The sequence below is a fragment of the Dryas octopetala genome, chromosome 8 (assembly GCF_963921425.1).
Source record: "Dryas octopetala chromosome 8, drDryOcto1.1, whole genome shotgun sequence".
NCBI lineage: Eukaryota > Viridiplantae > Streptophyta > Magnoliopsida > Rosales > Rosaceae > Dryas > Dryas octopetala.
The window spans coordinates 19,622,446-19,677,330 of NC_141373.1; the positions used below are offsets into that span (position 1 = coordinate 19,622,446).

Here is a 54,885-nt window from a genome sequence, read left to right on the forward strand (position 1 = left end):
TTTGTAGTCTCTTTTTTCTTTCATTAAGCTTATTCTAATCAACTTACTTATCCACAACAGTTTGACATTTATTACCCATCAGACGTCTTCTCATTGGATCCATAAAATAGACAATCCCCTTGTCCGGATTAATAACTATCAACATCCAATGATTGCTACGCATTTAAAATTCTCATTAAATACAGTACATGACTAGAAATGGGTATTTACATTTACAATCAAGTATCTTTTCACATTAATTAACTTACCCGAAATTGTAAGGGACCAAAAAAATCTTGTCATCACAAGATCCGGTGAACCTATCTGCCAAGTACTGTGATCTTTCAATTATTTTTTCACACCCGTTCGAGCAGGGTCAATAAAACAAACCATGCTTAGCATTTTTTTTATCTCTTCATCACATTGTACAAGAAGTAACAAATGTAGTCTAATTTTTATAACCTCATATAAGCCACAATGCAACTAGCTGATATTTCAAGCATGCCACCAAATTGGAGAATATCTTCACGCAATAGGTGGGTCTACGAGGTACCCCAAAAACTTCTGCCTCTATTACAAAGTGGATTGCCAATCCCTCATTCATCAGAAGTTGTGCATACATGCACAACAACTTCAGTGGCGTAGGCATTTTTTTTAGGTTCAACACAATCTCCTTGCTCTTTCGTTGCTTCTCACCTTTCCCTTTTGCAAGTTTCTAGGTTAAATTAATAATAAATGTTAGAGCTACCTTTTATAAACATGTAGAGCAGTTAAAATTACAATAAATAAACTAGTTGAGACATAAAAACATACCTGGCCACCCTTTTCTTGCATATCCAAAAATGCTACAAGATGTTTTGGCCATGCTACAATTGTCCCAACGGCTTGACTAACTGTTACTATTTCGTCTTTAATTGGGATGGGAAGCAAAGCTGAGTCATCTAAAGAAGCATAAATTCCAACCTTCACATGTCCCTCTTCCAAAGGAACACTATGGATGATCGGTGGGTTGGCATCATCAACTTCAATTAATGTTGTTTGTGCAACAATTTTGTCAAGTGAGAAACAACCAAAGTGCAGTGTTTCCCCTTTGCACATTTAAATGAATTAATTGTCAGGGATTTCACATAACCTAATAACAAGATCAAATAATCTGTTTCATTTGTTTATTTATTGGCATCCCCAAATGAAGAATCCCTAAATGAAGAATCCCCAATCAAAGATAACATTGAAAGAAAAAATCTAATGCTAATAAACCAAGGCACTTAATAATATAAGTCATTTTCATATCAGCTGAGGCTATTAATATTTTACCATCAATCATCAGTGAAAACTAAAAACTTAAAAATGAAGCCTTATATCAGAAATATATACCTTCAAATTAAGGGAAAAATCTAAGATTAAGTTGGGATGCAATATATATCTTCAAATTTGTATTCTTATCAATCACATACTCCATATCAATAAAGTCAACATTCTCATCCACCATGTTTCAGTCTTGCTTATCCAGCTGCTACTCAACATTGTTCTCCATTTCCTTCCCAACATTAATCTCCAGCTACTGCTTCATATTCTTCTCCACTTTTTTCTCCACATTTAAAATAAGAGTCTTCTTGACCGCATTGATGCTTGCTTTATAAGAGCCATATTCAGAAGTATGGAGAGTTGAAGGAGTGCGAGGACTGGGGACTAACATCCCTGGGGTTGGTCCCTCATCTTTGGAATTCTTTCCTTCCTCTATTGTGTGAATTTTCTCCAACCAAAATTCGTGCTCCGCTGCTACTATCTTCTCTCGCTCAACTTTCATTATCTGCTTCACACTTTCTGTTATCTTGCGTGGAGGGAGGTTAAAGTAAGAACTTGATTTCACATAACCTCCCACACCTCTAACTTTCCATGAGTTCTAAAGGGTCCCCAAGGCCATTGTCAGCACATCAGTAGTACCAGAAGTAGACAATTTCCCCTTAGCTACTTGTTTCTTCAACTCATCCTGAAACAGGGGCCAATAAAGTTGATTTAAAATATAAAAGAAGTCAACATTGGGCTACATGTGCAGATTCAACATTGTAAAATCATTAGCATACTTACAATTTTGGCAGCCTTCTCCGCTACCCTTTCATCTGAGAATTTATCATTTTTATCTTTGTGTGCTTTAATCCAAAGGGTGGCCCGATCAAACTCCCCATCAGGAATTGTTTTCATCTTTAAAAAAGAAAAGTAAGTTGAGATGATTAAAAACTCATTGTAAAATTACACATGCACATCTTAATAATCATTCATCCAACCCCATAAAGTCACATTAACCAGTTCGTCCTCCAAACCAGCATACCATTTACACGATAGTACCTATGATCAATGATACTCATGCTTAATTAGATTTCCTCTCACACTGTTCCTTGTGAAGTTGCTTCAAAATAGAATATTTCCACACATTGAAGACTTTATATATAAATTGAGAAACAACAATTGTAGGAACTATATGGAGAAATTAAGTTCTTACCTCAAACTTATCCGAAAGCCTAGATAGCACAAATTCCTTCCAATATGCCTTCTCAATGAAACTATACTATTTAGGAGGCGCTCTTAATAATTCAGGTTGGTCTTTGTAAGGGATTACAAATTTGGTAGTCAACCTAGACTTAGATTCTCTCCACTTAGATGATGCAGATGCTAACACCATCTTCCTAAATTGAGGACCCAACACAAAAGTCATCTACATGCATAGAGAAACACATGTTAGAGAATTAATGCATTAATAAAACAGTAACTTTATAATATTGTAGTTAAATGATGTACTATTCATATAAATAACCAAGAAATGTTGCTTACCTCTACATTTTCCCAAATTTTATTGGGAGACTTATTCTATGTTACATAATATTGGTCCATTACTTTCTATTTTTTTTTCAAACATATCAGGCGCCAAGCGCTCGGCTGCCATTTTTTGAGTGTTCAGTATTGTATTTTTACTTCCTCATGAAGCTCTGATTTGTTGGCTTTATATTAGGTTTTAATTCTGAGATTTTGATTTTGGTGAGCCCAAAATCTCAGAGTTAAAATTGAACATACAGCCTCCACAAACCTCGTACTATACCCTAAGAAGGTATAAGGTGAACCCGTACCATATACCCTCAAAAAATAAAAAAAAATAATTGACATATTTATTTGACAAGGCAATAGTTAAAGGGCTTTATTTTGAAAAAAAAAAAAAAAAAAAAAAGCCATAAGGTTTTTTTTTCCAAATAAGAAATGTTAGAATGACTAAACTCTAATTTTTTTTCAATTTTATTTTTAGCATCCTTGGAAACATTCTTCCACTTCTCTATGGTAATTGGGACCTTTGTACGTGCAAAAGTCTCGATGTAAGACTGCATCTCGGTTGTTGCCTTCCCATGTGGCTGCCCTTTTGAATTAAACTCCACCACCTTTTTTACTTTCATTATTATGTCGCTTTACAATGCAATGCATTGTAACCATCCCCTTTTCTTCGTTCCATTAACTGAGCTTTATGTGGTAGCAGTGTCCTTTGTCACCTTTGATTAAGATGAAGTCGGCTGAGCTGCCTTTGATTTTGTGGTCTACGATTTGGAGGAACCCACTGTCTTTGGCGCCATTGTTTAGGATGACAATTATATGTAAGACTGCACAAAAAAAGTCATGATTATGCAGAAAAACCATTTTGATACTATTGATCAATCCATATACCCTCAACCTTAGGTCTAATGCAGTTTGTAGGATTTTCACTAACAATGTCATCAAATGTCTCAATGGATGGCAGATCTCTGATAAAAGGTTGATAGTCAACTATAGTATCCCCTAACTTATCATTATAATCGCAATCATTATAATTTCTATCTATGGTTGATAGAACAACAGACCATGTAGCATCTACAGGGTGTTTCATGTAAAAGACTTGTTTGACTTGTGTAGCCAAAACAAATTGATCATGCTTAAAAACTATCCTACTAAGATTGATCAAAGTGAAGCCTAGATCACCTATTTTAATTCCAGATGTATTCTCAACCCAATCGCACTTATAGATAGGTATCCTAAACTTGAAATAGTCAAGTTCTTATATTTCTTGGATCACCCCATAGAAACACATATATGTGATGATGGGGTTTTTATCCTTCGCACTAGCAACTTGGATGGTATCTCCTTCCAGCACACGCCACTCTTTTAAACAGCATCCGTACATCATCACGAGCTTTAGTATTAAAATTAACCCCTTAGAAGATCCCTAGTTGTGTCTTAATAGGATTCCAATTGTACTGCCAGTAAAAAGATGCTCATAGCAAAATTCTACAGCTTCTTCAGCAATATAATACTCGACAATGCAACCTTCAGGCTAATTATGATTTCAAACATACCCCTTTAACACTTTCATATACCGTTCAAACGGATACATCCATCTAAAGTAAACAGGTCCACATAACCGAACTTCTCTAATAAGATGCACCGTTAAATGAACCATAATATCAAAGAATAATGGTAGAAAATACTTCTCAAGCAAACAAAGTGTAATCACTAGATCTTCCTGCGTCTTATCTGGTTTAGAAGCATCCACCATTTTACTACACATAATATTAAATAAGAAACATAATCTGGTTATAGCATATCTCACAAGTTTCTCAAACACTAAACGTATGGTCACAGGGAGCAATTGTTGCATGAAGGTATGATAATCATAGGACGTACTTAAGGCCAACAAGTTTTAAATCCTCTATTGATACCAGAATTCTAACATTTGAAGAATACCGTTTAGGGACTTTCATACTAAAAAATGATTTGCACACAGTCAGCTTCTCTTCTCTAGACATATTTCAACTTGCTGCAGGCAAATGAGTTATTTTTTCTCCTTATTAGGTGTTAATTCAGTACGTACCCCATGTCCAGGAGATCTAAACGAGCTACCAGCCTATCTTTTGTTTTTCCAGGAATGTTCAACAATGTACCTATAATACTATCACATACATTTTTTTCAATGTGCATAACATCGAAAATATGGTGAAAATAAAGAGATTTCCAATACTCGAGTTAAAAAAAAATTGACTTCTTTTTCCAACACGCTCTTGTGTCACCCTTCACACGGTTACGAGACTACTTTTTCTTTCCGAAAGGTAACAAATTAAGGTTTTTCACCTTTGCCAATACTTCCTCCCTACTTAATGGCACAGGAGATGGAGAAAATTCTTGACAGTTATTAAATGCAGCCTTTTGCTTTCGATAAGGATGATGGCCTTAATTTGAGCGGAAGAATAGGGTGCTACTTGACATGGCCCGTGTTATGTTGAATGGCAAAAATCTTGCCAAGTATTTTTGGGTTGAGGCAATTAACAATTAACACCGTGTGTTATATTGTAAATAGAGTCTACCTTAAGTATGTCACTAGAATGACACCATATGAGATTTGGAAGGGTAGGAAGCCGAACATCAAATACTTTAGAGTGTTTGGCAGCACTTGCTATATTCTTTGGGAAATAGAGCATTTAAACACGTTTGATGCTCGAAGTGATGCTGGTATCTTTCTACGTTATTCCTTGACTAGCATAGCTTATAGGGTGTTCAACAATTGAACTAGAGAGCTCATGGACTCAAACAATGTTGTCATTGATGACTCACGTGAGTTGAGTAAAGATGCAGGTGTGGAGAGTGGTAGTGATGATCCTAAAGGAGAGAAGGTCGAGGAGAAAGAAGAGGCTAGTACAGAAGGAGTTGAAGTAGGGTCGAGTGAACCAAAGGCACCATCCACTTGGGTGCAAAAAAATCATCCTTCTAGTGTAGTTTTAGGTAGCATAGATGCTGGAGTTAAGACTAGGAAACAGTTTATAGATGAGATTAGTCACATCTGCTATATATCTAAGATAGAGCCAAAAAATGTGAATGAGGCTTTAGGAGAAGATGAGTGGATTATAGGCTTTATAGCTATGCAAGAAGAGCTTAATCAGTTCAATAGGAATGATGTGTCATACTTAGTTCCCAGGCCTGAGCATACTAATGTAATAGGAACTAAGTGGATTTTCAAATATAAAACTGATGAATTTGGTGTGATTGTGAGAAACAAAGCTAGGCTAGTGGCTCAAGGATATACACAGATGGAGGGAATTGACTTTGATGAAATCTTTGCCCCTGTTGCAAGGTTAGAATTTGTTAGACTCCTTCTAGCCATACCTTGTCATCTTAAGTTTAAGTTGCACCAAATAGATATTAAGAGTGCTTTTCTATATGACATTCTTCAAGAAGAAGTTTATGTTGAACAACCTAAAGGATTTGAGGACCCAAAGCATCCACATCGATCATGTTTTCCGACTTAAGAAAGCTTTGTATAATTTGAAACAAGCTCCTAGGGCTTGGTATGAAAGACTGACTGCTTACTTGCTTGATAAAGGTTGTTCTAAAGGGTCAATTGATAAAATCTTATTCTTAAAGAAGATAAAAAAAATGAACTGATCATTGTCCAAGTTTATGTGGATGATATTGTGTTTGGGTCAACTTGTGAAAAGTTTGTGAAAGAATTTACTGAAGTAATGAGCAATGAATTTGAGATAAGTATGGTGAGAGAGTTGAGTTATTTTCTTGGTTTGCAAATTAGACAATTGAGTGATGGCATATTTATCTCTACATCTAAATACTCCAAGAATCTAGTCAAGAGGTTTGGACTTGAGTCTTCAAAGGTTGTTAGAACTCCCATGAGTTATACAACCAAAATTAGTAAGGATCCGGATGGTGTGAATGCTGTTCAAACTGAATATAGGAGTATGATTGGAAGCTTTCTTTACTTGTATACGGTTAAAACCTGATATTTCTTTTGTAGTAGGTGTGTGTGCAAGATTTGAATATGATGCTAAGCAGTCTCACAAGAATACTGTTAAACTTATAATCCGTTATGTGAATGAGACTCTTGTTATGGTATTTGGTTTGCTTTTGACACTAATGTATAATTGGTTGGATATTCTGATGCTGATTAGAAGGTAATGTCGATGATTGTAAGAGCACATCGGGCAGTTGCTTTTACTTAGGCAATAACCTTGTTTCCTGGCATACCAAGAAACAAAATTGTGTTTCCTTGTCTACTACTGAGGTAGAGTATATTGTAGCTGGAAGCTGCTGTACTCAATTTCTTTGGATGAAGCAAATGATTTGTGATTACAGTTTTGTATTGTGATAATATGAGTGCTATTAATATTGCTAAGAATCAAGTTCAACACTCTCGCACTAAACACATTGATACTAGGCATCACTTCATTCGAAACTTTAGTTGAGGATGAAATTCTGACTATTGAGTTTGTGTGTTCTGAGAATCGGCTAGCTTGCTGAACTTTTCACTAAGCCTCTAGACAACACTAAGTTTAAGTCTCTTATGAACTCAATTGGTGTGTGTGTTGTTGTCTGAATTCACCTTCCATAAGACTGAATTACTTGGGATGCATGTGCCCACAAGAAATCGCAGAGCCACCCATTAATAGTAATGGAACTCTGCGCAAAGTTTCCTCCCGTGATATGAGTTACCACTCTTTAATCACTTATACTACTCCAAACATCTGTTTGCCTCAAAATTCATCTTGTGATTCATGTAGTTAGTCGCATAATAACATGATCATGCATTGTTTTTCTTTCTAAATATATAAAAATAAAAAAAAAATTTGCATCTCATGTATATCATACATGTAACATGATTTGTGCAGAGTTATCAATCAAGTTTTTTTATTATTATTTTTTTTTAATGATCTTAAACGATTTTGATAGGAGGTTGAGTTTTTTATAAACTCAAGCTAGTTTGCTTCTCTATTTTTCTTAATTGTTCTAACAGTACTTAGTTGCCTATGACTCAATTCGTTAACTTTTCCAGAAATATACCTGCTTTTATTTTATTATACAAATGTGAATTGATAAATACTTGATGATGCTTTGTTTATTTCATTCTTGAGTTTCATTGTTTTATTTGTAAAAAAAAAAAAATGAAAAATATTGGAGAAGGCTACCTAGTGGTTAGAGTGAAGCCGTTAACGGGGCAAGACATGTTTACTTGACTCGATTGGAAAAGGCTACCTAGTTTCTAGTGTGTTAGCTACCATTGATGTTGTGTATCCCCTTCCAAAATTAGAGAATAAAATAAAATATCATGGGGATTTGTTTTACATTATGTTCTTCTTCCCCAAATCAAGTTCTTCTTCTTCCCAAAATTAAGTTCTTTTTCCTAATTTGATGGGTTTCTGGGTTTTCTTCATCTTAGATCATGTTGATCGAAGTAGTGGGTTTGATGAATTGAAATAACTGAACAAAATCCCCCATTCCTAATTCCATCAACAACCGAACTAGGGAACAAAAAAATTAAAATTGAAATTTAAACAACCAAATTTTCTGCGCAACATTCACAAATCACAACTTGCATGAGAACAAAACCCCAAATCACTAAAACACCCAAAAACCGCAACCAAATTTTATCCACCGTTTTAAGGGTGTACACTGCTCGTGTGGTAAGTTTTGGTGATTTAGTTACAATATTACCATTCGGGTTTGGGTTCTTGAACTTCAAAGGCTATCTAGAGAAGAGCTTTGTTTGGGGAAGAAATCAAGCAAAAGAACGTGCCCATATTGGATACTTCATATTCCGTTTAAGTTTAATAAAAAAAAATATTATGTGTAAATTCCTTAGCCTTTTGATGGGTTTTCAAATTAGCTCATCTAGCGGTTAAAAAGGTACAGTAGGTGCTAGGAATAAAAGTCTAGCAATGGCTCTTTTGGGATGGGGTGGGTTTTTGTGAGTGATGGTCTAGATCAAAGGTCCGACAATGTAGTTGCAGAGAGAGATGAAAAAAAAAAAAAAAGGGAAAGAGGATTAGGCTTGGAATGACAAAAAAACTACTTAAAAAAAGGGCACATGCATCGTGGTTTTTTTTATGGAAAAACTGACGGAATTGGATGGATGCGTGATGTTGCAAATTTTTATAAATTCAGTTGGCAGATTAATTCAATTTTTAATTTAAATGATGAAATGTAAATAAGTTCATAATTTAAGTGGATAACTTATAAACAAGCCCTTGTCTAATAATCTACTCATCTTTTTATTCTAATCTTTCAATATTAATCATTGACCTTGTTGATCTTAGAGGGGTGTAATGTATATAGATTTATATAGACGTTTGTACACTTTTTTTAAGTGATAGACTTTTGCAGAATTTACAGATTTTCACAGAGTTCTACAGAGTTTATAGAAATCCTTAGAAATCCGCATGGAAAAGTCGGATTTATAATGACTTTGAAATATACATAAAAGTCTTTCAAAGTCTATTAAAATCCATTATTAAATGAAGAGATAATTAGACTTAGGTCCTTTAGAAAATTAGTTTTTAGATGGAGACCGGGAGTGTTCTAAAATTTATAAAAAAAATCATTTTACTTCATAATAATTTAAAAAAAAAAATTTAATTCATAATAAAATCCTTTTAATTTATAAGAAAATTCTTTTAATTCTTAATAAAGTCCTTCTCTTATTTGAAGGGTATTTCCTCTCCTAGGGTATAAAGTGTGTTTTGTAGAGGCTGCATGTTAGGTTTTAACTCCGAGATTTTGGGCGCCCAAAATCTCGGAGTTAAAACCTAACATAAAGCCGTCAAAGAAGAAAAATAAAAGGACTTAATTAAAAACTCTAAATCACTACCGGTCTTAGTCTAAAAAAGACTCATAAAATGAACTAAACTCTAAGTCTCCCTTAAATAAATTTCATAAAAGTCAATGACTTTTTAAATACACCTAGACTTTTACAAACTTTTTAAAAATCTTTAAAAGTCTTAATTGAATATCACATGACTTTTATAGACTCCTTAAAATTCTTAATTGAATACATATAAACTTTTACGGACTTTTTAAAAGTCTTTAAAAGTCTTAATTGAATAACACATGACTTTTAAACTCCACAAAAGTCTTTAAAAGTCTTTTAATGCACCAATTCATGTTCAAATTTATGTTTCATGCACTCATTCGTATGTTCTCATGGTTCAATTCTTCAAAATTTTGTTTCTCATGAGGATGAGGCTTGCATTTAGGGGGAATTAGACAAATTTTTTCCGAGTTTTAGAGATTCTGAATTTTTTTTCCCTTTTCCTACCCAGCCTGTGTTTTCCCTTAAAGAAAGGATTTCTTTATTTTTTCTTCTATTTCTCTCATCTCTCTCACGTTCTCTCCATCCATAACCAAGGGTTTAAATTTTGAAATTTTTAGCGAAATTTCGCCGAAAATTTCAATTTTTAGGGGTTTCGAAATTTTAACACACATTCGACCAAAATTCGGAATATTTCGGCGAAATAGTCGAAATTTCGTTCCAACACCCTAACAAGCAAATTTTTTTGAATTTGAGAGAAATTTCGCTCACTTACCCAGCTAACCAGCTTTCAATCTCACCTAAACAGTCTCACGCCTCTCTCGATCTGTAACGCCGCTCTCTCTCCTCTCTCCTCCGTTTTCTTCTTGGCTTGTTGGACGCCTGGACTAGACTGGACTCTTCTCTCTCTCTCTCTTCTCACCAGCCTGAACTATTTCTGTTCTCTGACTTCTCTCTGTTTTCTCACCAACTCCGGCCACCTCGAAGCCTCCGGCCACCTCAAAGCCACTCTGACCTCTCTCTCTCTCTTAACCCCGAAATCAGTTTGTAATTGTAAGCCATTACTAATTTACTATCTCTATTTACAGTTAAAATTTTTTAGCATCAAGATAAATTATTATCACCTATTATCTAAGATCAATATCATATTTTGGGTTTACATGTAAATTATATTGATCTTGGGTTGATTCTATAGATTTGGAATTAATTGTATAATTTTGGGTTTACATGTAAATTATATTGATCTTGAGTTGATTTATATAAGATAAATTATATTGATCTTGGGTTGATTTATATAGATTTGGAATTAATTGTATAATTTTGGGTTGATTTTGATTTGTATAATTTGTATGATTTTGGGTTAATTTTGAATCTTTAATCGTATAATTTTGGAATTGATTGTATAATTTTAGGTTGATTTTGATTTGTATGATTTGTGTTATTTGTATGATATATAAATATTGATATAGAAGTTGAAATTGGTGATATGATATGGAATTGGAATTGGTATGATTTGTTAATAATTAATATGAAATTTGTATGATTTGTTAATAGTATCTAATATGTATCATGTATGGAATTGTCGAATTGGTAATTTAGAATTAGTGAAATTAATATGGAGTTGGTAATAAATTAATAATTAATATGAAATTAGTAATATGGAAATGGAATTGGAATTGGTGATATGATATGAAATTACAAATTAGTAATATGGAATTGCCAATTGGTAATATCAATATGATATGAAATTACTAATTAGTAATAAGTTAATAACTAATATGATATTAATTTCTTGGTGATATGATATGATATTAATATGGAATTTAACTCTCTTGTTAATTGTTATTGTGTTACTGTGTATGTTGTTTTGTTATTAGGAATTTATGATTCAATGGCCAGTAGAGGGAGATCACGTGATCCAGCTTGGGATCATGCCGATCCACTACCGGGTAGCAAACAAGGTTCAATATGCAAATATTGTGGCCTTGTAATAAAGGGTGCTGGAGTGACACGACTGAAATACCACCTTAGTAGTTTGGATCCTGAAAACAATGTGCAATGATGCAATGATGCAATAGTGTCCCACCAGAAGTGAAACAATTCATCATTGCAGGGATGCAACACAAACAACACCAAAAGAGCAAAAAAATACAACGGATGGAAGAGCTCAGGGAAGAGCTTCGAGGACAAGGTCAGATTGAGCTGAGTGATGATGATGAAGATGATGATGATGATGAGGATAATAATGATGATATGGGGCCTCAAGAGCGAAGAGAATTTCTAGCCTCTAGAGCGAAGAGAATTTCGAGCCTCTAGAGCAGCAAAATGGCAGAGGGAACACTTACATAAAGTCCCAAATAGGGGACAAGGTTCTGGGTCTAGTAGTGGTGCACAGATGCAAAGAGGATCAAGTATAAGGGAATCACGACCAACACCTCCAGTAGCACCAAGCTTGTACAAGGCAGCTCAAGCACGACCAAAAGAGTGTTAAAAATCTCTTTTCTGGAGGGTCAATCAAAGATGGGATGCAACGCTTGATCAACAAGTTCTTCATATATGAAAATGTTCCTCCTTCAAAAGCAGTATCTCATCATTTCAAAACTTTGGTGATAGGATGTCAACAGGAAGGAGTAGGAGTGGAACTCCAACACCCTATCAGATACGCACCGGATTTTTGGACCAGAAGTTTCAAGAAATGCAAGAGCATGTTAACAAATTGAAGACCGATTGGGCAACTTATGGTTGCACAATCATATGCGATGGTTGGACAGGCCCAACCAAACTGTCTATCATAAACTTCATGGCCTACTCAAAAGGGAAGTCGGTATTCCTTAAGTCTGTTGATTCTTCAAATTGCATAAAGGATCATAAATATATTTATGGGCTACTGAAGGATGTAATCACGGAGGTTGGAAAGGAGAATGTTGTTCAAGTTGTGACCGATAATAGTTCTGCATTCGTCAAAGCACGTAAGAAGTTAATGAACAAATATAATGTGTACTGAACGTCGTGTGCAGCACATTGCATTGATCTAATGTTTGAAGAGATGGGGAAGAAAGAGCAGGTTGCTAATGTGATTAAAAAAGCCAGAATGATCACGAATTATATTTACAACCATAACTGGTTGTTGGCAAAGATGCGAGAGATCACGAAATGAGATATTGTTCATCCTGGTGCCACCCAATTTGCTACAAACTATATTACATTGGATAGTTTGTATGGTAAGATGATGAGGTTGAAGCAATTGTTCACCAGTGATGATTGGGGTCGTAGCAATTTTCGACGTTCAGATGCAGGCATCATGGTTGAAAATATAGTTCTTGATCACTCTTTTTGGCAACAGGTGCATAAGGTGTGCGGTCTATTTGAACCTGTCTACGTAGTTTTACGTATTATCGACACAAAAATGTATCCTACAATGAGATCAATTTATGAGTTGATGCGTGTCGTGAATGAAGAGCTAGAAAAAAACAGGGTGCATGGTGGGTGATAAAAATCATCAACGATCGATGGTTTAAAACGTTACAACACGATTTGCATATAGCAGGTAACCCAATAATTTATTTGTTATTTTGGTTTCGCATTTTTTTTAATTGATTTAACTTTCAATTAATGTATTACATTACTAATTATGTATTTCTATATTTACTTGATGCATGATTGCAGCCTATTATTTGAATCCTCGCTATCAATATAGATCTGGCGTTAGAGATGATGGTGAACTTATTCGGGCTGTGCACAACGTATTCTCCAAATTGGATCCATATTTAACATAAGTTGGCCAATTTGGAAATGAGGTAAAAATAATTTTTCATAAGGCTCATAAGAATCCTTACGAGAAATATTAATACTTTATAGAATTTGATTGTCTTAAATTATATATTTGATTGATATTGTATAATTTGTATTGTATTTGTATCTAGTTAACATATTTTAAAGATGCGCGAAAAATGTTCGAAGAACGAGTTGCAAAGGCCGCTAGATCACGAATGTCTCCTAGTGAGTATACATCGTACTTGTATAAGTTAGATTAACTTAATTATTTATTTTTATAATTACACTTACACAAACAAATTTTTCATTTCAGGTGAATGGTGGGTCATGTATGGGAGTGATGTGCTTACTGTGAGAAAGTTAGCCATCAAAGTTTTATCACAAACGGCGTCATCATCAGCATGTGAAAGAAATTATAGCACTTTCGCACTCATACACACCAAACAACGAAACATGCTCTCATATAGTAGGTTAGAAAAGATGGTGTATTGCTACTATAACATGAGGCTTGCACTTCTAGACAATAAAGCAGAGGAGGATCACGTCGATGAATATGATCTGCTGAATATATATGATGCTGCTATAGGGGATGATGATGTGAAGGGAAACCAGCTTTATCAGTGGATTAGGCCCCTCCATTTAGATGATAATGCAGACAATCCAGATCCTGATATTGCAGCGCAAGCACGTCAGGAAGGTATCAATGTGGACAGAGTTCTAAATAAGGAGGTGAACCCTACTAAAAGTTTTGATGAACTCATGCAACTAAGGTCGACACATCATAATGAGCCAGTTCCCACTAATCCTTCTCGATCAGGCAACTCCGACACAAGATCGGGCACTTCTACCAACAGTGGAGGTAAAGGTAGTGGTAGTGGTAGTGGTAGAGGTAGTGGTGGTGGTGGTGGTGGAAATAAAGATTGCACTGGACATTCTCAAGAGTATATAGCCCATTTTCTATTGAAGCAAACTACACTCATGCAATACAAGATGAGGATCATGGGAGTAGGTGTGCCGGATCAAGAATTGGTGCCATAGGAAAAGGCTATAGTCGCAGACAAAGAGGTCATAAGAGTTTGGCACAAGAAGAATATGATTCATTATCTACCACTTTTGGCTCTATGGGGGTAGGAAGTGACAATTACAATTATGGGCAAAACCCTCTAATATTCTACCCACCACATCTGCCTTACTCGATTGAGTCTGATAGTAACTCATTGGCACAACAAAAGACAAACTCTTCAAATGAGTATGCTTATGTACAAATTCAACCACAACAGGTTCATGATCCATATGGTTGGCATGTTGGCAATTACATACAAAATTATGCTGGAGAAGTATCTTGGGGTGATTATTCTTCGCATTACACCTACTTTAGACATGATGATACTGAAGACAGCGAAAATTTTGAACCTCCTAAAAACTCTATGTGGTATTGATTACTTTTGTAATTCATGTGGCAATATTATAGTAAAAATAAAATTGAGATATTATTGAAGTAATTATTAATTAGTGAAGCATTTTTTTAACAGTATTTGCCTCCAGCGCGCATTATATTAATCACATATCAAATGAAATTTATTATATAATTTTGGTTTCTTTAATGTTTTTTATCAATATAGTAGATAATATGTTAAATAAACATATGGTAAAGTTTCATTCAAAATTTTCGTATTTTCATAACAATTTTCGTCATTTTCGTCGAATTTTTGTTGAAATTTAAAAATCTTTAAAATTTCTGTCGAAATTTCCATCGAAATCCGAAATTTTATTCCTCTCGTCCATAACCCATCATACTAGGGGTGGGCATTAGGACCAAAAATACCGAAACCATCACATTCCGTATCATTTGATCCCATCCCATTTTTTTTTTCAATCCCGTACCGATCCCGTCCCATACCGATCTCAAACAGGATGAGATCGGTCCTGAAGGTTCAATACCAGGATGGTCCCGTCCCATACCGATTAATTAAAATTTAATTATTTAATAATTTAATGGGCTCAAATATCACTAAACCCATTTTATTTTTTAACTTTCAGTCTTTCACCCAAAAACCCAACCCACACCCGTGAGACCCAATGGCCCATGACTCTCAAATGGCCTACAATCCTAATTCCTAAATGCCTGAATCGCCTGATCCCTAAAATTTAGGGCTGCCCTTTGGTTTGGTTTTTACCGAACCGACCGACTACCGACCGAATTTTTTTGGTTTGGTATACCAATTTTCATAATTCGAAAATCGGAAATCCGAAACCAAAAATATCCGAAAAAAGTTGGTTTGGTTTTGATAAAAACCGGAAAAAGTTGGTAAACCGACCGATTACTGAAAAAAACCGAATCAATTATTACCGAAAAAACTGAAACAATTACCGAAATTTAGTTATATATGCTTATATAATACTATTATGTTAGTGGTACAATAAATATTAAACTACTAATATCTTAAACAACTATAAAAAAATATAATTGTATAATGTTATCATATTAATATTATCAAAAGTGTGAGTTAAGATATAGAGTCATTCTCTAATAAAGTAAATGTTATTATTTTTAGGAAAATAAAAATATCATCTTTAGGTAAGTAATGCATATATATATTTATATATATACACTCATATTTATCGGTATATATACATACTAAATTAATAGGATATGTATTAATACATATTATTAAACTAATTATACTAGTATATATTATTACTAGGGTAAAATACTAGTACTATACTAAACTACCAATACTACTCGTACAAATATATATTCATCAAACATTATATTTTATGCATCATATTTGATTAAATTTTAATTTATATTGGTATATAATAATTAGTATTATTATAATTAAACTAAAAATGAACTGAAAATATACCGAAGTAAATAAAAAATGAACCGAAGATATACCGAAGTAAATCGAAAATGAACAAAAAATATCCAATACCAAAATTACCGAAATCGAACCAAAAACTGAAATTTACCAAAAATTACCGAACTAAAAAATATCGAAATTGAAAAATACGGAAATCAAAAAATACCAAATTTGATTTTGGTTTGGTAAGCCCCACTACCAATCCGAACCGACCGACCGATGACAGCCCTACTAAAATTCTAAATCAGTAATCTCCAATTCTGAATTTCAATCGAATCACTCTCACTCTGTCAGACTTCAGAGTATCACTGTATCAGACTTCCCAATTCTGAATTTCCCAACTTCAGACTTCACTTCAGAGTTCAGAGACTCCTCCCAGCGGCCACTCGACCTCGCAGCCCAACCCTCTCCCAGCAGCCACTCTCCCTCGCATCCCACTTCAGACGAAGCCGTCGCCGTCTCTCGTCGTCGCCGTCTCTCGCCGTCGCCGTCGCACCAGCTTATCTGGCCATCGCACCAGCTTCTGTCGCCGTCGCCACAGCCTCTCTCCCCTCGCCGTCGCACCACTGCACCAGCCCCTCTCCCCGCTGCATCGCACCACTGCCCCTTCCTTCATCTCTCTTTCTAGCGACCAGCACCAGGCCAGCCACCCCAGCCACTCTCTTCCTTCTCACTTCCTCCATCTCTCTCTCTCGCGACCAGCACCATGCCAGCCACCCCAGCCACCTAGCCACCTCAAATTCGAGCCACCCAACCACCTCCAGCCCGCGCACGACCCAGCCCAGTCACCCACCTCGCCGTCCGGCCACTTGCCCAGCCACCCAGCCATCTATTTTTCTTCTTTTCTTCTTTTCGTCTGGGACTGGGTTGGTACCGAACTGGTTTGGTCCGGGACGATTTGGTACGAGAGCTCCAAAACGCCCACCCCGTCCCGTACCGATCCCGAACCCAAAGCGTGAGATGGGAACGGGATGAGGTTAGTCCCGTCCCCCCCCCCCCCCCCCCGTCCCGTGCCCACCCCTACATCATACCTCTCCGTCATCAAATCTTCCATTCCTCACTCATTTTCGGTACATTTAGGGATTACCCATTATTGTGAGTTTTGAGGATTTTGTTGGTGTGTTTTGCCCTTGATGTACCATCATGCATAGCCGAGCCCCCAAGTGAGTTGTCGACTAGGAGCTGAGTGCTGGGTTTTGGTGAGTTTTTGAATTCCGATGGAGAATAGTTCAGCAATATTATGCCCTTCAACTCCTCGTTGGAACTCCGAGAGGCCATTCCTCACCGGCCGCTTTCACCAGGTTCCCATTTTTCCTTTACTCTTCACTTCAGTATTCTCTCTCTCTCTCTCTCTCTCTCTCTCTCTCTCTGAGGTTTGCAAATGCCACTCAAATCAAACTTTTCTCATTTTTTGCTTCAGGAAACCAAAACGACGTCGCGTTTCGCCGATTCCAAGGGCTATTCCATTGATTCCCTCACGTAATTATTATTATTATATACAACATCTTCATGCATTGCATTTACATTTCTGTTCATACGCTTATTTTCTTTCTTTAATTGAGAAAATAATTTTGGAATTTGCAGCCTGGGATTCGAAAACCCCATTGGTTGTTACAATGCTGCTGTTCAGGTGAGTTTGAATTTGAATTTGGAATTTTGAAATTTTGAAATTTGAAATTTTGAAATTTTGAAATTTTTTGGATGAAATGAATGGTAGTCGTACTTATGATGATTGTTGCATAAGTAGGAACTTGTGGTCATCGATGACCTCTTGTCTGCAATGGTTGGGATCCAAGGACGCTACATTTCGATCAAAAGGGTCCGCGGAAAGGAGGACAGTTTCTCTTTTCAAGTTGATGCATCCATGGATTTAGCTCTTCAGGTATGAATTGTTGGAATCTCTTTGTTGTTTTTAGTCTTTATTATTTTTATTAATTTTTTTATTTGAAAAGAAACAAACTTGGTCTTTAATATTATCACAATTTTATTATTCTTTTTTTAACTGAAATGCTTCAGGAATTGGCGAAACGTGTATTTCCTCTGTGTGAGAGCTTTATGCTCATTAACCAGTTTGTTGAATCAAGATCTCAGTTCAAGAATGGCTTAGTGAATCATGCCTTTGCTGCTGCATTGAGGGCGCTTCTTCTAGTAGGATTCCCCTTCTTCCTATTTTAAGTCCTTTATACAAGTTCTGCTTGTTTCATTAACATGTGATGTGATTGCAATATTTGCTATTTGTTCACTCTTCAAAATGTGGATTTTTTACTTTTCCTACAAGCAGCCGTTTTTGTTCTGGTTGTGTTATTTTAAACTATGCTCCATTTCTTTCCAATCTGACCTAAAGCTCATGGGCAAAGGAAAGGATAAAATATGGGATAAAGAAAATGATGCATAATTGATCTCGTCAATTGAATACCACCTTCCAACTTTTTGGTATTAGGATTACCAGGCCATGGTGGCACAGCTTGAACACCAGTTTCGACTTGGAAGACTGTCCCTACAAGGCTTGTGGTTTTACTGTCAGGTTTGAGCTTCTCTGAGACAAATTTAACTAGTTTTACGTTTTATTTTTTCCTTTTGTTTTTTAAACTAAATGGGTTCTCTAATCTCTGTTGTAGCCAATGTTGGGGTCCATGCAAGCACTATCCATTGTAATACATAAGGCTTCAGCTAATAATTTGGCAGGTTCTGCAGTTCTTAACCTCCTGCAGAGCCAGGTTAATCTTTATGTCTGCGTTTCTCTAAATTTTGGCTGCTTCCTTTGGAACTAATAAGGGTTCTCATCACTTTTATCACTTTCTCATCTATTGTTTTATTGCTACTGCATACTAATCTGTTCTTTGAAATATCCAGGCTAAGGCCATGGCCGGTGATAATGATGTAAGGTCATTGCTAGAAAAGATGGCGGAATGTGCTAGTAATGCATACCTAGGCATATTAGAGAGGTACTCTTTGGCTAGTCTACTGTCAACTATTCTTTGGTTGTGAAAATTGCAACTTCCCCCACCAACTTGTTATACATCTCTAGTCGAACGTGGCTGGCTAATTGCATGAGCATAATTACTACAATGAAGCAGACACTTTTATTCCCATCAACTAAGTTTCTTCTATGTTCTTTTAGTACTATATGGGAACAAGAAGTATTATTTCCCCCTATCAAGACAAATGCAATTCCTTTTGCTGCTTGACTATCTTTTATATATTTCTATAAATTAATATATATATATCTTTTTTTTTTTTTGGGATTGGGGGGTGGGGGAGCGGGGGGAGGTTATTTGGGGAGCCTCTATCTATTTGTAAAGGAATGAGATAGATAGAGTCTGTGGGCAATTGTACTAGACAAAAACATGTTTCTGACCCCAAAGTTATCTTTGTGCAACACAATTGACACTATAGGTATCTTTGACAAAGGGATTAGGAAATAGAAGACCTTAGTTCCACTTAGGCCTGTAAAAATGGTTGAGCCCTATGGGCTTGCTTAGAGTTAGGGATTTGTTGGTACGGCATGGGCCAAGCTTTTCTGGTGCAGCCCAACCCGGACATCAAATATAGGCCCAGCCCTGTATTACGGCCCAAGCCTTTACCCAATGTTTTCTTAGAGTCTGTTTATTGGAAGTTGTTTTATTGCTTAACCTTGGATTTGAATTTGGATTCTACAACTTTCTCACCACATTCCAATGTTGCTTGAGCTGTGGGCTTTGTTTAGTGAAAAGTTACAGTTAACAATTTATAATAATTGGCCTGCTAGCATGGCCAAATAGACTCTCCCATGAGTTCAAAACTGTCTCCGCCCATGGGAAGGGCCTAGGACAAGGCCATTTTACAGGCCTAGTTTCACTATTTTCTATTCATCTCTGATGAGGAAACTAGCATATTTGGTTAAAAAACTAATTATATTTAGAAAAAGTTTCTAAACTTTCTATTCTACGTGTCAACATTCCATCATACTTCTTTACAATTAGAGGTGTAAAATGGGCCATGCGATGCAGGTATGATCCATTTAGGTATGGCCTATTTGTGGTTATTTCTCGTGTTGTGACTTGCCTTAGCGGTGCCCCTTTTATTTTGCTTCTCGAGCTTGGTTGGTTGGATTGTTTTCATGTCTCACACAGTTCATGATGTGTTTGTTCATGGAATGGGCCCATGAAGTGTCGTGCCTGGCACAACATTGACCATGTTCTGTTGTGTCATGTTAGTCTGTTTTAAAGATGTTATGCCTGTATCGTCTTCATGCCTTCCTGGCCTCTTCATGCCTTCCTGGCCTGCTTACACTTCTATCTATTGTATTGCTCTCTATGAAATAATTTGTGTACAAAAATATGGTGTTTATTTGTTCATGCGCATTTTGTTGTAGTATTTATGTACCTTGTTTCTAGATATGCAATCCTCAAATTATTTATTACTTGGATTCATTATCTTAAATCTATTTTAATGTGGAAGGAGATATTAGTTTTTTTTTTTTTCTTTTCTTTTCTTGTAGGCACTAATGGCTTTGAGTATCATTTGCACAATACTTTATTCCTCATTCTGATTGATTTCAATGTTTGGAAATGAAAATTACTTTTAGGTGGGTTTATGAAGGAGTCATTGATGATCCTTATGGTGAATTTTTCATTACCGAGAACAAATCTCTTCAAAAGGTATATCATCTGTTTTCACAATTGTGAGTGCATCAAATTTATGCTTATTACGTTACAATTTATAGAATTTTACAGGAAAGCCTCACTCAAGATTATGATGCCAAGTACTGGAGGCAACGTTACAGCCTCAAGGATGGAATTCCTAGCTTCCTTGCAAATATTGCTGGGACAATTTTGACCACCGGAAAATATCTAAATGTCATGAGAGAATGTGGCCACCATGTTCAGGTTCTGGTTATCTTTTTTTTTTTTTTTTTTTGTAGAGAAAAAGAAATGAAAAAATCCCTTTGCCTCCCATGTGGTTTTATTATTACACGTCATTGACTGGATTATATGAATAGGTCCCTGTATCAGAAAATTCGAAATTGATGAGCTTTGGCTCAAACCACCGTTATCTTGAGTGTATAAAATCTGCTTATGACTTTGCCAGCAGTGAGCTCTTAAATCTCATCAAAGAAAAGGTGAGGTTCAGTTTGTCAGTATATGGTTTTCCTGTGCATCTTCTTTGGTGCTTTCTTGTATTTCTTGTATGATTACATTCATGCTGCATTATCTTCATTGCAATTTATTTATGTTGTTGATCATCTTCCCTCTTTCCTTGTGTAGTATGATCTGATGGGAAAGCTACGATCTATAAAGCACTATCTTCTTCTTGATCAGGTATATTGTTTTATGACCAATGAACTTGGAAATAGATAAATTATATAATCTAATTTAGTACTAACTTGATATATGTCCTAAAACTAAAACTATTTTTGGGTTTTGTCCCGAATTTTCTATTTAGGTCTGTTGAATTTTTTTCCATGTCATTATTTTTTGGTATGTTTTCATTTTTTTGTGAGGAAAACATAGTTTTTCGGAAAAAGAAGAAAATATTGTGTTTATGAAAATATTAGTTAGAATTCATGAAAAATTGGTCATGGTTAAATAATTGTACCATGTTGTGATTAAGAATCGATCAATCACGTTATACTTTGCAGAAGCTTATCTTTCTTTTGAGTTTTTATTACAAAAATCATGTTATCCATGATCAATGGAAGGGGGCAAACGATGGTGTCTATTGCAGGGTGATTTTTTAGTTCATTTTATGGATATTGCTCGAGATGAGCTTACAAAAAAGCTTGATGAGATTTCTGTGGAGAAACTGCAGGTTTGGTCTTCTCTCTTCATCAAGTCCCTTAGCAGGCAAATAATTCTCTTTGTTTGCATGTTGGAGATAACCGAGATGTTTAACTGTTTTTTGGCTAAATAGTCTCTACTAGACCTTGCTTTGCGTACCACAGCAGCTGCAACAGATCCTTGTCATGAGGACTTAACATGTTGCGTGGTAAACAGCTCTATCCTTTTGCTTGCATATGAAAACTTTATGTATATGATCTAGCATTAATTAAAAATTTTCACCCTTTTGCTTCAGGAAACATCTTCTTTGCTTAAAAGACTGGGGACACTTAAAGACCGTGAAAAGAGCAGGAGCATTCTTGATGATAATGATCTAGAGGGGCCAGCGAGCATAACTGGCCTTGATACATTTTCTTTGAATTATAAGGTTTGTTAATACTAGATTTTCTTTTCAACTTTCCTTTTATATATGTAGAAAAACTGTGATTTCCCCACTTCTGTTTTCTTTTTGTTTGTTCAGTCTAAGTTATTGGCCCAGCAGTATGTGTAATACTGATAATGTATCCTGAAGAGTTTATCATCCAAATCCTTCTTCCCCCTCCCTTTTCTGGATCAGTAGGGATTGCATGAGACCTTTTCTCCAAAGAATGCAGTAGATAGATTGTATGAATTACTTGACATGATGTATATTTGGAAGGGTGCTCTTCTTGGTTTGACTTTTCTCAATTGGGTCTTGCTCTTGAAAATATGCATATGATGCCTTTTTTATCTCATCCTGCACCATAATCAAGCCATTTGTCTTTGATTTGTTTTGACTGTTTGGTTCTTTTTCAGATTCAGTGGCCATTGTCTATAGTTATCTCTAAAAATTCCCTAACAAAGTACCAGTTGATTTTCCGCTTTCTTTTCCACTTTAAGCACGTGGATCGCCAACTTTGTGCGGCATGGCAAGTGCATCAAGTATGTGGGCTAGAATCTTTTTCATGAAATGTAGCCAGGCCATATAACCTCATTTCTGTGTTTAATTCAATGTAAATATGTACTTGCAGGGAGTTCGTGCCCTTAACATACGTGGAACTGCTATCTCCAGATCATCTCTGCTGTGTCGTAGCATGCTTAAATTTGTTAATAGCCTTCTACACTATCTAACATTTGAGGCAGGTTTTACCTTTCTAATTGCTTTTTTCCCCGGGATGCCTTTGCCATGCTATAGCTGTAGTGTAGTGCTTAATTTTCTTTTGTTTTTCCCTTTTTTTTTAATGGGTTTACTTCTTTGTTTGGCCATTGTTGACACAAACAGCATGGTACATTCTTTTACAATTCCAAATAGTGAATTTTCATGGGAAAAATTGAATCTGATGCTCGGGTATGCTTGTAATTGATCTGCACCTCTATGGATTGTAGATTTAAATATGCATGTTATATATATTTTCTTTCCTTTTAATGTATGATCTTTGTTGCATTACCTTGCGCTTTAAAATATGTAGCATGCTATATGATTTTTATTTGTAGTTGAGTGATAAAGTATATCTGCAAGTTATATCTGTCCATTCAAGGCTCTGTAGAGATATATGGCTGGGTCTGGAGGGGTCCAGGGTTTGTTCTGTCCCGTTGACCATAAAGAAACAGAAGAAGCTACTGTCCAACCTTAAGAAACTCATCTTAGTTTCTACATTTTCTGAAATATATTTTCCTAGCAATGTTGAGAAAATTACTGGACTTGTGTTTTTTCACAACAGAATTTCTTGTTTACAGGTTCTTGAGCCCAATTGGCATGTGATGCATAATAGACTTCAGACTGCAAAGAGCATAGATGAGGTCTGGTCTTCCTCTTATAGAAATTGTATTGTCTTCACTTGAAACAAAGAAAAATGGAATCTTTTGGCTGAGAAGGAGAATGCCATTTATTCTAGGACATTCTGATAGATTCCACAGTGTTCCCCTAGAGAAGCTCATGTTTGTCTTACAAAGTTCTTCCTGATACAGGTTATCCAACACCACGACTTTTTCCTTGACAAGTGTTTGAGGGGATGTTTGCTTCTTTTGCCTGAATTTCTCAAGGTTTGTTCTTAATATATGCAATCATACATACATAACTAGAAATAAAGGGATACAATATAAAAGAGGTGACTAAAAATAGAGGGGATTCTATATAGAAGAGTTTTGAGAGCTCTCGTCAATAGGAAAGAGAGGACAATTTTAATAAGGAAATCTGGATAGGGAAGGAAATGCAAAAGACCAGATATGTTTGATGTAGGAAAATAGTAAGAGCATAGAAAAGTTCTAGCATCGCACCGGCCTTCGGCACCACAAATCTTGGACTGACTCCAAGTCAACTCATGCTTCGCACAGGGAACACATACTTTAAAAGCTTACACAGTAATCCCTTTAATAGGCTCTTCGGTACATGAATTAGTGAATCATGACATCTAATACATTGATCATGTGATGGAGACTCGAAAACAAAGAACCTAAAATATATGTGTAAATTGCACTTATTACTTAAAAAAGGTGCAGATACTCTTAATCATATGGTGCTTGGTACTTGGATGGGCTTATTTACTATTTCAATTGTCCCTGAAGGTACTGGATGAGCTTATTTATTATACTTTGAACTTGGCTCCTTCATCAATGCTGTCCCCCAAAAAGTTCTGTAATAACTACTTTAGTCATATCCCTTTGATTATCCATAGGTCTTGAAAGAGTGATTGAATGGTTCACTCTTGATGCACCTTATAGCATCAAAAAAGTCATATGAGTCTGTCCCACTCCCATATAACATTTAGGCTCCACTTGAATGGAGAGATTCAAAAGAATGAATTTGGATTTTGACATTGATTAGAATAATCATGGAAATACTAAATAAAATGGGTATGAAATGGCTAGATGCATAATACTAAATAATATTATGAATTTAAAATGACTAGGTTCACTGAATCTTTTGAAATTCGTGCATTTCTTTTCATTTCTTTCCACAACTAACTTTTATACATTGTTAACATTATATTCAAACAATTTATCCATAAACATTCGATAAAATCCCTAGATTTGAAATCTCACATTCCAAATGGAGCTTTAGAGAATTTGACCTTTGAAGCTTTGTCAAATTTTCTGGTTTCTCATTACCAAGACTTCGACCACAGATTTTTCTCTTATCTCCGCCAAGGGATGGATAATTTGAAATCAAAATCTAAATATTCATTTATAATCTGTAAGAAATCCAAAATGTTTTAAATCATGGCAGAGTGGGGTAAGACATGCTGAAATGGTGATTATATCTGTTTTTGAGTTCTAGAATCTGGACTTCGGTCTTTGCTTTTCCTCAATAGTGAGTTCTCTGAAATGCAGAAGGTAGAGAGGCTGAAATCACTTTGCCTACAATATGCTGCAGCAACTCAGTGGTTGATTTCATCTTCTATTGATGTTCCCAGCCGTCTTGAGTCTGATGGTTCAGTTGTGTCAGAAAAACCCAAGCAATCGAAATCTCGGAGCCCATATCAGGCACTAAAACTAAGCTCCAGCAACAAAACTGTTACTGATTCTATTCTGTAAGATACACCTCTCTCTCTCTCTCTCTCTCTCTGGATCACATGCATGATCCCGCACACACACCTACTCTTTCTAATACCCATTTATATTGCAGCAAATTCGAGAGGGAGTTTAATGAAGAGCTTCAGAGGCTGGGACCAATATTGAACAGTAGTTCTATAGCAGAACCGTATTTGGCTCATCTTTCACAGTGCATTTTAGGCATTGGAAATGAAAAATGAATTCTGGACTCTGTTTCTGTTACTGTGATTTATGGAAAAGTTTTCTTGCTGTTGTGTTAGGCTTGTGGTTTTTTGCACGTTCAGAGTGTTTCAAGACTGCAAGTTAGGTACTCGTTAAAGAATTTCAGTTGGTACCTCTGTGTACTAGGGAAATTATGTTTTTTTTTTTTTTTAAATGTTTGTTTTGGCGGGAGGGGGAGGGAGGCTGTGCTTAGATTTACTGCTAATTTTCTTCTTCTTTTTTTTATTCTGTAATTTTTCTTTAAATGTTTGTATCTGGCTACTCATGAGGTGGGATTTGCTATTCTGGTCCACTGCTTGAAATCATTTTCTTAATCTACTGAGATTTGTCATCTCTCTTTGATGATATGGTGGTTTTGTGGCGGTTTTCTCATCATATTAAGGAGTCCCTCCAAAATTACTGCACCCTTTTATTGCGGTTTTCTCATCATCATATTATTATTATTTTTTTTTATAAGAAATGGAGATGTTGTATCATTCAATAATACATTAGATAGCCAAGTCGGGCCGTCCTCCACCCAGACTTGAAAATCTGGACACCCCATTTAGAACCTGCAAACATGCCTCACATCTGATCCCACAATGTGCCAGCTCTGTAAAATTTAAATTACTGAGATAGATTGTGTGTTGTAATTTGGAAATTAAGCTTGAATTCAGTGTTTTATATGATAATAGTATGCAATTTCAACTTTTATTTTATTTTCCTCTATCACATTCTGATTATAGAAAGTAATTCTATAATTAGAGTGATTTACACTTTAATCCGTGATTAGTTCTTAATTTTAGATCGAGGTGTGAAAGTATATAAATGAAGTTTAGGGTTTCGAATTAGGATTTTTAGTTAAATGATTTGATTATAACATTCAAATATATACAATATTTCTTTTATAACAATCCTCACTTAGTGAGGAAAATATTACTGCATACATAGTATGCCATTTATTAAGTAATACAACTGGTATAATAATGAACTCAGCACAATAAATTATTATTAATTAATATATTTGTTGTAAATATTGGTATTTAGTGGATGTCCACAATTATGTATTTGGGGTTTATTTGTAAGTATCCATATCTTTTCCTAAGCTCCCTAATCTTCTAACTTAGCTAATCTTTCAATTATATTAAATCCTATTATACACACTCAGAAACTTGTATAATCAAATAATCCCTAAATTATGTATTTAATATAATCAATTATATTAAATCCTATTATACACACTCCTAGTAATTCGAGTTTGTGTCGCTCCGTTAGTAATCATCATTGTACTAACGATGTGTGTAATTTTCATTACAATGATAGTTGATTAAATTTTATGAGCTTTGCATGTAGTTGGGTGTCTTTGTAAATTATGAATTGTTGATAAATCGGGAAAAGGCTTACTAAATTATCAATTCTCTCAGTAAATTATCAATTGTCGTTGCTCATCAATTTCTTGGTGTCTTTGTATGTGTCCTAAATTTCATTTGCATGTAGTTAATTATAGGATAAAATTTTATAAGCTATGCATGTAGTTAGGTGTCTTTGTATGTTTATGCGAAAGTATTACCTTTCTTTCTTTCTTTCTTCTGTCTATGTATTTCTCAGGTAAGTTGACTGTGTTTGTATTGGCTTATATCTAGACCTATTTTAGATCTGCACATCCACTTTCTTAGAAACCGACACACTCGCTTAGTAACTAATAAAACAAACCAACTATTACAGGAAGATGTAAGTAATTCTAGGATGTGTCTGTCTGTAAATTGGGTAAGTTGAGAAGGGGAGGAACCTGAGTAAACAGTCACAAATGGGAAGCATAAACAACAAAGCCCGACCATTCAGTGCGCAGCACAACCACCAGCCACTATGCACCCGCACGCACCAGATCGGAGCCCTCTTCTTGGTAGCCACCACCTTCTTTCTCACCCGGCTCATCAGCCACTCCTTACCCCCTTGCACCTCTCCCTTCTCCACCGCCGATCTCATCCGCACTTCACGGGGCTCTGTCCACGTCACTGACGGCGGAGATCTCTTGTGGCCCCACCGAGGGTACGGCCCCCAAATCAACCTCAAAATCTACGTCTACGATGAGCACGAGATCGATGGCTTGAAGGCCTTGATGTACGGAAGGGATGGCACCATCGGCTCCATGGCTTGTTTGAAAGGCCAGTGGGGCACTCAGGTAATTTCCTCTCAATCTTGGGAGGCATTTGTTGTTTGCCAATTTTAGTTATTTTTTTAATCTTCACTTCTATCCATATTTGATCGTCCAATGCCAAATACACTGTCAATTTGTTTGGTTACATTACTATTATTAACTTTTTGTGGGTGGAAGTAATACTCTGTTTGGTTTTTGAGAAAGTGTAGGAAAATATAAGAGCAGCGGTATATTCTGGATTGGCTTATTTTGCAGAATATGCAGAATTTGAAACCAAGCTTTCTTTTATGGCTTTAACTTCTCATGTTAGTGTGTTTTGGGGACATTTAAGTGCATTTGGGATTTCGGGGTTGATTCATGAAATTGAAACTTTTTTTTTTTTTTTTTTTTTTTTTAAATTTTTGCAGAGATTTGAGTTCATGCTATGTTTTTGTCACTGAAAAAGTGTAGGAACATAAACCTTATTTGAGCAGAAATTAAAGCCAAGCCTAGGCATATGCAAAATGTAATACATGGAGGCTATTACTTAGTGCTTTGCTTGAAATCCTGACTGCTGCTGTTCTTAAATTTCTACACCAGTTAGATTTGTGTAGAATAATTGGTAATGGGTTTTGCTTTGCTGCTGAAAACTTGTTAAATGGAGGCAAAGAAAAAAGAAATCTTGAAATACTTATTAGATTATACATGTAGTCAAATATATGGGCCTTGAACTTGCTTAATTATCAAATGTAGGTAAAAATACACAGGCTACTGCTACAATCAAGATTCCGGACAACAAAGAAAGAGGAAGCAGACCTATTTTTTGTGCCGACATATGTTAAATGCGTTCGAATGATGGGTGGTCTTAACGATAAGGAGATTAACCAGACATATGTGAAGGTAAATTCTTTTTCATTTAATTTTGAAGCCTAAAGTCTTGGTGTTTCTGTATCTTTGTTTGCCTTCAGTGATGTATGTGCCTTATAGTTGATGGGGCTAAGTCTAAACTCTTGTTATGTTGTGTTCATTTGCAATTTTTGCTTACAGGTGTTAAGTCAAATGTCATATTTCAGGCGATCTGGCGGCCGTGACCATATATTTGTTTTCCCGAGGTATGTTTGTTTGGTTTTGGTCATCAATTTTTTTGTTTCTGTTTTATTCTTGGTTTTTGCCTGAAGATAGAAATCCTAAATGGTTGGGACACAATGTTGAATACACAACTTATGAAGAGGGTAACAAGATATAACTGATATGGATTCATAGCTCAGGAACAGTCAGTAAAATGAAATAATTGAGTGGTTTGTTGTCTTTCCTATTCGTTTGGCTTGTCTCTGTCATCCTGACAAAAATGACTGGCCAAGATCCTAATTGCCATGCAATTATGTCTGGCCTAGGATAGAAGGAAGCAATCATAATATCAGATTGTAAATTAAATATTATTTTTTGGTCGGATTCTTTATTGCAAGGGAAATGAGGAACTTTCAATTGCATGGATTAGTATGGTAAATGTGAAAATATTTAAAGTTAAATCAATTGTTTAAAGTCCATCATAGCACTGTGATAGACTTGTCAAAATTAGTCACTTATCGAAAAAAAGAGATTATATATGTATAATCTTTTGTTAACTTTTTATTAACTTTTGTTAAGTTGTTAACAAAAATTAGTCACTTATGCTTTTTATTAACTTTTGTTAAGTTGTTCTTGTCATTGATGCTCACTTACTTGCTTTACTCAACTGCAGTGGTGCTGGAGCTCATTTATTTAGATCTTGGGCAACATATATAAATCGTTCTATTATTCTTACCCCTGAGGTATGTACTTATTCCAATGTACCTTTTTATGCTTCAGTTATATTACAAATTTAATAGTTCTATTGATTGACTAAATATTCCCTTATAAGGAATCAACCATTATTATCAAGTCAAATTGGGACTTAAAATAAATGCCCATGTGCATGTCAGAGGTTCAGAGTGGATTGTTCTACTTGTGATATTGTGCATGACAAATCTATGTGAACTTGTGGGGGTTAGATTTAAAGTTTGTATTGAAATTAGTCTCAAACCTTCTTATATATAAATAAATAAATAAATTTATATATATATACAGGATTGTCAAATACATGCCTTTCATGTTCATCATACTAGTCTATTTAAATATTGTCTTGTAAGAATGAAGTTTCTCTTCCAAAATAATAAAATTATATTTTTAGGAAGATAGTTAGTTTCTATAATGATATAAGGTATTGTTATGATTTTTAAAAATTCAAAAAACTTATTCTAAATCACTTCAAGTCAAGGGACGATAATATAATATCCATCTCAAAAAATTGTTTGGATGGAGAAAAATTTGTACTTCTTTCTTCGGGAGAGGAGTTTATTGCTAGATTACTAACACATGTCAAAAACTATTTAGCCAGCCCAATAAGATTAAGTAGAAGGAAAATATAGAAAGCAATAGCATATTTATAACAATTGAGGAACATGACTTATGTTCCCAATTGAAATAAATTGAAAAATATGGTATAATTAAAACAACAACTTAGAAGTGTCTTGAGAGATAATTTTTTAATAGGAATCTTGAGAGATAATTAATGGGGGTGCTAACACTATACTCACTTAATTTTACTGTTGAATTTGTATGTATAGGGTAATAGTTTCTTGCCAGATATTTGGAATGTGATGTTGCCAAATTGAGAATTTGAACCATATTTTGAACAAGAATCCATTTGATCGATGGTTCAGATTGACAGTCTAGACTCTCTAAACTCATATACAAGTTTAGAAGAATGTGCCTAAATGAAGATATCAAAAAGAAAAAAAAAATCTTGGACTTGTGCCACCACATTCTTTTTCTCCCCTAATTTTATATTCTGAATCATATATGCTCCTTGTATATGACCTAAAAGTTTTTGGTTAGTCTGTGTTGGATCCACATTTCAAGCAGTTTGGTATGGCACTAGTATGCTGATTCTAATTTGTTTGACATAAAGATTTTAGTTTGGCATAAAAGATTGTTTATCAGGGGAAAAAGACATAAAAGATAGATAATTTATGTTAGTGCAGGGTGATCGGACTGATAAGAAAGATACAAGTGCCTTTAATACGTGGAAAGATATCATCATTCCTGGGAATGTCGATGATGGGATGACTACAAATGGGGCCACCCTTGTCCGCCCTTTGCCACTATCAAAGCGAAAGTATCTAGCAAACTATTTAGGCCGTGCACAAGGAAAGGTTGGCCGTCTTAAGTTGATAGAGCTTTCAAAGCAATTTCCAGATAAGGTACATTGTCTTCTGTTGCTTCTTGATTGACTGAATGAGAATATTTCATTTGTGGCATTTTATATATGTTCATCTAGTTTCCAGCTTTATTGTGGAGTTCAGTTCAAACATGAAGTTTGAGATATTTATAGTCTGTCTGCACTGTGGATATTTTCTGTGGAAAAAATACTTTGTACCCACTTATTTTAAACTTTGTGGACCAGTGGACCAAAGCAGAGGAGAGTCTATTTGGTGCATTTCCTTGATAAGCATGATTAGTGCAGATAAATGGTTGGAACTTTTAAGCACACACATTTTCTATATCCTTAGCAAAAAAAAAAAAAAAAACCAACATGTTTTTTTTATAATTTTTGAAAATGTTATGCTGGAATTGATGATACTGCACAGGCACACAGTCCTGTTGGTGCTTGGATTTTAAATTTCAGATTATAACATTTAGCTATGGGTACTGCTTTAAGCTGTATTTGAATTTGCTAGACTTGCATTGTGTTTGACCCATTGGACATAATTACTTTCAATTGATGAATTAGGAATACCTTTAATTCTTGTGCTCTTATTATTAAGGAGAGAGATTCAAAATAAGCCTTATCGATATTATAAACAGTTGGAATGTCCAGAGTTGAAGTTCAGTGGCCCTGACAAATTGGGAAAGATAGATTATTTTGAACACCTGCGCAATGCCAAGTTCTGCCTTGCTCCCCGTGGGGAATCATCTTGGACTCTTCGATTTTATGAGGCTTTCTTTGTGGTCTCTCTCTCTCTCTCTCTCTCTCTCTCTCTCTCTCTCTCTCTCTCTCCCTCCCCCATATAAAGATATTAGTCTTGTAGAAATAATGCTTTGTTTCTGCTATAGGAGTGTGTCCCAGTGATATTATCAGACCAAGCAGAACTGCCTTTTCAGAATGTTGTTGACTACAGCCAGATATCAATTAAATGGCCATCCAGTCAAATAGGTACTGAGCTTTTGCAGTACCTAGAGTCAATACCAGGTGAAATGCAGCATTCCTTTCTCATCTTGCGTTGGTTAATGCATACTTCAGCATATCTAGTGAAACTTTATGTCCATTTTTTTTTTTTTTTGGTCTGTTTTTCCTCTCCCGCAGATGAAGATATAGAGGGGATGATAAGCCGTGGTAGACAAGTAAGATGTTTATGGGCCTATGCTTCAGAATCAGCTTCGTGTTCTGCAATGCATGCTATTCTTTGGGAACTTCAGAGGAAAGTCAGGCTGTTTCAACAGTCAACTGAAACATTCTGGCTGCACAATGGATCTATTGTAAATAGAAACTTAGTCGAATTTTCTGATTGGAGACCTCCAATGCCGTTGCCTTGATTTAATTATGCTTAGATTGATCTATACAGCTTCCTTGTATAATTTCTTTGTGCATCTCTAAAGTTCATATGTTCATGTTTTTTTTCATTGCTTATTTTTTGTTGTATATTGTTGATTGATATATTTTAGGGTTAGTGACAAGTGTCAGGGTCTCACATATTGCAGAACATCTCTCTCCACCTTAATCTCGACCGAATTTATCTTTGAGTTCTCTTTTCCCTGCTTTTTCTAGTATAAATAAAATAAATGAACACAAACTTATTCAATCCAAAATGCAACTATTTCCTTGTAACACAAGAAAATACAAGGTGCTTTCTGTCACACTCACTCAACAGGAAGAGCAAATTTTCCACGCCACAAGTTGTGTTCTTGAATCAACTAAAATATTACAGGAAGTCTAAATTCATATCTCTTTTCTCTTCTACTTCTAAAGTGGTAGAGGAAATGAGAACAGCCATGTTAACTAGTTGCACCTTTTCTTGGACCTACCAGCTGCAAGCAATCCCTTCCCACAATTTGCTTGTTCAGTCTTCATTGGAACATGGAACTTGTAGAACAAAAGCTGACTCAAGTTCAAGAGAAAGTGGTTTGGTTAATGGAGAAGCTGAGAAGTTCTCTGGGATTTTGAACAGAAGATCAGTGTTACTGTCTGCAGGAGTTTCTTTGGTTTCTTCTGCAGTGTTGGGTTTTCCAAATGAGGGCTTGGTTCATGTAGTTCGGGCAATTTTTCACTTTTGTCCTTGTAATTTTCGTACCTGTAATTTTAATTTTGTCAAATGCATTCATGTAGTTATCAACAGTGTTTAGGCTAAATCAAGATTTCTATCAAATTAATTGACAAAATGCCCACGTGCAAGGGTATTTCAATCTTTTTGGGTTGGAGAGAAGTACTATTATAATGTCATAAACCCACACAAAAAGACAGAAAAAGCCCAGCACACGTGCACCACTCGAGCATCAATTAATTTGAATTAGATCTTAATTAATGTAGTCATTAACTTGTGAATAATTAATTAAACAGTTAATTAGAAATAGGTTTAATTTTAGAGGGTCATTCGGACTAAAATCATATAGGAATTTAGATTTATACTTAAATCCAATTTTTTAGGCTATGGTCCAAAAACTAGACTTGTTAAAATTTTTACTCATATTATCTCTTAAAATTAAGATAATTAATATGAATTAATTTTAAATATTATGAAAGATAATATCCGTTAGGACTTTTTTATTTTTTTATTTTTTAATTAAAACATTCAAGATTATCTAGTTTTTATGTTTTATAATTTAAAATAATAAAAGATAATATCCGTTTAAATTATACAAATATCAAAAAAATGCATTAACCTAAAAAATCGAAAATAATCAAATAAGTAAAAAAAAAAAGTATATATAGGTACATTTCAATTGTACCAATACCTGGGTTGGTATATATATATGAGGAGTGCTCTAGAGCTAACCAGTTAGTAAGATAATATAACACTAACTATCATTTTGAGCCCACTACACAATGTAATTTCATGATTTGAACCGTTTATTTTTTAGGCTCTCATTCAAAGATCATCCTTAGAAAAAAAGTAACAAAATCGAAAATCGTTTAGCCAACTATTAGTAAGCTAATTGTGCTCATGTAAATGGATGAACACAAGTTTTTCAATAAAACATGAAATAATTGTAATGATAATCGAATGACTAAATGATTTCTGATTTGGTTGATTTTTTGTAAGGTTAATCTTTGAATGGAAACCTAAAATATGAACGGTTTGGATTATGAGATTACATTGTATAGTGTGCCCAAAATGGTGGTTAATATTATATTATCTTATTAACTAGTTAGCACTAGAGCATTTTTGTATATATATATATATATATACACACATATTCGATTAGGTGCGCATCTGATCCAAATGCTCGGTTTCAGTCACCGTTTGTTCAGTCATGCTGCTTCATTCCCAGAGTTTTAAGGGTAAATCTTTATCTTTTCACCTCATCCCCTCCTAGGGTATGGAATAAATTTGGTGGAGGTGTTATGTTAGCATTTAGCTCTGGAATTTTGGGCGAAGCCTAAAATCCTAGAGCTAAACCATAACATAAACGCCAACAAATCATCGATCGATTGGTATAATCGAAATGTACCCATAAAGAATTTTTTCTTTATTTGATTATTTTCTATTTTTTAGGCTGATACATTTTTATTAGATTAATATAATTTAAATCCCACAATTAATTTTAGGATAATATGATAATATGCTAAAATTATAATATTAAGATAATATGCTAATATTATAATATTAAGATAATATAAACTAGGATAATATTATGATAATACTAGAATAATATTAAGATTTAAATATTATTAATTTTAGGATAATATTAGACATTTTTTTAATTAAAAACATCTTGACAATATTTTTGAATCTCAGTCAAAAATTAAAAAATATTAAAGTATTAATCTAAGAGAGGAGGAAAAATTGGACCAACCTCTAAATGGCTCTTAATTAAAAGTTCAAATTTGATTTGTACTATAGTTATAATCAATATTTGCTCAGGCCCAAAGTCCAAGTGAGTTGAATTTAGGTAAAACCCAAAATCATAAATATTAAATATGTATATTTTGGAAATATTAATTATAAATACATATATATATATATAATAAGATATTTGACTTGGTAAATTAGTTTTGAATAAAACTAACAATCAGAGTATGATCAACTAAGTTTGACTTGACATTTTATTTAGGATAAATAAATAATAAAATGAAAATATCTCAACAACTCATCCCACCCTACATGGCCGACCCACTTTAGGATTATTAGGAAATTAGTTTTCTACTTACACTATAAATAAAAATGTTATTTATCCTTAATAAAAGTAAGAGCAAGTCCACAAAAGGTTTTGACTTTCAAAGTACGTTCTTTCATTTTCTGAGAGTTTGAGAAAGAGTAGAAAAGATAGCAAAGCCACCCATAAGGCCAACGGCCACACCAAAGTGAAAAGAGACTTGATTAATAGCTAGCACTCTTGATCATCTCTCTCATATACCTTGCTTGTATCACATTCTTGTGGACTTTTCTTAGAGGCACGACTTTTGTGGTGCTAAAGGTGCATGAATCAGAAAGTAGAAAGAAGCCACCATGGATAAGCATAGCTCCATTGATGAACAAAAAAAGGTATGCCTTTATTAGTTCTGAATTTCATATATGCATGTGATCGTATCCTAATTTATGGGTTTGATAAAAAAAATTTCAATTGTTACTTTCCGTTTCGTTTTCTATAATATATGATATTATGATCATCCCATGCTAATATTTCCAACAAGCGACACATCAACAATTTCCTATTTTTCAAATTTTCTAATTTATCCCAACTTAAAAAATTCACCAAAAATTCATCTGGACTCCGTAAAATCTCTTGGAAAATCCTACGACCTCGTAAGACTAAGTACTATTTATCTAAGGCCTCAAGCAATATTTTTATTTCTAGTGGATATTCTGTTAGTATAAGGGTGGATGTAATATAGTATATGAAAAAGGGTTGTCGTACCCACGAGAATTTTTAATTTAACTCAATAAATTCCTTATTTAGATCAATTAAAATAAAATAAACAATAAATACAACTTGAAAATTAAAAACGACCTTGAGATGATTTTTGATGAGAGCAATTTAAAAATGAAAAACGCAAAGACAATGATTAACAATAGGTAAACAATGAAGATAGAAGATTATGGTTTAACAATCAATTAGAGAGAACTATGGATTTGGAATCAACCACAAGCAATCTAGCTTAGGGTTTAATACATTCAATATATTCTTTTGATATATTCTTTAGATGATAATTCTCGTATCTAAGTTCCTCTTAGACACTTAGACCATAGTTTTTCTTAAGTGCATGATTCTTTTATTCTCAAGCAAAGGTCGTATACTCTATCATACAGTTTATCCTTCTCAGACACAAATTTAACATATAAGATTCATTATGCTCTAGAAAACAAGAGAACCAAGCAAATCATTATTCTTTCTCAAGCAACAATGCAATTACCACACTCAATCACAAGAAGCTAATTCAAATTATATTGCCTCTCAGCCTCAAATTTGACTTCAAATTTACTAGATCCAAAGCCCTAATGTGCACAGTAAAAAAACTTAACAAATAGCAACAATTAAAACAGTGATTAAGCATTTATCTAAAATAAACTAGAAATCCGTCAAATAATATTAAATCATAAACCATCATGCTAGGGCATCATCCTAGCCCTAGAAAAAGAGTTTAGCTCCTCATGTTTTCAAAGAAAACATAATGAAAAATATAGAAAACATGGAAAAACTTATGAACTACGATGATGGATGAAAGAACCCGATGATGGTAGCAACTTCTTGTCTCTTTCACACGTCCAAAAAATCTCCTTTTTAAAGAACACACCCCTCCTTAAATAGGAACAAATCCTACTCTTAGTAGGTGAAACACACTTCCTTGTTTGACTGGGTTTATCCTTATAATGAGTTGTCATTGATAATTTGGCATCCAAAAGCCCAACAAAAGTAGGCTAAGACCTTAGAAAATAAACCTGCATCCTTCTAGATACTTCCCAAATGCACGTGACATCGATCAATTGGGCTCCAAGAATGAAATCTAAAAGGAATAATTCTGCATATTCACACAAAACCTTATGCTTGAACTGTCTGTACTAAAACGACAATAATTTTCTCTAGAAAAATGTAAATGACGAACCGTAAAATTCTACAAAAATCTAACATTTGTATCTTTCCAATGGTATAAGTCTCATCATCCAATGTGCTCCGAGGAAGTGCAGTTTAATCCGAGAAGTTGGCTAATCTGCACATGAATTTCTGCTCCGAAAGTGTCAAATTGCTCTTTTTGCTTTGTTTTCTCTTCTTTGCTCTTCAACCCTATAAAAAACACAAAACTAAGTTAAACTAAACTAAATTCACCTAAAAACATAATAAGAATCCAAAAACAGAAGTATAGAAATGTATGAAATAATGGTCAGATCAATTTCCAAAATTTTAATGAAAATTCAAACTTCCCAAAATTAAATCTCAAAAAATCAAATAATAGTCTAAAAATAATTGTCCAAATTCAGAAATTCATAATTCCTTATCTCGAACTTCGATTTTCACCAACCAAACATCGTTATTCTCAGAAAATTGAGCTCTAAGCTACCAAGGCCTCTCCTTAGTGACTTGGTTTTCAAAAAAATACGTCAACATTGAGGAAAAACCTAATTCCTATTTAAATAAGTTGAAAAATAAATTAACAGGGTTGTAATAAATAAGGACAAATTAGGGTTACAACAGTAGGTCAAGAGATAATTTTGATAGGAGTTTTACCTTTCCAAAATTCATTCCAACAATAAGGAATTAACATTAAAACATGTTTTGGCATGCCTTTGATTACCAGGAAATGGGTGCATGAAGACTTCACTAGTGACGACCTCTTGAAGTTGTTTCTACCCAATTTGCCGCTTGTTTTGCATAGCATTTTGTTGTTACATATATTAAGAAAGTTTGCATTTTATATAGTTGATTACTATAGTAAATTTTTTGAGGAATTATTTTCATGTAGTTGTTATGAGAATTTCAAAATAGTGAAATTCATGTTATTAATAATAATGCTACTCCCTTGGAGCCAGACAGTAAGGGAGGTAAAATCCCTTATAAATCCCCTAGGTTCGGCGTGGATTGCATACCTTTGACTGACACAAAAGATTAGTCTGGTGCACGAAAACAGGTCTAGAACACCCTCGGTTACCAAAAAATAATAATGCTACTCAATAGTGTGAGTCTAGAACCCATTTCACTCATTAATGCCATCTTTAATAGACTGGGAAAAAAAAAATTTCATTATCTCCCTTGCTTTTGTTTTTCCAAAAGAGAGAATTAACACTTGACCCATTTACCAGAAAAGGAATAATATTTCACCCCAATAAACAAGAAAATATGGAGTATAATATTATTTATTTACTTTATTTTATCTATTTGGGGCTAATTCAAGGTAAAAACTAAAAACCAAAAAGCACTGATTTTCTTTTCATTTATTTGAGTAAATATAAGATGCACGCTGAGATTTGAGTCTATAGAAGTATAGAGCAGTTGAGCACTTGAGCTCCTTATTGACCAAAAAAAAGCAGTTGAGCTCTTCTTACATTGACCAGTCTTACACTGAAAAAGACCCAAACGCATAGCAAAAGCAAGAATTAATTAACTGCCTCTGTCGGTCTCAGACTCGGAGAGTCTTCACACCCAAACAACTCGCTCCGCGACACAGTTCACAAGTCTTGTAAGTTGTAACGACTCCGAATCCCTTTTCTGGAATCGTTTTCTCTGTTTTCAAATTACCAAAAACAAAAAACAAAAGGAAATCCGAGACCTCTGGAATCGTTTTCTCTTTTCTTTTTTCTGTTTGCTCATTTTGAGAACTCTGAGACCTTTTTCTGCTTTCATTGTTTTCATAAGCAATCTCAGATGCTGCAATTTCAGAATCAACAAATATGAGAGTGCTCTCCCCAAGTCCCATAGAGCCCAGACACCGCCTCTCTGCTTCAGCAAAGTCAGTCTCTCTCTCTCCCTCTCTCTCATTCACTCACTCTGTATTCTCAAATTTTCAGATTTTTTTTAGTATAACTTGAGTTCATTTTGCTGAGAGTGTTTGATTTAGTTCCATACTTCGTATTACTTCGTATGTAAGACAAGCCTCATGAACGCTCTTAAGCTACAGGATTTAAATCCATCCTATGCATCTCTGATTCTGTTGTTTTATAATTTTAGTGCTCATTTTTGTTGATTTACTGGTTTCCTTGTTGATTATATCTATGGATATGCATACAGATCAAGACTTTTTTAATTGGGGAAATTTTTTCTACTTTGGCACTAAATTTGTATGGATGAATAGTGTGTGTGTGTGTGTGGAGAAGTTTATATTTGTGAGTTTGAACTTGTTTCGATTAAGTGAGGGGTCTTGCTAGTAATTAGGCTACATTTTACACTCTTTGAGATGGGTATGTCAAAATCTTTAGTAACGTGTTCAAATCACGCGGCTTATGCTTGGTGAATACTGTACTCTAGAAGTTGGAAATGCTTTGGAGAGGACCCACTATGCTCTGAATTTAGCTACTGTGTGATGGTCATGGTGCACGAGATTCCAATATCAGATTATTGGGATCTTGGCAAAGTAGTTTTTGAAAATGATCTGAGCACTTTTATTTGTAATGTGTTGAATGGGATATCAAAAATTCATATTTGTGCTGTTTCCACATATCAATCTGCAATGCATTTCCAATGAGCGACTTGATTGCGAAGCATTTGCGTGTCTTTCTGAGTGGAACTTGTTTCCAGTGTCATTCGCATAAATTCTGCTCTATTTAGTTTCTGCCATTCCATTTGTTGCTCTTTGTACTTTCTTTCACTTGTCATGCAGACATGTGCTCATGTAGTTACGAAATCCCTTTTTGTTTCAGTGAAGACACTAACAAAAGAAGGCCCCAGAGAAATAAAGTTCTTAGAGATATTGAAAAGGCCTTCCATGTTCCTGTTCAAGATAGAAACTTAAACTGCAAGCCCACCTTGAAACTTGTGTTGGTCGTTATTATATTGGGGACTTTTGTGACACTCTTCCTCTCTCCAGCTGTTTATAATACAGATCATCGATCCAGTTCCGTATCGCAGTATGTCCTATTAGCTGATCACCTTGCTTTCATTTCTCATTTTATGGTATTAGTGTACTCTTTGGTTGCTTCTTTCTTCAGTCTTTGCTTTTTTTTTTTTTTTTTTTTTTGTCGGATGTTGAGGTTTTCAAAAATTACTTTCTCTCCTCCTGCGAATATATATTGTGTGCAGACCCTCTCTCACTAGAATTGAAAAGGGCCATCTTTGTCAATTAACAGCCAAAAGAGCTTTGTTCTCTCTCTCTCTCTCTCTCTCTCTCTCTCTCTCTCTCTCTCTCTCTCTCTCTCTCTCTCTCTTTCTCTCTCTCTCTTAGCAGTATTTTGAAACAGAAGTTTATTGACTGCAGGCTAACTTCTCAAGATAGATGGACAAGAGAGAGTGCTGCTGCAGATTTACGTTACATATCATCTTTAGACATTAACTGGGACGAGATTTCGGATGCTATTGAGAATCTGACTGACATAAAAGATTATCAGGGAATTGGCCTATTAAACTTTAATGGCAATGAGATTGATCATTGGAAGGAGCTTGTACCAGATGCTGAGCATGTTATTCTACACCTCAACTATGTGTCAGACAACATAACATGGGAATCTCTGTACCCTGAATGGATAGATGAAGAAGAAGAATTTGAGGTTCCTACTTGTCCCTCTCTACCGAAGCTTCAAATTCCTGGAAAACCACGGATTGATCTGGTTGCTGTCAAGCTTCCCTGCAACAAGTCTGGCAGCTGGTCAAGAGATGTGGCTCGTTTGCACTTGCAGCTTGAAGCAGCAAGGCTTGCTGCCTCTTCCAAAGGGTATCACCCAGTGCGTGTGCTTTTAGTGACTGACTGCTTCCCAATCCCAAATTTGTTCACTTGCAAAGAGCTTGTTAGACGTGAAGGGAATGCATGGCTTTATGAACCAAACCTGAATACGTTGAGGGATAAACTACAGCTCCCTGTAGGGTCATGTGAGCTTTCAGTTCCTCTCAAGGCTAAAGGTCAGATTTAAACTAGTGTCTTGTCTTGCTATTATTATTATTATTATTATTATTATTATTATTATTATTATTATTATATATTATAAATCATTGTTGTTCTGCAATGAAAGCTGCTGTTCTACCTCTCTTCCATTAGTCTTTCTTTCTGTTTTTCCTTTTAATTTTCCAAAACTCAGTGTATTTGGAATCCTTTAAGATGTAGAATTCAGTTCATTTGTAAATGAACTCCACATTTTTGTATGTTTGGAATAGCTAGCTATTGTAGAATTCAATTGGAAATTGTTGAAAAATGCTTTGAGTTGTTTGAGTGGATTTTATTACTTTATTTGGATGTGTAAGTAGTGAACCCGCACCATGTCGGGATTACCCCAATGATAATGAATGAAATCAAAAGGTAGTGCTCCCACATCAAATGAAATAATTTTGAAACTTTTTTTTCAAATGAGGGAATTTTTTTTCTAAGGAATTTTATTGATGGTTCCATATCAATTGAAAAATATTATGTATTTGTTTGGGTCAAGACATAGGTGGAGACATCATAATAGCGGAAGGTGTTTTTGAGGATAGTCAAATTTTTGGGTCAAGTACATTGGTCCATACACGTGCATGCTCACAGGTCACAACAATGGTAAATGTGAAATATTTACATATATGTATGGTGTTCCACTTGCTCAATGCAAATACACGATGTGCTTTAATGCCATTGATCGTGTTGACTCACCATGTGGTCAATGTGCTCAACATCTCACAGTTATCCATGACATCCATAACACAACTGAACATCCTATTTATATGTATATGTATGGAGGGAAATTTCCAAGTAAGGATGTCCTTACCTTAAGAAAAGTAAGAACATCCTCTTTGGACTTACAATTCAATGATCGGAACCGTCTATATTTTAGAACATTATTCAAAGATCACCCTTGCAAAAAATCAGCCAGATCGGAAGCTATTTAGCCAGTTTATTATGGCAAACATTATTTCAATTTTTTTTGACAGACTGTATTTGTCTGCACAGTTTAGATGACCAAACAATCACTGATTTGGCTAATTTTTACAGGGATGACCCCTGAGAAGGAACCTAAAAAATGAACGGTTCCGATCATCAAACTGCATTGCTAGGTGTTACACAGAGAAAATGTTCTTACTTGAATGGGCTTGTATGTATGGATGTATATATATATATATATATACACACACACACACACACACACAGAGTCAGGCTGGCAACTTAACAATGTAAATCTGAATCATTGATTAGGTTACATCTTGATTGAATGTGTATTATAGTTTCAGTCTTGTGAGCAAACAAACCCTATAACAAAGATGTACATATTGTATATATGTATAAAATCACAGAATTGATACACCATGTCTGCCATGTGGTACTTCAATGATACATGTTAATGTTGTTGACCACCTGCTCAGTCTTGATATCAGTTGTCAAAAAAATTGTCGAAGGGTTTTTTTAATATAAGTCATGATGCTTATAAATTTTATTGATCTTATAAATGTAATATACTTGATAAGTAATGAACTAAATACTTGTAAACAGAACATTTTTACTCGGAGAGAGCCCATCGAGAAGCATATGCAACAATCCTACACTCTGCACATGTATATGTGTGTGGAGCCATTGCTGCAGCTCAGAGCATCCGTATGGCTGGTTCAACACGAGATCTTGTCATACTTGTTGATGAAACAATCACTGAGTATCATCGAGGAGGATTGGAGGCTGCTGGGTGGAAGATCCACACAATCCAAAGAATCAGGAACCCTAAAGCTGAACCCGAAGCATACAATGAATGGAACTACAGCAAATTCCGTCTGTGGCAGTTGACTGATTATGACAAGATCATTTTCATTGATGCTGACATGCTTATACTTAGAAATATTGATTTCCTGTTTGAGATGCCAGAAATATCAGCCACAGGAAATAATGCTAGTCTGTTCAACTCAGGTGTGATGGTTTTGGAACCATCAAATTGTACATTCCAACTGCTCATGGATCATATTGATGAGATTGTGTCCTACAACGGTGGGGACCAGGGGTATCTGAATGAGATATTCACATGGTGGCACAGGATTCCAAAACACATGAACTTCTTGAAACACTTCTGGGAAGGTGATGAGCCAGAGAAAAAGGAGATGAAAACTCACCTCTTTGAAGCTGATCCTCCAATCCTCTACGTCCTCCATTATCTGGGTAATAAACCATGGCTTTGCTTCCGTGACTATGACTGCAACTGGAATGTCGATTTTTTGCAGGAGTTTGCCAGTGATGTTGCACATAAAAGGTGGTGGAAAGTGCATGATGCTATGCCAGAAAACTTGCAAAATTTTTGTTTGCTTAGGTCCAAGCAGAAGGCAGCACTAGAGTGGGATCGGAGGCAAGCTGAGAAAGCAAATTACACTGATGGTCACTGGAAAATCAAGATTAAAGACAAGCGATTGAAGACATGCTTTGAGGATTTCTGCTTCTGGGAGAGCATGTTATGGCACTGGGGTGAAAAGAATTGGACAGATAACGCTACTGTTACTCCATCACCACCTGTGCTCACTACTGCATCTCTCTAGTCTTCGTGATTTCTTTCTTTCATACTTGCATACTTCATTCCAATAACACAAGTCAACACATATTGCATGCATGCCTACAAATGTGAGAAAGAGAAGTTTATCTCCTTGAAATTTACTTGGTATCTAGCTTAACAACTTCCTTGTAATTCATTTCACACCCATTTTTTCATCAAATTGGCATAGATTTTAGCACTTTCAATGCTTTTTGAGGCTAGATGCCTTGATATCATGATTTCTAGTCATTTTTTTTTTCTTGAAAGGAATGATTTCTAGTCATCTTAAAACCTTTTATTGTGTTGGCTGGTGTTTTGTTCCAAATTTCCATTTCCAGATAGATTTGGTTCCTTTACCAGATGTTTGGCCTGTCTTTTTTACACTCTACTAGGATTTTGAGTACCAGTATAGCAACTATGATCATGATCTGCAAAGTTTTCATAAATTTGTGCACTGCCATTGTCTTGGTCTTTTTGGACTAGGTAATTAACGATTTAATTCGTGAAATTATGTGATGGCAGATAAATACTATCATTGGTGTGCAAGAATATTCTTTAGATCTCCTGCAAGAATACTATCATGCAGGTAATTAGTAGTTGCTGTTTTGAAGCAAATCTTGCATTATGCTTCAGAATAGGTCATAAAGCAAGATATCAAGGCTCAAGCCAAGAGGATTTGAAATCTTATGGTTGTTCCACCAGAGGTTCTAAAAGATGTGATTTCTCTTATGTCAATTCGTTTAATTGAAATTGCAGTTGACTTGATATTTTTGTTATTAGTAACTTCAAGAATGAGTATGAAAGTGGTCACTTTCTTGTGTAGAAAAATGTATAGTAAACACATCAACATGCTATGGCATGATATTATCAGTCGCCGAAATTATCTTTTAATTTTTGTGTTCAATAGTTGATATTAGATGGTCGATATATAACATAAAATGTTTTAGAGAGTTCCCAAATGTAATGAAATCTTTAAGATAAAGCAATGCAGGTTAGGAAGACTCAAATGGTCACTAGTCACTACCATAAAATTTTGGACAAAGCTATTAGCATTCCAGTATATTAAGATAAGCCAAGAATTATCAATATTTGCTAAAATTACTTTTTCTCCATTTTTTCCTATTAAAAAAATTAGAAAATTATTTGTAAATTTCAATTAAATAAGGGCATGTTTACTAACCAGAAATAAGAATAGAAGGTTCATCTCATTCTTGTGTTTACTAATATATGGGAATAATGCTCATTCTTATTCTTATTAACATATTGCGATCATACCAATTCTTTATTCATGTGTTTACTAAAATATTGGGAATCAACATTGATGTAGGGCTTACATGAAATTAGAAATGGAATTCTTGATACTTGGGGAATGCGATTTTTTAGGAGGGTTCGGAATAGAAGAAGGGGAATCATAATGAAAATTTCATGCCAAAAATAACTTCTACATTTTTCTAAAAAACCAAAAATATCCTCTACATATAAAAAAACTTAATTTTATTTTTGTTACATTTGAGGGAATGGAACTCTAGACTTAGCCTAAGGCTAACCCTTATCCCACCCACCTTCACTACTTGGGTTAACTCTAAGGGCTTTTAAAAAAAAATAATTTCAATTGAAGTGATAAAAATAAAATAAAATAAAAAAATAAAAATTGAAACAACTAAAATAAATTAAAAATAAAATAAAATCAGAGCCTAACCCTTATCCCACCCACCTTCACCACTTGGGCTAACTCCAAGAGCTTTTAAAAAAAAAAATTAATTTCAATTGAAGTGATAAAAATAAAATAAATAAATAAACTAAAAATTGAAACAACTAAAATAAATTTAAAAAAAAAAATTAGTTTTTTTTTTTTTTTTTTTTGAAAGTCCAGTTCACACATAAGGCTGATAACCCAGTCCAGTTGTTACAAAAAATCTCAGCCCGATCCACTTTAATAAATGTGCGCGACATGGGACCCGCTGAGCGCTCGACAATGTTCACCGAGCGCTTGGCAATTGCCACTGTAGCTAGTGTGCGACATTAACTATTTGAAGCTGCATAAAAATAATACTTGTTAATATACCTTATGTCTTTTCTTACATAAACATGTCAAAAACTAATAAAATCAACATAAAACACACAATCCAAGCTTATGAAGTCACATCCATCCGTGTTATAGCATAAAAATTACTATCACTAATTGCCACTGTTTGACAGTGAACTTTAAAATCATTATCTGTTTTTTTAAGGGTTTTCAACTGAAAAACCCCTAATATATGCTTTTCTCACTCAAAAATCACCATACGGTGAATTTTCACACTTAAGGACAAAAAAATAGAAAGATGTCAAGCGTTCGGTACTGCACTACAACAACACTTTTTTTGCAGTACAGTTACACATATATCATTTAAAAAACTCGTAATTCTAAATCGTACATCATGAATTCCCAAAAATATACGGAATTATGTCTAAACACACTCAAAAAAGACCCATAAAAAAATGTCAAAAAAAATGTAGAAAATAGGAAAAAAAAAAAATTGCACGGTAGTAACACTTAAACTATTATTGCATTACAGTACCAAATACTCGGTGAATAATGCCGAGTGCTCAACACAGTTTTGCTAAAATGCATACGCGCGTCCGTTAACGTATTTTTAGAGACTTTTGAGTGAAAAATTTTTATATATATGCTCACTTTTGAGTCTTTCTAAAAGTTTTTAGGGGCTTTTCAATGGCTTTCTATTTTTTGAAAAAACTAAACTAGTCTCAAGGCAGGCTTGTTTCTTCACATAAGGAGCTTTTATTATTTTTTCAGCGTTTAAACTTATTTCAATAGTTGAATCGAATTACACAATTTAACGGTTAATTCTATTAATTTTTAATATTTAATTAACTAATAAATCTTTCTTGTTTTTCTATTGAGTAACAATTACAATTTTATATTTGAAGTCTTGAATTTGTTTTTCCTTTAAACTTTTATGTATTCACATATACGGATATACCAAAACATTGTTTGCAAAACTGAAATAACTTTAAGTGTGAACGTGCGCACATGCAAACATTAGTAAGCATTCAAACGCTTGTGGCTGAGCGTTCAAACACTCACAAATGTTAACAAGTACGAATGGCCACACTTAAAGCTGCTTATTAACTTAACTATTATTTTGGAGTAATTAATGGATGTCACTAATTAATAATTCATTGGTAAAAGCGTTGGAACAATATTAGAAAAGCATTCAAAGCTTGCAAAGAGTATGAACACACTTTATTAGCATCCAAATGCTCAACGAAAATTCATTTGGTCACTCAAAACAAGATCAGTGGTTCAATTTTTAAAAAATTAGATTATTTTGTGCGTGATTTCTCTGGTTTAGACTTATCCATCATCCACCATCCTATTTTGCCCTCATTCATTCAACATTTTTTTTGCACCCAAAAAAAAAGGGAAATTAAAGCATGAAAGGAAATATGAAGGTAGACTGGGCCATATCTAGGGCTCACCAAATAGCCCAAGGCCCGAAGCCCACCCGAAGCCCGCCCGGCCCATTGGGCCCGAAGCCCGATTTTGCCCGACATTTGGGCCGGCCCGGCCCGGCCCGAAAATTTCTTGGGTTGGGCTTGGGCCATCCCCTTGAAGCCCACGGCCCGCCCAAAGCCCGGCCCGCTTAGGCCCGCCCAAAGCCCGGCCCGAAGCCCAAAGCCCAAAGCCCGTTTAATATCTTCAATAAAAAAAATATAGGATTTTGGCTATGTTATGAATTGAACTTAAGACCTCATAGAACAAATTTCAACTCTCAACCAACCGAGCTGACTAGTTTATTTGTCTAATTTGTGAATCATAACATATTTAATAGGTTTTTCGTTTGTTTACTCTAATAAATTATTAATATGCTTATTAAGTTATTATATAATTCTATAATATTAGTAAATAGTAATAGTGTAAAGTGTAAACTATACTATGTAATACCATAAATAATAAACTTTGAAAATTATATACAACATTACAAATTTACAACTATAATAAAACATAAATGTATATGTATATATACAACTTTTATAATACAACTATAATTAAAGTTATTAAACCATGATTGTTCATTAATTTAATAATTTGAACCGTTCATTTTATATGTTGATAGTCAAAGATCATCCTTACAAAAAATCGGCCAAATCAGAATTCATTTACCCATTCGATTATCATTAGAAAAACCATGATCATTCATTAATTCGACCATCGTTACGTCACTTTTACATATAAATACACTTGAAGAGTTGAAGAATATAATTCTAATAACTTTCTCGTTGAAACCTTATTGTTTTCATAATTGTGAAGACCACAACGTGATTTCAACAATCTGAGCCGTTCATTTTCTATATTCATAGTCAAAGATCATCCTTACAAAAAATCAGCAAAATCAGAACTCATTTACCCATTCGATTATCATTAGAAAAACCACGATCGTTCATAAGTTGGACCACCATTATCTAATTTCTACATTTCCAATTGAACTAATTTTTTGCAGGGATGATCTTTGAGTGAAAAACTAAAAAATGAACGGTTCGGATCATTGGAAACTTGAAAACACGATCGAGATGTGAGCTTCTACATATAAATACACTTGAAGAGTTGAAGAATATAATTCTAATAACTTTCCGGTTGAAACATTGTCGTTTCCATAATTGTGAAGACCACAACGTGATTTTAACAATCTTAGCCGTTCATTTTTTATGTTAATAGTCAAAGATCATCCTTACAAAAAATTGGCTATATCGGAATTCATCTACCCATTCGATTATCATTAGAAAAACCACAATCGTTCATTAATTCGACCACTGTTATGTCACTTTTACATCTCCGATTAAGCTAATTTTTTGCAAGAATTCTCTTTGAGTGGGGAACTAAAACTTGAATGATTCGGATCGTTGAAAACACGATCGATATGTGAACTTCTACATATAAATACACTTGAAGAGTATAATTCTAATAACTTTCCCGTTGAAACCTTGTTGTTTTCATAATTATGAAGACCACAACGTGATTTCAACAATTTGACCCGTTCATTTTCTATGTTCATAGTCAAAGATCATCCGTACAAAAAATCGGCTAAATCGACATTCATCTACCCATTCGATCATCATTAGAAAAACCACGATCGTTCATTAATTCGACGACTATTATGTCACTTTTACATCTCCGATTAAGCTAATTTTTTGCACGAATTATCTTTGAGTGAGGAACTAAAATTTGAACAGTTCGGATCGTTGACAACACAATTGCATCGTTTGTTTATAAAAATATGTAATAAAATATATAATAAAACATATGTACATTTATGTTTTATTATAGTTGTAATGTTGTATATAATTTTAAAAGTTTATTATTTATGGTATTACACTATTACTAACATAATAGTATTATAGAATAACTTAATAAGCATATTAATAATTTATTGAAGTAAACAAACGAAAGAGCTATTAAATATGTTATGATTCACAAACTTGACAAATAAACTGGTCAGCTCAGTTGGTTGAGAGTTGAAGTTTGTTATGTGAGGTCTCATGTTCAAATCACAACATAGCCAAAATCCTATATTTTTTTTTAACATATATATGTGTCTAAACAGGTTTTGGGCCTATTTGGGCCGCCCGTTTGGGCCTAGCCCGGCCCGACCCTCCAAGCCCGCAAGCCAAAGCCCGATGGGCTGGCCTTGGGCTTGTGTATTAAAGCCCAAGCCCGGCCCGACCCGGCCCGAAAGCCCTATTGGGCTTCTATCATTCAAGCCCGAGCCCGGCCCGAACCCGAAAAATTTGGGCCGGGCTAGCCCGGCCCGGCCCATTGCCGACCCCTAGCCATATCATGGGCCGCAATGACGGCAATTTAGCCACTTTTTTTTTTTTTTTGGACTTTTTAGCATTCACTAACTTGAAATTTGAACTTAATTCCATTTCATCATTTAAAAAATAATTATATCAATTTACTACTTGAATTAAAATTTTATTGCAATATATTATCTTTGGCTAATTTTATCTAAACTTTTGTTAAAAATAAGAGAGTTTTAGTCTTTTTCAAGTTTTTATTATTATAAAAAAATGATTTTTATTTTGACACAATAAAAAATTTATTGGAAAAAACTAAAACACTTTTATTTTTAATAAAAGTTTAGACAAAATGAGAGACATAATATATTGGAATAAATTTTTAATTCAGTTGGTAAATTGACATAATTTATTCTTTAAATGGTAAAGTGAAATTGTGTTCAAAGTTGATGTGGTAAAGTTTAATAAAATCTGTTTTTTTTAGACAAACAATGAGAGATTATCCAAACCCACAATGAAACGACGCCGAATGAGGTTAGCTTTTCCGTCTCGCCACCGTCCACCCTCTCAAACACACTCTCAGAGTCTCAGAGTCTCAGAGTCTCGGTTCGTCGAACTGAAGCTTGATTTTGGGTTTCTCATAGTGACAGGGGATTCAATTCCCAGAAAAAGCAGAGCGCATGGACTTAATCACGGCATTGAATTCGAGAGCCTCTGCAATTTCATTTTCACCATTCATCACTACCAGTACTATTAGCAGTTGTTGTTGTAGCTCCCACTTCCAAAGGCCTTCTCTCTCACCTCACAAGCTCTCTTCCCCATTCTGGGCATACCCATTTCATTTTATTCCAAACAAGTCCCTTACCCTTCACGCCCGCAGTCGAAACTCAGAGCCCGAGCAGCAGCACCCACTTCTCAGACCAGCCATTATTGAAGAAGTCTCTGAGGACGATGATGAAGACGACACCGTTCTGCTTGATGGCTTTGAAGATGGTATTTTATAAATTTACCTATTTCCTCTTTTTCTTTTTTCTTTATTTTTTGATAATATATCTCTGAGTCTGGTTTAATACTTTCTTTGTTTGTTTTGGGTTCTTGAACTTACACTTTCACATGTCTTTGTATGAAGTTACTTATATCATTTTAAATTTTTATGATATTTCTTGAGCTTCTGACATTCTGAAGTAGGAAAAAAAAAAGGTAGCTTCTGAAACTTTGTACCGTGAAACTAATGTATCTTTATAATGGTTTTTTTAAGTGGATGTGTCTAATGTATCTTTGTAATGCTTTTTTTCTGTGTTCATTTGATTATGTCTTGATGGGTAGTTATATAATAGAAGTAACGAGGATGATGTCCATGTTTTATCCTGTTTTAATATTGAAAATCTGGTCACATATGAGTCACGTTTGAGTGAAATTCTTAATCATATAGAGGCATCAGTGGACGATGGCGATGATTATTATGAAGATGAGTCTGCGGTGGAACTCTATGTAAGTTGTGTGTATGAGTTATTGTCATCGTTTTGTAAGTGTAGCGATTGATGCTGACAACCTTTTGCTTCTTTCTGAAGGCTGGAGATGGAGGTGGAGGAGGTGGGATTTCTCTCGCAGAGACATGGTGGGATAAAAAAGCATTAGAAATAGCTGAAGAGGTTGTTTTGTCCTTTGATGGTGACTTGAAAATATATGCCTTTAAAACCTTGCCAAATTTTACCATTCAAGTGCGCATCGAGAAGGTTTCGAATAGGTAAGGATGTAGAAGATTTGTTGATTTACAATTTATCTAACATTAGTATGTGTTATATATTCTATGCTTGCCATGCATAAAAGCATATCTTAAAAATGTTAGATAGCAATCAGTGAATTGATTGATATACATGCTGCTTCTATCAAAATTATGTTTGATGGGTTGGAGGTTACCTTGTGCAAAGAGAAACTCTTTCTTTTATTTGGAAAGTATGTCTTTAGAGTTCTACCTTTTCCTCTATATGTATCTATATTTCCACTCATTTTCTGCTACCATGTTAGGTTAAGCTTAAGCTATGAAAAGACAGGCCTAATAATGAATATCAAGTGGAACTTAACAAATGACACTACCAAAAAGAAACATCAAAACAGGTTTAGTTGCCAATTTAAGTGTTCAACTACCAAGACCCAATTTAATAACCCGTCTAGACAACTCTTAGATTTATGTTTTTTGTTAGTCAAGCTCATTGTTCTCTTGTGTACACAAGAGCTAGTGCTGCCAGTACTGTAAAAAATTAGAAACTTCCCATGCAGCTAGTAAAGAGGGATCACTGAGCCTGTGTAGGCTGTTATCAGAACTGCTTGTGCAATACTAATTATTAATGTGCTAGTGTCAAAGAACCAGTATTGGTTGAATGTGTCGTTGTTACTTCTCATTTGTATTTGTTTTTTCTTTTTCAATTGTAGAAAACCAATCTTTTGGTTAATTAGTTTCTCTCCACATGGATATACTACAGATCTGGCTCCCCAAGTATGGAAGATATTCAAGCGTTTTCTACAATCTATAGAGCACGACTGGATGAAGCAGAGATTGCCAGATCAGTACCTGAGAATTTATGTCTGGAGGTCGGCTATTTTTCTCTCTTCACTCACTAATTACCCTTCCTGTCTTTTATTTGTTTAATTTATCCTTCTTCTGTTTTATGTAATGGGAAAGACTTACCATGATAGAATATCAATGCTCCGTGAAATTTGAGGGGTGGTGCGGTGGGGTGGGGGCAACTGAATCTAGCTGTACCATTGTTGCACAGGTTATGGACAACTTAAAGGTTTGGTATGAACCTTGTATGTAGCTAGGCATAAAACCTTAATTTGAGGCCCGTGGTTGGTTGCTTCAGTTTATAGTGCCAACTAGATTGTTTAGATGCTAAAGCTGTGAAGCTGAAACATAAAAAATGGTACTACCTAATTGTTTGCGATTTTTACCTTGTGGGTCTAAGGAAATCAGTTTACTCTCAGGTGTCATCTCCAGGTGTTGAAAGGGTAGTTCGGATTCCACATGACTTGGATCAGTTCAAAGATCGACCTATGTATGTGAAATATGTCAGTGAGGTAGCTGCCACCGGTTCATTGTCAGAAAGCGATGGTGTTTTCAGGCTTGTTTCTTTTGACATGGAAACAAAATGTTGCATTTGGGGTTTGGCAGATGTGAGGATAAATAGAGAAAAAGCAGGAAAAGGGAGACCACTCAACAAAAAGCAGCGGGAGTGGAGATTGAACACACCCTTTGATTCCTTACGTTTAGTCCGGTTGTATTCTGATATTTGATTTATCACTCTGTAAATCATTTTGGTTTTTTGACCAAGAAATGCATATATAGTGGAGTATATAAATTAAAAAAAAAAAAAAAAAAAAGCAGACGAAAAGATCACTTTCTCAATTCGCCCTCTTCACTTGCCATTCTATTTTTTATTATGAGTTGTAAAGTTCTTCATTTATAGTACATATTTAAATGAATTCTGACTTTTTGCTCTGTATATTAGTTGGATATTAGGACTTGAGTGAGGTGTAGGGAGTCAATTTTTTCAAGCTTTTAATGCCAATGTCTTTTGGTATGTTTTAACCTTGGTTTTGCAACTCTAGTTCCATATAGTATATATATGATACTAGGCTTTAGTTTTTAATGTGTGAATGCTTGTGAAAAATTACCTCTAGAGAGCGGATGAGAGAATATCTTTGTGTGTGAGGAACCTAATCATTATTTATAATATTCTCTTGTGTTTTTGTTTTGTGGATTATGATCATCATCGATTTTGAATGTAGTCTTTTGCAGGGTGAACTGTGTAAAGTATTACTAGTTTACTGTATGTTTGTGAGAGAGAGAGAGAGAGAGAGAGAGAGAGAGAGAGAGAGAGAGAGAGAGAGAGAGAGAGAGAGATTGATCTTTATTTGTTGTTTATTATATCTTTCAATTAAAGATTGGGGATTAGGGTGTTCAAACCCTTAAGCTTGAGTGGTTGGGATAAAAAGCATGGTGTGACACTTCTACATGGTTATGCCATGCCTTGTGTACATTTCATTTTTCAAGAACTGTTGGCTTCCTGTTTTGTCCATTTTGGATGGACTCCATATATGCTCCAATATAAGCCCTACAAATCTCACAAAATGCTCCTTGATTTACCTACTTAAGCTCTTGTTTTCTAAAGCTTTCATGATTAATGTTTCCCCATTGCGAAAAGAAAGAATGGCATTGGATTGGGATATGTGTAGTCAAAGATGCATTTTCTTTTTCTTTGAATTCTTTGTACTGAAGTTCAATTGCTTTTGCTTTCAAGTTTTGTTCCAACTACTTGTTATAGCTAGCAAGGAAACCAATACAGCCTCTGAATAAAAATCATAGCTGTCTGAAAATCAAATCCAAGAATGAGACCTCAAATGTAGTAGATTATAGATGTTTTAATGTAATTGGTGAGCTCATGAGCTCTAGCTCAAGTGGTATTAGGTGGGATGGGAAAGTGGTAGATCCTAGTTTCCAATTTTACTCATACATAGCTTATTCCTTTATTCTTGCACTGGCAGTTTTGGAAGATACTACTCCAACTCTTTTTCCTCCAAATCTCTCATGTAGGGTAGGCTGTAATGAGTCTTATAATCTTATGAATATTTTTTTGGCCAGGATAATCTTATGAAAATGACAATGAGAAAATGTTGGAAATGAAAAAGGAACGTTGGGATTTACGTGAAAATATTATGAATAATCTTAAAGGTTTTTTCATTGTTAGAATAAGAAAAAAAGGAATTCACATTTCAATAAAACTAAAAAAAATAAAAAGCATGATTAAAATTTTTTTTTTTTGGTCGAAATGGTTCAAAACATGAAATCTCAATCAAGGATCTGAGTGTTCAAGGCATACTAGTTCTCTACGAGTCATCACATTGTCAATTTCGAGCTTAAAATTCCCTTCAATTTCAAATTGTTTGAAGTATTATTGAATAATTCACTTAGCATATCTTGATAATTTATTACTTAACAATTGATTAGCCTAATGAAGGAAATGACTTTTTATTTATTTTTTATTTATTTAGAGCGGAGAAATAGCAACTAATTATTAATCTATTGTATTTCTCTTTATAATATTAGGTAAGTTCAAGTTCGAGTCTCTAATTCTCTAGATAAAAAAATGGAGAAAGATCGAGAAATGAATGAACTTTTGTTTGAAAAAATATTATGTAGTTTAAGCAATATCAATTGAGAAGTGTTTAATATAGGTTTTAATAAGTAGTGAAATTAAAAAAAACAAAAAAACAGGAAAAGAAAAAAGGTCATAATCAGGTCCTCCAATTAGGGAACCTTTCCAAATACATGCACAAACTACATGTTTAATAT

General features: G+C 34.7%; 4 protein-coding genes across 6 annotated transcripts; all 4 read left to right on the plus strand.

Annotated features, from left to right (window-relative positions):
- The first annotated feature begins 16,494 nt into the window (after window positions 1–16,494).
- On the plus strand, window positions 16,495–25,806 carry LOC147277841 (gamma-tubulin complex component 2-like). Of its 2 annotated transcripts, XM_086254801.1 has the most exons (21): window positions 16,495–17,519; window positions 17,639–17,697; window positions 17,803–17,848; window positions 17,966–18,100; window positions 18,235–18,366; window positions 18,659–18,742; window positions 18,837–18,935; window positions 19,072–19,163; window positions 20,786–20,858; window positions 20,934–21,086; window positions 21,200–21,319; window positions 21,465–21,518; window positions 21,925–22,008; window positions 22,111–22,185; window positions 22,273–22,404; window positions 22,812–22,937; window positions 23,027–23,134; window positions 23,733–23,795; window positions 23,964–24,038; window positions 25,326–25,525; window positions 25,621–25,806. In XM_086254801.1, exons 1-21 carry the CDS (start codon window positions 17,436–17,438, stop codon window positions 25,745–25,747), a joined length of 2,121 nt encoding a protein of 706 aa, XP_086110927.1. In that variant the 5' UTR covers window positions 16,495–17,435; the 3' UTR covers window positions 25,748–25,806. The 2 variants fall into 2 exon arrangements, with proteins under 2 accessions (XP_086110927.1, XP_086110928.1); XM_086254802.1 differs by lacking the exon at window positions 16,495–17,519 and having other exon boundaries at window positions 17,657–17,697; window positions 17,963–18,100.
- A 1,189-nt stretch (window positions 25,807–26,995) lies between these two features.
- Window positions 26,996–32,706, plus strand: LOC147277842 (putative glycosyltransferase At5g25310). Of its 2 annotated transcripts, none has more exons than XM_086253529.1 (8): window positions 26,996–27,930; window positions 28,639–28,785; window positions 28,933–28,997; window positions 29,651–29,696; window positions 30,948–31,166; window positions 31,771–31,914; window positions 32,020–32,155; window positions 32,270–32,706. In XM_086253529.1, exons 1-8 carry the CDS (start codon window positions 27,556–27,558, stop codon window positions 32,497–32,499), a joined length of 1,362 nt encoding a protein of 453 aa, XP_086109655.1. In that variant the 5' UTR covers window positions 26,996–27,555; the 3' UTR covers window positions 32,500–32,706. The 2 variants fall into 2 exon arrangements, with proteins under 2 accessions (XP_086109655.1, XP_086109654.1); XM_086253528.1 differs by having other exon boundaries at window positions 26,997–27,930; window positions 29,627–29,696.
- A 6,094-nt stretch (window positions 32,707–38,800) lies between these two features.
- PGSIP2 (plant glycogenin-like starch initiation protein 2) lies at window positions 38,801–44,624 on the plus strand. The gene is made up of 4 exons (XM_086254974.1): window positions 38,801–39,064; window positions 39,972–40,178; window positions 40,526–41,163; window positions 42,719–44,624. The coding sequence occupies exons 1-4, from the start codon at window positions 39,006–39,008 to the stop codon at window positions 43,738–43,740; spliced, it is 1,926 nt and encodes a 641-aa protein (XP_086111100.1). The 5' UTR covers window positions 38,801–39,005; the 3' UTR covers window positions 43,741–44,624.
- A 5,495-nt stretch (window positions 44,625–50,119) lies between these two features.
- LOC147277844 (uncharacterized) lies at window positions 50,120–53,080 on the plus strand. The gene is made up of 5 exons (XM_086254920.1): window positions 50,120–50,525; window positions 50,965–51,023; window positions 51,104–51,279; window positions 52,016–52,124; window positions 52,518–53,080. The coding sequence occupies exons 1-5, from the start codon at window positions 50,213–50,215 to the stop codon at window positions 52,824–52,826; spliced, it is 966 nt and encodes a 321-aa protein (XP_086111046.1). The 5' UTR covers window positions 50,120–50,212; the 3' UTR covers window positions 52,827–53,080.
- Window positions 53,081–54,885: the final 1,805 nt, after the last annotated feature.

Excerpts from the sequence above, each read along its gene's own strand:
- LOC147277841 (XM_086254801.1), top strand. The coding sequence starts at position 17,436 with ATGGAGAATAGTTCAGCAATATTATGCCCTTCAACTCCTCGTTGGAAC. Across the intron at positions 21,519-21,924 it reads ACTATCTTCTTCTTGATCAG|GGTGATTTTTTAGTTCATTT; the intron begins GTATATTGTTTT and ends TGTCTATTGCAG. Across the intron at positions 22,405-22,811 it reads CATTTTCTTTGAATTATAAG|ATTCAGTGGCCATTGTCTAT; the intron begins GTTTGTTAATAC and ends GTTCTTTTTCAG.
- LOC147277842 (XM_086253528.1), top strand. The coding sequence starts at position 27,556 with ATGGGAAGCATAAACAACAAAGCCCGACCATTCAGTGCGCAGCACAAC. Across the intron at positions 28,998-29,626 it reads CATATATTTGTTTTCCCGAG|TGGTGCTGGAGCTCATTTAT; the intron begins GTATGTTTGTTT and ends ACTCAACTGCAG. Across the intron at positions 29,697-30,947 it reads CTATTATTCTTACCCCTGAG|GGTGATCGGACTGATAAGAA; the intron begins GTATGTACTTAT and ends ATGTTAGTGCAG.
- PGSIP2 (XM_086254974.1), top strand. The coding sequence starts at position 39,006 with ATGAGAGTGCTCTCCCCAAGTCCCATAGAGCCCAGACACCGCCTCTCT. Across the intron at positions 39,065-39,971 it reads CGCCTCTCTGCTTCAGCAAA|TGAAGACACTAACAAAAGAA; the intron begins GTCAGTCTCTCT and ends TTTTTGTTTCAG. Across the intron at positions 41,164-42,718 it reads AGTTCCTCTCAAGGCTAAAG|AACATTTTTACTCGGAGAGA; the intron begins GTCAGATTTAAA and ends ACTTGTAAACAG.
- LOC147277844 (XM_086254920.1), top strand. The coding sequence starts at position 50,213 with ATGGACTTAATCACGGCATTGAATTCGAGAGCCTCTGCAATTTCATTT. Across the intron at positions 50,526-50,964 it reads GCTTGATGGCTTTGAAGATG|AGGCATCAGTGGACGATGGC; the intron begins GTATTTTATAAA and ends TTAATCATATAG. Across the intron at positions 51,024-51,103 it reads AGTCTGCGGTGGAACTCTAT|GCTGGAGATGGAGGTGGAGG; the intron begins GTAAGTTGTGTG and ends TTCTTTCTGAAG.